The 72,089-nt window shown below is 29.8% G+C and overlaps 2 protein-coding genes and 1 pseudogene across 2 annotated transcripts; 2 read left to right on the top strand and 1 right to left on the bottom strand.

The window, feature by feature from the left end:
* Positions 1-25,454: 25,454 nt before the first annotated feature.
* On the top strand, positions 25,455-27,127 carry LOC125829526 (FCS-Like Zinc finger 5-like). Its single transcript, XM_049508747.1, has 2 exons — positions 25,455-25,921; positions 26,734-27,127. Exons 1-2 carry the CDS (start codon positions 25,620-25,622, stop codon positions 26,897-26,899), a joined length of 468 nt encoding a protein of 155 aa, XP_049364704.1. The 5' UTR covers positions 25,455-25,619; the 3' UTR covers positions 26,900-27,127.
* A 3,858-nt stretch (positions 27,128-30,985) lies between these two features.
* On the top strand, positions 30,986-38,515 carry LOC125829590 (F-box protein 7-like; annotated as a pseudogene).
* A 9,056-nt stretch (positions 38,516-47,571) lies between these two features.
* LOC125829476 (inositol-3-phosphate synthase) lies at positions 47,572-50,973 on the bottom strand. The gene is made up of 10 exons (XM_049508690.1): positions 50,673-50,973; positions 50,453-50,521; positions 50,225-50,360; positions 49,578-49,825; positions 49,256-49,482; positions 48,926-49,041; positions 48,627-48,803; positions 48,349-48,537; positions 48,186-48,248; positions 47,572-47,985 (listed from the first exon to the last, which is right to left on the bottom strand). Exons 1-10 carry the CDS (start codon positions 50,858-50,860, stop codon positions 47,866-47,868), a joined length of 1,533 nt encoding a protein of 510 aa, XP_049364647.1. The 5' UTR covers positions 50,861-50,973; the 3' UTR covers positions 47,572-47,865.
* Positions 50,974-72,089: the final 21,116 nt, after the last annotated feature.

Raw genomic sequence — 72,089 nt, 5'->3', positions numbered from 1 at the left:
GTCAATTTTGAGGAGCTCTTTGCCATTTTGACTTCTGCATATTCGTTGAATGGAGAAATATGATGAACTTGAGACAATCTTATAGACCTGCATCCACAAAAAAATTTGTTAGTTTTTAAAACAAACTGATCTGTGTTGACTTCTTCAATCGCTTGCTCCTTGTCTTGCTATCTTCAGTTAATCGCTTATCTTTTGCTTCTCGATAGACAAGAACAAACATTTTATGCAAAAATATTTGAAACATATAGATAAAATCTTTAAGAAAAAGATTTTCAAGAAGCTGTAATTGAAAAAGGTCACTACCAAGTGTCATGTCACGTCAAATTTAAATGAACGTCCTTGGTTCAAAACTTTGGTATGTCTGATAGCTTGTTCTGGAGAATTCAAAAATCCTTAAAGCTTAGAAAATTTCTAACATAGTTCTCTTGAAATCTACTATAATCTGGAAGTTTTGTAGTTGACTTTGAAATACAACGATGCGGGAGTTTGTTGAAGTTGACTATGAACTTTAACGATGCTAGAGATCATTTGAAGTTAATTTTAAACTTTTAATCGTGCTTGAAATATTCAAAATTGACTACAAACTTCTAGTGATGCTTGAAGAAATTTTTGAGGCCATCTTAAATTTTTTTGTCCTAGTTAGATGTCTTAGAGTATCTTGAACTGTTGATATATGACTTGTAGAATTTTTGAGACTCTCTTAAAACTTTTGTCTCAATTGCAACTCTCAATGTATTATCAGTCTCGACTTATTGGAGAGATCCTCTTCTTGAGAATTTTTTAGTCTCTCTTAAAAAATCTGTCCCAATTTCGATTGTAAAGAAAAATAGAAATCTTACGGGAGATATGATCGAGCCGTCGTGGCGCCCACGTTTCCCGCTGAGACAAGAATTAGGTCAAATATAGTTTCCCTCTCGAGGATCAATAGAAATAGAAAAAAATTAACTAAGAAAACTATCAAGACCGACATAGGCCGCCTACATATCTCATTCTTGAGAATTCAGGTCGAACGTAGTTAAAAAAAATAAATAATAACACATTAAAAGGGATAAAAGGTGACCTAGGCCGACATAGGCCGCCTATGTATCTCATTCTTGAGAATTCAGGTCAGACGTAGTTCAAGTAGAAAAGAAGGAAATATTAAAAAGGATAAAGGGTGACCAAGGCCGACATAGGCCGCCTACGTATTTTATTCTTGAGAAATCAAGTCAAACGTAGTTCATCAAAATGGGATAAATTCTAAGGATAAACGATTACAAACAAATAAAGGCGGTTTACAAAGAAAAGATAGAAATCGAGTCTTTAAACATGTTATCGTTTGACAACGTTTAAGTAGATCGATAACTTGTGAGATTCAATGTTCATGCTCAACCATGTGATGTCATCAAACAAATGTATCGACGTGTTCTCCAAGCAAACTGATGAGTTCTCTTTCTTGCGTTTTTGTCAGATAGGCATCAATTTTGATTTCTTTGATGCGTTCATCATTTTCCTAATTAACTATTCAGATCTTTCTGAATTCTACTTTTTGTGACTTTCGAACTGTCTGAACTCCTCAACAGGTGTTTGGGTACCATAATCTTCTCATTGTAGTCCTCAAATTGCTCCGCATCTACCCCATTCTGTTCATTCAGCTTGTGACATGACATGCTATTGACAAATTTGAAAATATTTTCACTGAAATCATAGACAAATATTGTTAGATATTAAATATAAAGAAAGTAAAACAAATTTTCTCAATAAATGAGGTCTTCATTTGAAATAAGAAAATAAGAACTTTGGCCATGACGATAATTTTTTTCCTTTTTCAAATATGAGGAGGGCGATTAAAATATAGTGAGGCAAAAATAGAGTAAAAGATGGGTCTCGACCCTTATTCGGAACACCACCAATTTTAGAAATAACATAGAAAATTGTCTATGTCTATCAAGACGAGCGAGGAATCAAGAGCGGAATGGATGTCCAATTAGGCATTTACTCCTTTGACTCACTGTCTAGTAAGACTGGTGTCTCGATCATCTCTTCAAGCACAATATCACCTTCTTTGAACCAATTTTCGATTCCTTCCCCTAGAGCAATTTGCATTGAAAAAGACTCATATAAGTAAGACAATGATTTTGAAAAAGCTTGATCGATCTTCTGCTTGTTCTGACCCTCTTTTGGCACTAAAGCAAGAGCTTGATAAGATGTCATGATCACAAATTTGAATTTATCTCTTTTGGTTGGAGAGGCTATAACTTTGTCAAGCTTTTCAAGATTAACTGAGATTATAACTTTCTCCACATTCAAATCTTCGTCGACTTCAACCATATTAATAGTCACCCCTCCATGATTCAACATGGGATTACTATTGACATTAGGAGTGGCAGTCTGAAGAGTGACGACCTTTTGATCTATCAAGTCTTGAATTTTATGCTTCAAGTTGATGCAATCCTCAGTAATATTTCAAGCACCTCCTGAATGGTAAGCACAGTGAAGATCGGGTCTATAAAGCTTGGAGTTGACATTGATATTTTTTTGATCAATTGTTTGTATCAGGCCAGCTGACTTCAATCTCTCAAAAAGTTCTGTTCGGCTCTCAACCAAATGAGTAAATACTCTAGAAGGTTTCTTCTAAAAATTTGGGCGAGGAGAATAGTAATTATTTCCTGGATGTGAAGGTACTTGACGGTAGTTTGAAGGATTTTGGTGAGTTGGTACCTGCGTTTGGAAATTTGGATATTGTGGAGCTCGATAGCTAGGATGAGTGTTTTGGTAGTGCGGAGGTGGAGTTTGGTAACTTGATTGGCTATTTGAACAATTAACTGATGGAGCTTGGTAATATGGATGAGTATTTTGGTAATGTGGAGGTGGAGTTTGGTAAACAAGAGGTGGAATTTGGTAACTCGATAGTGGAGTTTGGTAATTAGAAGGTAGAATTTGGTAACTTGGTGGTGGAGTTTGATAACCTGATTGGGTATAACAAGCTGGATATGAATTTTGTGGAGCTAGAGGATAACCTTTGTAAGGTGAGGATAACCTTTGTAAGGTGAGGATTTTCTGAATTGTCCTTTGCCATGAGATGCGTAGGAGATATAAGACACAACTTCTCTTTTCTTTTTCAACAATCCTAAAGATTCAGTTGGGGCGGCAACGCGAGAAATCTTTCCGATTTTAAGCTCATCTTCGATAGTCTCGCCTACCTTGACTATCTCCGCAAATTTTGCTATAATGAGCAACATTATCTTGTCATAATACTCTGGCTCTTGAATGCGTATGAACACTTCAATGATCTCATTCTCAAACATAGGAGGTCGAACCTGGGCGGCCTCTTTCCTCCACCTATATGCATATTCATGATAGCTTTTAGTGGATTTCTGCTTAATTCTCTCCAAAGAATAGCAATCCGGAACGATCTCCACATTGTAAGCGAACCATTCGACGAAATCCCTAGCTTGTGCATTCCAGCTAGACCATTGCTTTATCTCATGAAAGGTAAATCATTCCAATACTTCTCCACTTAAACTTCGGCTAAAGTCCGCATTAACAAGGCTTCATTCCTGCCAACTCCTACGAATTGGTCACAATAAGCTCTCAGATGAGCCAATGAATTTCTGGTTCCTCTAAAACTGTCGAACTTCGGCACTTTAAACCCTTTCGGGAGTTTCAGATTCGAGTGGATGCATAGATCCTCATAACTCAACCCATCGACCTCAGGAATACAATGCATCTCTTTCATGGCTTTCCTGATCTCTTCTTTCATGTTTAGCTTAGCTGCCTCTTTCTTTGACCTCCACTCTCTCTCTTGTTCGTCATAGTGATCAAGCTAGAAACAGTTGACATAGGGTCTATTTGGAATTGGAATTTGAAAAGTTGTCTTTGAGGTAGGGGTGGAGCAATATAGGGATTCTGTGTATTTTGAGGGGCTTGGTAATTTTAGGGGAAAGTTTGGGGGTTGGTATGCTGATTTTAGAGATGGGTGAAGGTTTGCGGACTTATAACATTTGGGTTTTGAGGGGCAGGACAAGTTTGCGGGTTGGTGTTTTGAGGAGGAAATGGTGCTTGGTTGAAGACGGAGGCGTGATGGGAATTTGGGGTGTTTAGGTCGATGATTGGGGGATTTTGAGTGGGATCAAATGGTGGGTTCTGAACCTGTTCCGCGCTTGGAGGAGGAAAGTGGAGTAAAGGTCTTCCATCTCCTAGAGGGTCGAAAGTGAAAATTAGATTAGGCAAATCTTGCCTTCTTTGCATTTCGAACCTCATTTCGGCAATCTGTTGCATTAACTGCATAATTGATTCATTTTGATCATCGACGGTAGGTTGAGCCACGACTACATCAGTCAGGCCAATCTCTTCATTGTTATCACCCATTACTGCCTTTCCTTTTTGTGAACTTTGATCGGGGAAGGAATCTTTGGGGGCCTTAGATCTTGTGAAATAAGGATGACCAGCCAACTTATCAACACATACCAGTTCTAAGTACCTGACAAAGAAAAATAACTCAAAAAATAACCGTGTTAGTCTATATAGATGATAAATAATACAAAATATTACACATATGACCATAAACACATAAGAGTTGCTCCACTTGAAGATAAACTAGCCCATATATTTTGAGAAATGACTAAATAGACATGAATTTGTCTATTTAATTTTGAGCTTAGTGAATCAGAAACGTCAACTTAAGTCGAGACAAAGTCGGTTGTATCTTTCATTATCATATTTCTGATTTTCGATTGATATGAAACTCTATTCTCTTTGTAAGAGTTGGAAAAGATAAAATTTCTCAAAATGGGGACCGAGCCTTGAAAGGATGCCTACATATCTCACGAGGGAGAATTCAGGTCCTACGTAGTTCGACCCTTGAATCTCTTTTCGATTTGAGACGGTGAATCTTTTTCTGATATGAGAGAGTAACATTTGAAAAGTGAAGATCGAATTAATCGAATTTTGTTAGGAAACTAAAGACTCAAGAAATATTTGGACGCACTTTCGATAGTGACTTGATATTTGTGCTTAGGGATCTTAAAAATAATTTGAAGATGAGTGAGCTAGAATATCTCCTAATAAAGCAACATAATCACACAAACAATTATAACACATAAACAATTATTGTGCGTTCTAAACATATATGTGACTCTTTTGTGCCATGGGTAGGCCTAACAATTTAAAGAATGTATAACGTCATTTGAAACATTCCATTGCCTCAAAACCCGAATTTATACAATTTTTTTGATTAAACTGATTGAGATATATAATAGGAAAAAAGAATACAAATTTAATGGAAAAATCCTAAACTATGCTTCAATGGAAAAATCCTTCGTTCTTGATTTTTTGTCATCTCCGGATGTCCACGCTTTTGTTTGCAATGATAACTTGCTCCTTCTTCAATTAGAATAAAGCTATAATCTAACTCCCTAATCCAAAAAATAATATTTTTCCAAATGACGTATACATATTTCAAATTTAAACACATAAGTATGATTGTTTTTTATTGACCAATGGGCCAAATAGACATAAGGTGGGCTTCTAATGAGCCCAATACGCCTTGGGTGTTGGGTCAACTTAGTTTAAAATGCACTAAATTCGGGATTTGGTTTCGCTCTATGCTGGTTGACTAAGAGTGGCTTTAGACAGATCGGTAACCCAAGCGGACAACTTAGGCTAGAACTCACGACAACCATTGAACGCCTGACGTACAAATAAATTACCGATCATTCTGGAAAAAGATTGAGTATAAATAGTCCGGCTGCATTTATGCAGAAACCGTTCTTAATATACTATATATACAATGAAAAATGTCATGAATGCAATGTCAGGTTATAGCAATTTAACAAGTAAAACAAAGAAACAATTCAACAAATAATAACAAGTAGTTAAATAGTCAAAACATTGCGGTTACAACTTAATTAAGTCCCCTGCAGAGTCGCCATTTTTGTTTTACTAAAAAATAGAAATAAAAGACTAGATTTTTGAAAAATCGACTTAGCTTAAGGTTTTAAAGAAAAATTGATTTTTTCAAAGAGAGTCGCCACTTAATTTTTTAAAGAAATTAAGAAAACTTATTAATTTTTCAAAAGATTTAAACATATTAAAACAAATTGAAAATCCAAAGGGATTCGGGGTTCAATTTACATTTCGAGAAGGTGTTAAGCCCTCAAAATGTCCACTAACTTGCGATTGACCAACGATTTGACTAAAACATTTGACTAACTTGAAAAGTATTAACTAAGTAATGAAAACTAGCTTTTATTTTTGAAGGAAAATAAATTAAAGGGAATTTAAAGGGGAAATAAATTATATATTGACAAACAACTAACAAAATAATTCGTAAATAAAGTAAGTAATAAATAAGCTATAAATATCAATTTGAAAAAAAAAGAAAAAGAAACGATTTCTTATGGGAATTTAATTAAATAGTAACCAAGTAAAATAAGAAGGTTAGTTAATACAACAAATAAATAAATAAAATTAAAGAGGAAGATATATTAAACTTGAGCCATTTTACCCAATTTCAAATTGTTGGGCTGGCACGCCCAACTTCTTTCACCATGCTGTAATTTCAATTGGGGCTTTGGCCCATTTTTGCTTTTGAAAAATCTGTGTATATATTTGGTGGATACCAATGTATATCAATGTCCCAAACCTGTATATGACCGTTATACTGCCCAATTTCAGGGCCTTTGACACCTGCCTTTCTAATTTCAGCCATGTATTTCTGTATTTTGACATTTTTCCCCATATACCAGTGTATACAGCTACATACAACATGTATAAAGCTGTATTTCAAGCTTCCCGAAACCTGAAAATTCAATCTCCAACACTTATTTATTGTTTTCAACTTGTACACCTGCTTCAAGATTTGCAATGGGGGCTGACTCGAGGGAAAAATAGGATTTGGAACTTTTATTGCCCATTTTGAAATGCAAAGGCGAATGAGATTTGGATTCAACTTGGACTCCATACGAGTTCACATGATACAAAGAAAAATAAAGATAGGAATTAGCACCCGAAATAAATATAGCAACAGTGCATCTAGCTATACCTCAATCAAAACAATGAAAATCCAAAGAGAAAGAATATGAAACAACAAATGTACCAGTGACTAAAATCATGTAAAAGTAGGCAAAAGAAATAATTAAGCTTAAACCACTATTTTAGATAAATTTAACCACTACTCATGATAAACACCAATAGCTAACTAGATTGCTGCTAATTCAACACATTTAATTGACCAAGGCAAAGAAACAAGTGCCTATATGAATAAGGTAACACTCATAATAGACTTCCCTCAAAATATTCAAAGTAAGATAGTCATCATGCTTAGGATAGTAAATAAAATAGAAACAAACTCAAATAAAGGACTTCGAAACAAACAGTGAACAATCAAACCATTTGTTAAATTTGGCTAATCAACATTTATCTTAAAAGAGCACATGCCCTTCTTAAAATCCTTTCCAGTAATTTGAAATTTGCACAAAGATCTAGTCTAGTATTGACATTAATTGGACAACTTTTCCATTACTGATTTTAACCCTTAAAACATTGATCAAACTAAGTGAAGAAGAAATAAATTAAAGAAATCATGCACCAATCTTAGCAACTATAGAAGGCATGCTAAAACTTGAAGAGAAGCAAAGCCAAGAGAATGACTACATATTCACGATCCGGCATACTCACAAGCTATCAAAAACAAGCTAGAAATTGGCATGAGGGTCACATAAAACTCTAATAGGCAAAGAGAGGCAGGATCATATAAAACAAGAACAAACCATGACTAATACAACCATTTCCAAAGCAATCACGACTATTCTATGAAAGATGAGAAGTCAAAAGCGACAAGTCAGGATCCATCCTTCCAAAATATATAGATACTGAGATCACATTCATAACTAGAAAATCAAAACAGTCAGCAAAGAGGACGGAGAATCTTAAACTCTTACTGACAGCCAAAAGCAAACAATCATACTTAAAGAAACAAACCAAGTTGACACTAGAGAGGATGAAACTGAAAAATTGATTGAATAAACAGAAAAAAAAGTTATACTACTGGTTTGGAATCAACAATGAATCGAAACAAACCAAATCTTATATCATTCAACAGCTCAATAGTTGAGAATCAAACACACTAACATATTGAACATAACTGAAACATGACCTGAAATTAGGTGTTATCTTTCTAGGGGCAGCGAACTGAACAACAACGAGCAGGAATTGACTCCCACCACAACAATAAGACTCCGACAAACTTCGGTGAGTAGGTAACGAGAAAGAAAACCCAAAACTCTAGACTCTAAGTCACTGTAGTATCTCTTTAGCCTATTATGTATGTATTTTTATCTAAACGTTACTTTTTCTATTTGTGAGCTCTGTCCCTAACCTTTTCCTTTGTTTTTCTCCCAACCTAAACACTGAAGGAAGAGGGTCTTTATATAGAGGGAGTTAGGTCGAATTGAGGAGGGAAAATCGGGTAGAATTTTTGTGAATCCAAATTCAATTTTTTCTTTAGGATAAGGTTTGAGGAGTTGGAATAGTACTGATCTCGTACAATTTCAACGAATTCAAGAGGATAGCCGTTGATTCTAGGCGAGGCAAGGACGAACCAGCATCGAGATTTCTCCATCTGGCCTCTTATCAAATGTTCTTGTACGAGAGGATAAGGGAGAGAGAGGAAGAGGAGATGGACATGCGATTTGGGTCGATTTTGTTGGGCTGGCTCGCGATTTCTAGGCTCAGTTCACTGGACTGTTGGAGTTTGTGTTGTTTCTGGGTTCTCGCTGCACTGGTTTGCGGAGAAGAAGAAGGGAGAAACGTACAAGGGTCGGGTCGGTTTGGTGTTGTTGTACGCGGTTGTATTGTATGTATTGCTAATTGTATTATGTTTGGAGTTGTTTGGGCTAGGTATTTGGAAATGGGCTGGATTTTAAAGAGAAAACATGGGCTGCTGGAAAATTGAAAGAAGAGGGCCCACCACTGGTTCTTTTGATGGGTTTAAGATGTTGGCGGAAAATCGTAATTGAACAATGACCAAATTCGGTTAAAACTTGAACAAAATGAATTAACATAAATTAATTAATCAACATTTTAATCTTAACGAAATAAAATAATAAACTTAATTATAAATTAATTAATCTAAAAAATATAAACTATTACTAAACTAATTAACCAAATATTTAATTATAACAAAATCTTTTTAAGACGATTTTCGAATAATCATAAAATATACTAATTATATACATAATTATGTAAACCATATATATTATCTAAAAATTATAAAAAGTGACAACTATTTAAAATGACTTGCAAAGTATATATATACTAGATATGGGACCCCGTGCCAGCACGGGGCCCAATATATGTTATTGTTTCTGTTTTGATTTATGTGGTACATATGAAATTTGAAGTTAATCAATTTTTTAGTATGTTTTTATATATTTTAAGTTGCTAATTATTTGTATTGAGAGTATGTTTTACGTAAATCTCACAATAATTAGCAACTTAAAATATCTATATATCTATATTTCTCCCAATTTATGCGGTATAGATGAAATTTTGAAAGTTAACAAAAACTTTTTATATGTTTTGAATATTTTAAGCTATTAATTATTATGATTTATAATACTTTTTACATAAAAAAATTATTTATAAAAAGTATAAAGGAAAAAATTTAGAAAAAGGAAACATAAATGTCAGCAGGAGTCCAATCTATGTTAATTTCTATGTTTTAATTATTGTAATACCGATTGAATTTGGAGAGCCAACTAAAAATTTGTAAAGGAATTTTTTTATAAATTTTAAGTTGTTAATTATTATAATTTATAATATTTTTATTAATTTTAAACCAATATATGTTTTTCTCTGTCTCAATTACATGAGACATATGGAATTCGGAGAGTCAACTAAAATTTTAAAATATGTTAAGTTGTTAATTATTATACCTTATAGTACTATTACGTGATTTTCAAATAATGTATTTTTTAATTTCAATTTATATGTCATTGATATAATTACATATATTAAGTAATGAAGAATTAATGTGTAAATTATGTGACACCTATGAATTTTGGAGTGTAAATCAAATTAGTTATATGATTTTTTTTAAAAAAGCGGTTAATTATTAGAATTTATAATACTTTTTATATATTTTTTAAATGATATATATATATATATCTTTATGATATTGATATTAGTATTATAATAAATTAAATTTTATTATTTTAAATTTATGATCTCAATTGTCAGCCTATGCCACATTATAAAATGTTCCAAAGTAGATATCAGATTTACAAAAATGTCGATGCCAGCTAAAGTACTAAAATAACATCTAAGGGCATGAACTTATATATGTATATATAAAGCTGAATATTCACAATTTGATGTGGCATCTCTCTATGACCAGTATTTGTATTCATCTTTTTTTTCCTTTTTTTGACATTTTATCTTTGTTTTGTATTTTTTATTTGTATTTAAAAAAAAAGTATTTATGTCATACCCGATTAATTATGCCCTTTATAACATCCATTACACTAATATAGATTTAAGTAAATGAAAATGGAAGATGAAAAGATAAAAACTATTCATTTTTTATAACTGTTTATAATTATTTAGCCTATAAAATAAAAACAAAATAGTTGAGCATTGGTAACAAATAAGAACAAATTTCTTCACTTTGGCTCTTCTTCTTCTGACGATAATGATCAATATATGGTATCAACTTTTGTCGCTAAGATGTCCATCAAATTTCTAGGTCATGTGACTTTTTTAACAAAAGAGAAAGAGAGAATATCTCATTATTCTTGTGAAGACATTGATGTAAAGAAAGAGATTATGTAACAAAAAATTCTTTTCAAAATAAAAGACTTTTTGAAAAAATGTTTATTCCTCCTACAAGGAGAGAAAATTCATTGTGGTTGAGAAATTTATAAGAAGCCTGATTAGTGTTTCAAAGGGTAAGAAAAATTATTTGGAGAAAAAATCATTCTATTTATGGAATTCGTATCAATTTAGGAGGAGAACAAACAAAAATTTATTTTGTGATTTGAAAAGAGAGAAAATTAGATACTATTTCTTTCAACCTCATTATTCTTCTAATTTCTTTCTTCTTTTATTTTGTCTTGATTTTTTGTATCTTTAATTAAAGTTTTTTTTTCTTATTTATCTTTAATTAAAGTTTATATATATTTTCTTAAAAAAGAATTTAAAAAGATGATCATATTTAGTTCCTTTCCTCATCAATGCTATTAATCTCATAATTAGTGTTATTTATATTATTTTCTTAATTACTTTTTTTTCTTTCATTTAATTATTTATTTGAAGAAATTAGTTATTATAACTTTATAAGAATTACACATGTATTTTTACATAATTGATTTGTTATTTTTAAAATTTTTGGATCATTCTTCATCTTAAAGTTTCTATCTATATGTAATAATAAAGCTAAAATAGAAAATGTGGGGTGACACCTTCTTAGCAATAGATACTTATTTATTCTGATCAATGTTTCTGCATTTTTTGTTATTTTTTCCTTAAAATAATTGTTGCCTCGATTTTTAGTTTTAGTTTTATTTTTTTTAGCATTTTCTAATTTTAAAAGACTGAAAAATTTATATTGAAAATTTACAAAATATAAAAATGATTTATTTAACTCCTATCATCATCAATATTATTATTAATTTGTTTTACTTCTTTTCTTAATCTTCATTTCATCATTAATGTAATTTATATCATTTTCTTAGATATATATATATATATATATATATATATATATATATATATATATATATATATATATTTGTGACATTTCTTAGAAGTTAGGATTACTATTTATTTAATTTTTAAAATTTTTGAATTCTTTTGTCATACTAAATACAACATGTTTTATTATAATTACATTTAATATATTAATCAATATGTTGTACGAATGAAAAGAAAATTATCATTTCACAAAAACAAAGGTTAAAATATAATTTATTATGATTAAGGAAAGATAAAATTATTATTCCAATATCCATAACCATATATAATACATTAAAAATTAATTGAAAAGCTATAAATGGAAAAGAATCACCATTTAAGGAATCATTATTTTTAAATTTTTGGATCATTTCTTCTTGTAAAAGTTTCTATCCATACGTAACAATAAAGTTAAAATAGAAAATGTAGTGATACCATTAAATAGATAGTTATTTATTTTTATTAATTTTTTTTGACAATTTTGGTTATATTTTTCTTTAAAATAATTATTGCCTCGAATTTTTTTTTAACATTTATTTTTAATTTTAAAAGATTGGAAATTTTATGTTAAAAATTTTAATAATAGAAAAAATTATTTATTTAACTTTTATCATCATCAATACTACTAATTTTTTTGACGTTTTTTCTTAATCTTCATCTCATCATTAATGTTATTTATATAATTTTGTTTAATCACTTATTTTTTCTTTTTTAACTCTTTTATATATATAAAGTTGGATATGTAAATGATAATGTGACATTTCTTAGAAGTTAAGATTACTATTTATCTAATTTCTCCAATTTTTGAGTTCTTTTGTCATACTAAATACAATATGTTTTATTATAATTACATTCAATATAGTAAACAACATGTTCTAGGAATTAAAACAAAATTATCATTTCAGAAAAATAAATGTTAAATTATAATTTTATTATGATTAAGGAAAAATAAAGATATTATTTCAATATCCCATAACCACATTCAATACATTAGAAATTAATTGGATATAACTGTAAATGGAAAATGAATCACGATTTAAGGAAAATAAATGTTTGCAATACCATAATAATTAAGGAGAGAGTAAGATATTATTTTAATATCCTAATTCGAAACTTTTAATCTACTACTCAATTAAAAATAAAATGCATTTAATAACATGAAAAAGTTATTAGTTTAATATTTTTTCTCATTGTACTAATTCAATTCAATCAAACTTAATTTTAAAGATAAAATAACAGCTTCATTTTAATTGTTGTCAATATATTTCAAAAAATTATCGTGAAAAGGCTTTTCTTGCACCTTATTTTAATTTTCATATACTATTATTATTTTTTCTGTCATTTTTCAATGAATTTTTATTTCGATTTAAAATTTAATGTTTATTCTTAAAACTCTGATGGTACAAATTAAGGTGGAGTAGAATATAATAAATGATGATTCTTCGACTAAATAAGAAGATATAACGAAATTGAAAGGGTGAAGGTTTTTTTTTTTTGTAAATGGATCGGAAATTCTATTAAGGTATCATTACGTCATTATTCAATATATTTTTAATATAAATTTCATTTGTTGATGCATTTGTTTAGTACTCCCTCTGTCCCTAATTACTTGTTTACTTTTCCTTTTATAGTTGTCTCTAATTACTTGTCCATTTTGACAAATCAAGAAAGAATATTTTTTTACCTATTATACCCTCAATTAAATGACTAATTACTTTGAAAAGTGCAGAACTTTTCATTTACTTCATAATTAATAGGGGTAAAATGATAAACTCACTATGTCATTAATTGATTTCTTAATAAATGTGTAAATTTAAAAGTGGACAAGTAATTAGGGACAAAGGGAGTATTACAGTCTTATTTGACATTATGAGATATTTCTTAGACATTTAAGGAGAATGGTAGACCGAAATATATATTATATATTAAAGGATGAACTTCATGCAATGGAAGAATTTGTTATTAGCAAATATATTTTAACTTATTTGATAAAAAATATATTCTTCCTCATTTAATAGATGTAGAATTTGTGAAGCTTTATTTTTTTTCACAATCTTCATATTATTAAGACAAATAATAATATTACGATTAAACAACAAAGTAAATATAAAATTAATCAAAAATATTTAATTTAAATAATCGCGCGAAGTGCGGCCAAGTTCTCTAATTTAAAACAAAAAAGTAAAATTTAAATGGGTCTACTATAGAATTCCTAGAAATCCAACTTGAAAAATTATGTTAAAAATGGAAAATAAAAAGTGAAATAAATTTAATTGAGAGTTATCCTTCGTCTGTCCCATTTTATGTGAGACTTTTTATTTTTCGAGAATCAAATAGTTTAAGTTTAACCATAAATTTGCGTATGATATCTTCATTTTTTTTTTAAAATTTGGAGAAATTAGATAAATAGTAATCTTAGCTTCTAAGAAATGTGACATCATCATTTACATATCCAACTTTTATATATATAAAAGAGTTAAAAAAGAAAAAATAAGTGATTTAAGAAAATTATATAAATAACATTAATGATGAGATGAAGATTAAGAAAAAACGTCAAATAAATTAGTAGTATTGATGATGATAAAAGTTAAATAAATCATTTTTTCTATTATTTAAATTTTTAACATAAAATTTCCAATGTTTTAAAATTAAAAATAAATGTTAAAAATAAAAATAAAAATGGAGGCAATAATTATTTTATTAAAGAAAAATATGTGTAGAAAAAGTAGAAGTAGATGAAGTTACTTTAGTTCATCTTTTTGGTGGGCCTTAATGTACAATTTCTATAGCTTTTAGTTCAACTCTTTAGTGCAATGTTGGTCCTCCGAACTCCCATTTCTAAATAAGAGTAAAGTAAAGTAAAATAAAATATAAAAGAGTTAAAAAAGAAAAAAAAAGTGATTTAAGAAAATTATATAAATAACATTAATGATGAGATGAAGATTAAGAAAAAACGTCAAATAAATTAGTAGTATTGATGATGATAAAAGTTAAATAAATTATTTTTTCTATTATTTAAATTTTTAACATAAAATTTCCAATCTTTTAAAATAAAAAATAAATGTTAAAAATAAAAATAAAAATCGAGGCAATAATTATTTTAAAGAAAAATATAACCAAAATTGTCAGAAAATTAATTCTTCATGTGGGTTGTTGTATATGTAGAAAGGCATGTGTACAATTAATGAGGCACAATTAATTTTATAGTACAATTTGAAATGCTTTGTGTACAACATGGTAGTGCCGTGTTCGTGCTTTAAAGTGTCAACTCTAATAAGGAGCCAAATGAGTAAAAATAATAATTCTAATAAGGAGTAATGAGTAATAATAATAATTGCAATGTTAGTCCTTCTAGGTAATGAGTAATAATAATAATTGCAATGTTAGTCCTTGGTGTTAGTCCTTCTATTAATGTACAATTCTTTTTGCACGTTGTACAACTAATTAATGCAGTCAAAAGTGAATGTACAAAATTGTATGCATGTTGTACAAGAGTATTAATGCAGTGTTGGTCCTTTCCAACTCTCACTTCTAAATAAGGATAATATATATATATTTATAAAACTAATTATTTCAAATCATTTGAAATTGAAGAAACTCGAAATGATTAATTTATATTGTGCAGGTCTAAAATTGGGTGTCAACAAGCCCGATGGTATTGGATTGCGAAAATTGGGTCGTGAGTATTATTCCCAGTTTGCGGGTTCGCTTCCTACTGGTTGTGAAGGTAGCTTAATGTTTTTAAAATTTAGTTCATTGCTAGTATTGTACATTCGTGTTATCCTATTGTATTTCGTTTGGTGAAATTTTCTTTGTTTCTTCCAGTAAGGTTGCCTAATTTTTTTAAATTTAATTCTTTGCTAGTGTTGTACATTCGTGTTATCCTATTGTCTTTCTTTTCGTGAAATTTTCTTTATTTCTTCGAGCTTATTTTCGTTTGAAATTTCAGCTGATGATATTATTTCTCTTTTCAAGCAATGGAATCTCATCGAGTGGCATTATAAATGTGCTTGAGAATTATTGACAATGATCTCTTTTTGGTGTACTTTACACTCTAGTTCACACATTTATATTTTTATTTTTCGAACCCCTAAATAAAATCCTAAACCTGCCACGAGTCTCTTGTCATCCATAATACCTAAAGGTTTCAAGAACCTTAACCTACAGCATCTTTTGCCATTTCAAGTTAATAATTGTTCTTACACTTTCAAAAACTTGTTGTGCAAATTGCAAGTGGACATTCTTGTATTCACTAGTGAAAATTTTTGCTTAGATTTTGAGAAGGTGATCATATCTTTGAGATGTAATAATTAATGTGCTAGGTTATGGCCCCCATAGCCTTTTAGCTTAGAACCACTAGTTAATCTTCCTTAGATAATAACATGGATATCAATGTCCAAAATTAAAGAGAAATCAATATTTAGCATTGCATGCAGCCAAAAATAATGCATATAGGGACACACATAAATATGTCTTGGTGCTTAGTTGTTAGGCAACATCAATTATTGCTTTCGATATGAAATTAAAATGGAATCTATTCTACGTGAATTATTCTTCCAAAAACATAAGAATTCTCTTTAAATCATATTAAGGTTCCTTTAATTGATTTTTGTTTACTATGATGAGTTTAGAACAATAATTACTAGGCAAGTAATCCTGACTACTTTTGTGAAGAGAATAAAATTAATTTCAAGCAACTTTGCTTGACTAGCTACTATCATATAGAGTAAGAGCCCATTAAACTAGGGTGATATACTAAAAACGAGTTAGGTGATACCAATTAAAATATTACTTCATCCGTCCCATAATAACTGATCACTTTCCATTTTACACGGTACTTAAGAAATTATAAATAAAATGATCAAGTTGTCTAATTTATCCTTTATCCATATTGATGGATATCAAGATACTTTATGATGGCATAGGGCATACAAAAGGTATAAAGTACTCCAAAGTGGGTGAGAGCAAGAGTAAAAAAGAGTAATTAAGTATTTAATGAACTCTTTGTAAAGATAAATTCTAGGAACTTTAATTTATTTAAGCTTCTACAGAGAAATTATGGGAACATTAAGCATGTTGATGATATTAATTATAGGGGTAAAATTAAAAAAAAAATTAATTTTATCTTGATTTAGTAAATGATCAAGTAAGTTGAGACAAATATTTTTAGAAAAGTGATCAGCTAATATGGGTCAGAGGGAATAGTTTACAAATGTATGAAGAGTTTTCAAACATAGGGATTTGTTGGGTATATAAGAAGAATAAATGAGAAATTGAGGTGAGGAATATGAATGGAAGGAATATACGGTGATCCCATATGCTTAGGTAAAAATAATTTCTCCTTTATTGATGGTGGCAAGAAAAGTTTAAATTAAAAAACACTTGTACTTGTTATTAAAAGAATTGGAAAGAGGGATCCCTCGCGCCTTTAATGCTCGCTTTGATTTTTAGTTTTTGACTTTAGCTAACGATTGATCAATAAATTATTTTTGGACAATTTTTAAAATCATTTAATCATTAATTAAATTGACCAAATGTGCAACCCGAATCGGATCTGTGCGATCCAATTCACGTTCTTTTTCGGATTCTATTTTAAATCCCTGTCCTTTTTTAAGTGATTGTTATGAAAGATTGCAAACTTTCCAAAATGGTACTTTCCTTAAGTGATTGTTTGGAAGGCTGCAAACTTTCAAAACAATACTTCGATGGCTATAAGTAAATCTTATTTCCTCGGATTATTCCTTAAAAAAATTCTGAACCTTCTTATTCTTTTTCTACACAAATAAATTCTTGTGTACGTTGCTCCCATTGAGTGGTTCGTTGACACCATTATTTTAGATACCAATACATTGGTGAGTAAAATTGTTCTGTCCTAGGACGATATATATTTCATTAACCTCGGGTACTTGAGGAGAATAATTAACTTAATGATACACTGTGCATTCAGTGGACTCAATTGTCTTTTTTTTGGTATTGTTTCTGATTTGTTGCAAATTCTATTATCTTTAAGAGGAAATACATCAAATCCCCCCTGAACTTGGCTGCAAAACTTATTTTCATACTTTAACTACACGGGCGTTCAAATACCCCCTAAACAACTTTCAAGTGAATTAAATACCCCCTTAATGGCTGATGTGGCAAATAAAAAAAAGAAAAGCGCGTAAAAAGTTAAAAATTAAAGAGAAAAAAAATAATTGGGCTACTTTTATTTTCTTTTCAGCCAATAAAATTTTTTCTCTTCATCTTCCCCACACCCCACCACCCCTATCTACCAACAACCCTAGCCACTCTCAACCACCACCTGCATCACCTCCTCTTTTTCTTTTTCGAACTCCCCACTTTCTTTTTCTTTCTTCGAAATCCTTCACCTTCACCCTATTTCTCCTTCTTCGAACCCTCCATCCTCACCCCTCTTTCTTCTTTTTTTCGAACTCCACTGTCTCAGCCACCACCTGCCTCATTCCTTTCTTCTTTGATGAACCTCTTTCTCCCCCTTGTTTCTTCTTCTTCGGAACATTCACACCCCCATTTATTTTCCATCACTAAATGAGAATAATTTCAAATTATTCTAACTTATTCTTAGATGTGATGAACAACGAAAAAAATGAAACAAAACAAATAACTTATTATTGCTTCAAGATCACTACTTATGAAGGTGTTTATTGATTTGATGAACTTAAAGCTGAATTTTTTTTATAATTTTTTCATCTCAAATTAAATTTTTAGTTATATATATGTATTTACTTTGATAATGTGCGTTAAAGATTGAATGTTTTTAGTGAAATGGTCTTGAGAATTTTGGATCTGTGGAGTTTGATTTTTTTTGAGAATTTTTTACTTATTATTTTTCTTTTTATAATCTTGGATTAATTTTCTTTTCTTTTTTTTTCCTTTCTAAAATTGTGAATTAAGAAAACAAAAAATGGAATAAAAAACTCAAAATTTAAATAATTATCAATGTGGCACTGACGTGGCAGTGACGTGACACTAACGTGTCGATGACATGACGCGTGTGGAATACACTTGCCATTGCGAGACTGGTCTTATAAACTTAGGGTGGATTTAAATTCACTTGAAATGAATTAGGGGGGTAAATAATCATATGTAAAGTTAAAGTGCTAAAGTAAATTTTGCTGTCAAGTTCAGGGAGGATTTTATGTATTTTCTCTATCTTTAATGATTTTTTAAATTTTCTACTTTTGAAAATATATATACTTTAAACTTTGTTGCTTTTTACGAATTTCTACCAAGTTGTTGTCCTAAGTATTTTAGTAATACATATTAGATAACTATCTTAAAGAAATTATTAATTGAAATTGTTTTTGTTTTATTTCTGAAGATTAAAATATTTTAATTTTCTACTCTGTCTAAATTTGATACTGATTTGAAGATATAAAAACTTCGTCAAGACTCAAAGTTCATTCGTTTGACAATTTGAAAATCATAAAAATTTCATCGTTAACTAGAAACAAGATGTATAAAGATTCAATCTTTATTGTTAGCGTTCTAAATGCTAAGTTGGTTGTCTAAATTGTGTTAGAAAAATAACTAATGCAAATTTAGTCAATGTTGGAACGATGAGTGTTGCAGTAATAATGCCACGACCCAAAAAGAATATTATGACACTTGTCTATTCCCAACAAGACAAGTCAACTTCAAACCAATGAAAAACGAAAGAAATGCGGAAAAAATAGTATAGCAAGAAAAAGATATAGCGGGAATCTTATTCTTTTATTAACCCTCTAAATCTAGTTGTCACGTGTACAAGCCACTAATTACATAAAGTGCGAAATTAAGCAATAACTACAAATTAAGCAATAACTACAAGTTTTAGTCTTTATTTCACGAATAGAACAAAGCTTAAAGAAAAGGGAAACAAGTTGACAAGCAACTACCTCTCAAGTCCTTCAACGAGCCTCAGAAAAGAGAAGAGCAATCACGCTATATCGGGCTCGGTACTTACACAAGTGTAGAAGCAAGGAGTGAGTACCAACAATACGGTACCCAACAAGCAACCTAATAAACAAGACATCTAGCTAGAAATCAAATACCCCTTACACTCCAAACGAACCTCCTCAAACTACAACCTACACAGAAATCAACCCAATCCACCAATTCTACAATACACATCTCACAAGGCCCAATCTCCGTAGTTCAATAATCACAACAATCAAGCGAATCAAGTAAGTGAAAAAACACATCTCACAAGGCCCACAAGTGTATATTTTGTTAAAACAACTCCACATTTGCCATTTATTTCATTTGTAAATAAAATTTATAATCATATCATTACTTTTCAAAATCTATTATTTTCACCAACATAAAATTTATTATTACTTTAAATCAATTCCTACTTTATCATCTATATTCATCAAATTCGTTATTTTTTTTATCAAGTTTATTTGTCAACCAAATTTATTACTACTACTTTAATATTTAATGAATAAATAATTTTTCATCTTTATTGAGTGAACATGACCGACCATAATGACTTTGTAATAATTTATTATGCGATTTATAAATTTTTATTTATTTGGTAATATTGAATACATAATTGAGATTATTTTAATAGTTTTACAACTTATGAAATTTTTATGTTTATGAGAAATATACAACACAAAAACTCCAAATCGCATATTCAAATAAAACTTCAACTCCGTCTCATGATTTCATATTTGCATGGCCAAACGGGTCCTTACTTTTCAAATATTTATTAATTTGACTTCTACTTTCACTTGTTATTTTTGACAAATCAAGAAAGTAAAAAAAATATTCTTCCTATCATACCCTCAATTTATTTACATAAAGTTAATGTCTTTTAAAAATATAGTGAGTAAATATATTTGGGACCTATCAATTATTAAAAATAAAATAATAAACTCATTATATTAATCATTATTTTCTTAATAGATATGTTAAAGTTAAAAATTTACAAGTAAATCCGTTCAGAGGGAGTATCTCATGAAGATGATTATAAACATATTTTGGGCTCTAACCAGTAACCACATGACAAACTATAGTATTTATGTGAGGAGACTTTTTCATTACTATAGATTTCCACAACACTGTTTAATTTCACTTGATTAACAATAATATCTTAACTCATATTAATGCAAAGGATGCTATTTTTGAATATAAGTAAAACGAATCAACAAGTATATATAATCAAACTTCTCTGTAACATAATATTTACTCCACTATTTATCATAGTATTTCCCTGTAGTATTTTTAAAAAAATAATTAGAATCGATTTTAACATCATATTACACTATATATATTATAATATTCTATATAACAACATATGACATATAGAGAACGTCTAAAATATCCAAACAAAGGATATTATTATTAAAGGGTTTACGTGTATATATCTTTCAAGAAAAAATAAATTATTGATACAACTCTAGAATATGAACACTTCAATTAGTCAAGGACTCAACAATTACCAATCAATCAATATCCAAAGTTCCCTAGATGCACTCAATTATACGCCATTGTGATATTGAAATAACAAATTGGACCCACCATCAACTTAATTAATTACATGAATTATAAAAGGAATAAATTTAATGCATTTGTTTTTATAGAAAAAAAGAGAGGAAAAATTTCATTCTATGTCAATTCGGAGAAAATATTTACGTCGTGTAGCCTAATATAGAATATTTTATTTGATTTAATCTATATTTATGTATAAACATTTTTATATAATATTATATAAGATTGACACATTATGTATAATAATATTTTATATATTAGATTAAATGATATAATATTTTATGTCAGACTCGTATATGGTTGAAAATAATTAGGTCCCAAATAATTAATTTTTTTAAAAAGGTGAAGAAGAGGTTGAAAACAGGTGATTGCATCACCGATGGATATGACAGTGGATGGAATTGTTTTTTCCTTAACCAAAGCATTACCCCCTTTCGAATGTGGTCTTACTCGATGTTAAGGCTGTTTAAAATCGATAATCCGAATAAAACAAAAGTTATTGATTTATTAATAATGGGTTATTGGTTTGGTGTTTTTGATAGTGGTTTTGATCTTTTTATTATCAGGTTATGATCGGTTCTTAACGATTTGAGGTTTATTCTTAATGAGTTAATCAATAACCCGATAGTAAATAAATAACTAGATTTTTATCATTTGATATATAAATTCCTTCACTTAGAGTTTAGTTCATATTTTTATTTCAAATTATCTCAAACTCTCAGTTATTCTACAATATGACAATGTTTGTTTTTTAACAAGATGCAATTTGTCAAGTCATGTGCATGGTTTATTTGAGTTGTCACCTTGTTTCTAAGTGATTTTCAATGATCTTTTTGTTGTGTCAAATCTTAACGATTAAATTGATGACCAAATCAATAACGATTAATAATCGATAAACCAACAACAATAAGTCAATATCTTAATGGCTTAGCATGTCTACAAACCGATAACTGAAAAATCAAATCGGTAAACTTTAAAACTGAACCGAACCACCGATACGCAGCCCTACTCAGCGTGAATTCGAAATAGTTAAACTTTAATACGGATATCAAACACCGGGTTAGAGACAAAAAAAAACAAAAAAACATGCAATTGGCCATCTATTGACGAATGAGCAGTTAACACTTGGCAATGTGAACAAAAACTTGATTATATTGGTTTTGGCGGGTCCCATATAGTGATGACAGGCAATGCTTTAATTATTCGCTTGGAAACATTAATAATGCTCACAAAATTTAATAATGTGCGCACAGTTTTTAAATCTTGTAATTTAAATTAAAAGTGGATAATACATTGAAAATATTTTTTAATTTTGTAATCTAAAACTTATTATATCAAAAAAGAAAAAGAAAAAAGAAGCAAAACATAGAAGAACTATTAGGAATTGATTTTTTTCTTTTGATTTGTTCGACTATTTACGTGAAGATCTTTTCTATAAAATTTTTAACGTTATGTCAAGGGCGGGCACGGTGATGAGGGGTCCCAATAATTGTCACATTTGAATAACATAATAATTGTTGAAAATGATTTATTACAAGACCTTTGAATTGATGGGTCTCCACTTGGATTCCTCATGTTTTTTTAATAGAAGGAATACACAAGTCTATTGGAAGGTAGAATTTGAATAAACCAAAGTAAATGGAGTTGATTTTCTTACGTCCCTAAATTAGGGTGGGACGCCTTTGTTATTTGTAAAAAAATAAATTATGTATTAACTAGTTGAAGTCTGAATTGAATGTAACATTGAAATGACTATCAATACATAGTTTGTTTGGCTAACTGTCTTCGAGGTTAAAAATATCTTTTTTAATCACTATCTAGTATTAGCCAATTAAAAAAAATAGCATAGTCATTTTTCTGCTATTGAAAAGAAACTATTAAATTTTCAAGATAAAATATGTTTACCATAAATTATATTTATCAATGGAACTTCTAACACCTCTCTAGTTACTCTTTTTAATACAATTTGTCACCCTAGTGTCCACAAACTATCAGTGTACTTCTCCTCAAATTTCTCCTGACTGTGACCCCCAACCCACCCCCACCACCACTTGATTCTTTTTTGGTCATACAAAGTTCACATCTTCCTCTTCCTTTTAATTTCTAGATTCATTAATTACCAATATATTATGTTGAATTGTGAGATTCTCACTTGTGATTAACTTACACACCTTACATAAAACATCTATCATTCTTCTTAAGGAGTAGGTAATGGACCAAACTCTTTACTACCATATAACAAGCTGACTGATAAGTGTTCATCCTTCTTTTGTAAATTTGAGTTTACTATCACCCAATAATTTCTTTTAATAAAATTCATATTTACAATTCCTCCTTCGTTTTCTATCTCCAAAATTTCTATGTACATCAAAATAACCCCTCAAATACTAAAATTGAACCAAAATATTGAGTTTGGATATATCAATAACATATACTCTCTTTCTGCTATATCATGTGATTTTTTATTTTATTTTTCATTTTTAACCAATCTTAAACTTATTAAGGTCGAATAAACCCTTAACATATATTCTGTCTTAACCTATGTGATCCTATTCTCTTTTTATATTTAATAATAATTCAATTTTAAACTTTTTATTTATTCTTGATAAGATGATTCATAATTATATAAATTTAATGACTTATTTCATACTATAAATTTTAATTATTTTTCTTTAAACCTTTTATAATCAATCAAATAGCTCCACATCAATCAGAATAAAGAGAATTACACACTACTATTTGCCTAGATACTTTTCCCCAAACTATGGAAACCTAAAATTCCACAAAACAAGGAGAAATTTGGAATATTCATAACCCACTGATTTGTACCTTTAATATGATGTCCCACACCTCTCCCATGCTCACCGACTCACCGTTAATGTCATTTTCCTTTGTAAAAAATGTTTTAAGGAGTGACCAAAAAACAAATCAAAACCTACACATCTTTTTCCAATTTCATCATCACTACTTTACTCCAAACACAAAAAGAGTTTAGCCAAACAAATGAAACAAGTACTACATGTTTTTATATCTTATTGTACTACTTATTCCTTTATTCAATTTCATGCTTGAATTTTAAGCACCACAACGTACATAATATATAAGGGCCTCTACATATGTAGGCATCGTTTGATTTTGGTCAGGAAGTAAATTATTCATATATTAAAATAAATATAATTAGTACTATTATGCTTGATAGTATTTTAGTTGTTATGTCGCTTATGTGTAATATTCAGTTCATCAAGTATGATATTTACTAGTATTTAACAATTTTAAATGATATATATAAGTTTTAATTTGAGAAAAGATGAATTAATTGGAAAACGGGAGAAGTTGCATATCTTCTTTTTTTTAACATTCTTCCAAATTTATATACCATCAAGAGAAAAAAAAATTAATAGAAAAAATTCTCGAACAATTCATATTTACTTGAAGTATATATTACTCAGTTTCTCCTTCCCTCTTTGTTCCCGGGGAACGCGTATTCATCGCTTTATTAACATTTCATTATTAGAATTTACAAACTTAAAAAGAAGCTTTTAGAAGCATTGCTTTTATTTTCGACATAATATATAAACATAATTTTTAAATAATATTTAATTTAGAATATTTTGGTATGATTTTTTTTTTTGATTGGTCAAAATATTTTGAAATTCTTAAAATGAGGAAAATGACTTTTCTTAATTATAATAGGAAAAACAAGTTACATAAATGATATGCAAGTTTATTATCTCCTCTCAACCTACCCAACACCTCCACCCCTCCCTTGACCATCCCAACCCCTGCCACTCGTGAACCACCACTCCCAACTCTATTTCGCCCATATAATATTTTATGAGATTACATATAAGTAATTTTGAGATAATATTGATTTGCATAGTTAACAAGTACTAGAAAATAAGTAATAAATCTTCTTATTTTTGAAAGGGACATTTTTTAGTTTGCATAAACAAATACTTAAATTTATATTAATGTGAATAGATAGAAAAACAATATTTGATGTAATGCCTCTATAAATATCCAAAAGTTATGAAATATTCTAAAAGTTTCTTCAAGGAATATACTAATACCTTTTATATAGGTATAATAACCTTCAAGAATTCTAAGAGGAATTACAGTCGCGATTAAAATTGGACATATCTTGTAGAGTCCCCCGTTAAATTTGAATGTGTATTAAGAGTATTTATTTTAAATAAAAAAGATGTGTTCATCCTATATATGTGACACTACTTCCTTCCCAAACAAAGCATCCTTCATAAATGCTTGACGTGGAAGCAGAATCAAACTAATTTTTTATTCATTAAAATAAAACCAGAGAATCAAACGGTTCAGATTCACTTTATATTTTTCCCCAATTCCAATTTCTTGTTCATAATCAAAATATCTCTTCTTCACTCCACTCTCCATACACGATGTTGGGGAAAAGGGGCCGTCCACCGATGAGGAGGACAACAAGCATGACAGGGATCACCGTTGATCTAGGTACTGCAACTGAATCGGAGCCGTCTGATTGTAATAAGCCTAAAATTATGGTTGATGAGATCATTAAGAGTTCGGAAGGAATAATCATTAATTCTGTGCCGGCGATGGTGTCGCCGAGATACCAACGGAGAATCTCCGGCGAAGGTTTTGAAAGAGAAAGGGCTAATTTCCTGAGAATTTGTGGCCTTTGTAACCGCCGATTGATTAATGGACGAGATATCTACATGTACAGGTACAACTCTTTACAAACAAATCGGAAAAAATAAATAAATAAATTTGTTGTTTTTTAATATTTACTACTTCGTGTTATAGTTTAATTATTACTCTATTACTATTACTCACTTTATATAATTATTTACTCGTAAAATCTAAAATAGATGAGTAAAAGGAGAAATCGATCGTTTTAAGTGCAGGAGCTAGCCTAGTAAAGTGAGGTTAGGTTGAAAGAGTAACTCCTGTTTCATGTTTCATATTATATGATCCTGTAACGTTATTTTATCATATATTTTCCTTGCTCTATTGGATAGCTACATAGAATAAATAATAGTAGTAATTAAATTTAGACTTTTAAAATATCATAAATAATATATATTTATTAAAATATGTGTTAAATTATTATGGATCAAAACGGAAGAAGTAAGATAGTTTCAAGTTTCTCTGAATTGAACATATGTAAGACGTTCCTCCAAATTGTATGGGAATGAAGACCACCATACTTGCTAAAAGTTAAAAATGAATAGCAACAAACAAGACTTTGTCAATAGAATAAAATAGCAAAATACCTCCATTAAACAAGAATTTTACTTCTTTAAAGACTTGTTACATTGTTGGTGTATTGCATTATGAACATTAATTAATAAACGATTTCTTTTCTTATATTTAAACTATTTGTATGCCACTTGACAATTATTATTATCTTTATTAAAATAAGGACCTCAACAATAATAGTACTACCTGGTACTTGTCGTGGAATTAAATAGTTGAGATAAAAAAAAATAGTAGTGTATGATATAATAATTAGTTCATTTTATTTTTGGTATGCAGGGGTGATACAGCATTTTGTAGTATGGAGTGTAGAGAAGAACAAATGCAGCAAGATGAAAGAAATGACAAGTCTAATATCAAGCCAGAAAATCATCACAATCACTCTGAATTTCGTTCTGCTAAATCTGAAACTTCCAGCAATAACGACACCATTGCAGCAGCTTGAAGAACACACACAAAATGAAAGAGAATAGGCATGCACAGTAGTGATGTGAGTTTTACTGGGTTGGGGACATTCGTGTAAAATTTTAACTATGTATTCGTATTTTACACAAACTTACACTACGTGCCATGGTTTGAGTGCCACAGTTCAAATGCTACGTTGTAAGATTGAATCCCTCGTGTTTTTTTTTTTACTTCGTTCCTTTTTATCTATTTATCTCTCTTTGCATAATCCTTTTTTTTTTTAAAAATAAAATATTTATATTTGTTTCTTTTTTCTCATTCTTCAAAAATGAAAGTACTTCTTGAAAAAATTTAAATGGGAAATGTAGTGTGAAAGATTGGAAAAAGATATAAGCAACCAAATAATAGTACTAGTTAAAAAGCTTAATAGTTGAAGACCTTTTAGAACTTGACATCTTTTATTCAGTGTACATTTATTAATAGAATTCGCCTAACGTTGTATTTTTGATAGAATTATAATCTTAGTATAACGAGGTAATGTTACACTCACGTGGTATGTTTAGCAATAAAATTTATCAACGAAGAAATTATGGAGCTAGATATTGAAAAGGCCATGTAGTGACTGAACACCATTCAGCTGCATCAGAAGAGAGTGATGATTAGATAGAATTATTGGCAAGTGAAGAATTGAAGCACAACCAAACATTAAATGTCAATTTAAAAACAATATCAACTGAACACACAAAACGAGATGGTCCAAGGTAGAAGAAACATTTAATTAGATAATGACTTGTACTTTTATCTTTTTCTTGAGCCCCTTGATGATTGTGCACATTTGTGTTGTACAACAAATGTGGGGAGGGATTGAGTTGTTGAATCAAGGTGACTGCAGCTAGCCGGGGCCTGATATTTATTTATTTTAAAAAATCTTGTCAGTGTGTAGCGTGGGCACTTGATAATTGAGAAAAGGCATAGATTTTATTTTGAATTTGTTCTAAAAAGTCGAATATATGATTAAGCTAATGATGACCTATTACATATTTTTACTATTTAAAAGTAAATTTAATATCATCCTTAGACGTATAAAACCATACTCATGATGAAATGTGTATAAGTGTAATACACTCGCACCACATAAATGTGATCTTATTGCCACATCAAATCTCATGTAAGCTTTTGAAAAAAAAATCTCCATATCATCCAATTAGTTCTTCTTTACTGAACACTACCATGGAATTACTAACATTGCCGCCGTAGCGATACCAAAATCATATATTCCAATACCAAAAATAAAAATAGCCTTCACGAATTTCACTATCTACGATCAAACTCATCACACGAATTTCACTACCTACAATCAAACTCATCACCAAAATCACACTTTCATTATTGTCTCCACAAAAGTTGTAAAGAACCACTACAAAAACCAACACCCTTAAACAAACTTATCGCTGAAATCACATTATTACCATCAAAAGGTATAAACTCACCACTATTAGTAATATCATTTTCTTTTGGTCTAACCCATCGGTGGCCCCCTAAATTTGGCACCAACTTTCACTTGGACACTTTAACTAGGTTTTGTTCATTTTAAACACCTCATGTCAAACCTCATTGTGTCATTTTGACACTTTTTATATTTTCAAAACCGCATTTTAAGTGCGTACATCCAGACGCCTCTTATGTGGAAAAATAAACGAATTGGTATGTGACACGTGGAAATTTTATTTTATTTTTAAAAATCTCAATTTTACTTTCTTTTTTTCTTTCTTCCAGATCCCAAACCCCATGCCCCCACCTCTTTTCTTCTTCTTCTTGCGCCTCCTTCCCCTTCATTTGTTCTTCTCCATCAAAAAGGCAAGGACATAGGTTAATTTACAAAGTAAAATACGTTTTGGAGAATAAGGGAAATCATACCAAATCGAAAAGTTTTTATATGACATTTAAAAGAAGATGATTTCTTGTGCTACTACTATTGGGATTTACAATGAAGGATATGTAAAATAAATTTCTTTTTTTTTCATTGGAGGTTGTTCTTTATTTCTTTTTTATTCCTTGAAATCAATTTAATGTTCAATGGAGAAGGTAAGAATGTAAATCAGTTTTTCCATTTGAAAGAAGTTGATTTCTTTTTTTGTTCCCTTGAAATCGATTTTGTTTTTGAATAGGAATCAAGATGCAAATTCGATTTTCAAAGAAGATGGAAGAATCAAAGAGTGTAACCTAGTAAAATATTGTAGAATTTTTAAAAAAAGTTGTGTGGTGATGGAGGATGGTAGAAGGTGAAGAAGATGGATGGGAGAAAGCAAGGAAGAAGAAGGAGAAGAAAATATTTACAAAAAATTTCAATATATTTACAAAAAAGGTCTCTGACGCACTCAAAATTCGTGTAACACACGTACTATGCTTAGTCAGCAAAAAGTGTCAAAATGACACAACGAGACATGACATGAAGTGTTTAAAATGAAAATCCTTCAGTTCAGGTGTCTAAGTGAAAGATTGTGCCAAATTTAGGGGGTCACCGATGGGTTAGCCCTTTTCTTTTTCTTTATCACTTTCAATTAATCTTCTTTGCCACTGGCCACCCATCACCCACCACCAACAAACCGATCATTATATTTTATTTTTTAAACTCAACAATCAATTTTATCAGTCATCAACAAAGCTGCCATCACTATCTATTTCTTCAACTCTCTTCTATCATTTACTTGATTTATTTTTTGATGAGGTGAGAGATCTCCTTTTTAGAGTGAAAATAAGAAGAGAAATTAGGTACATATAAAATACAAATAAAACTTATGAAAGAAATTAAGTTATAGATCATTGAAATGAAAAAGAGGAGGACAATGGGTGCACTACTGTGAAGACAGAGGCGTGGAAGTGGGGTGTAAGAAAGATTCTGCATTTTAATTTTTATCTAATACCCTTAGCAGCTTAAAACATATGTGTATATTTTCTTGATCTTCCGAAGGTTAACAATGCACGTTTTCAAATAAGCATGGTGTATGCACTACAATATTTTAGGTCTAAGGCCACACTAAATCTGGACAACACTCGTAAAGTGTTGCCTTAAATATTTTTGGGTACACTTTTAAAGTGTAGCCTTAGTTTTTAGGTTTTGACCACGGTAACAATAGCAACATTTGTCAAGCGTGCTCTTTTGTGGTATAGGCTACATTTTTTAAGCGTAGTCATATCATGATATAATGGCAACGCTTATTAACATCTAAGAATTCACTTTTAAAGTGTCGTATTTTTATAATTTAAAAAACAACATTTTATAAGTGTGGCCTTATAGATTTCCTAAAATTTTCACTAAGATATTTTATTCCCTCCAACATATTTAACTCTCCCTCTAATTTACAATTGGCCAAAAAAGGAACTCATACAAAATAAATTAAAAGAAAAATCAATATAAACAACTTTTAACTCTAAAATCAAATTTGTTCCCCAAATAAGAATTAGAGTTGCTATTTGCCCATATCACAAATCTCACGCCTAAAAAACCCTACTTCGTTCTTCTTCTTCTTCTTCTTCTTCTCATTTTGACTCATAAATTCTCCATTGTAACCAGTTCGTTATTTTTTAAATCTCGTTTTCACTTTACATTTTTTGGTAATTTGATGGATGGTAGTGATTTCCCTAATTTTTCTTCACCTTCATCCAAGAAACTGGAGAAATAGATCGCAGAATTTCAACATTGTTTGGAGGAAGAAGGGATTTTATGGTAGTCGATACTTGGTTCGCCTACATTCGAAAAAGTGGAGAAATAATTTGAAGAATTTCGACATTGTTTTGAGGAATTAGGGGATTACGGGTGTGGATACTTGGGGGATTTAGGGGTGTGGATATGTGTTGTAACGAAGAAGATAGATTCAATCACTATGCTCATAAATGCCAAACTTCTCCTGTTCATCAGTTTGCCCTGTTGATGGTATTCAAAAATCATAATTTATATGACGATCTTTTCTTTTTATGAGATTTTGAATTGTTAGATGCAATTTGAGTTCTAAATAATTTGCACATTTTCTAAATTTGAGTTTCATTATGTTACATATAGTATTAAACTCGGTGTCCATTTATATGACTTATGTTCTTTTTTCTGCTTTCATAGTGTTTAGCCATAATGTGGAATAGCTTTCTGATGAGTATCAGATATCCTGCAGATTACATAGTGGAACTTGTTGTGGAACTCAAAACTGCTGCACAGTTGAGAGATTCTCAGTTCATTTTTCCTCAAAGGCCATGGCTTGGTATTTTCCGAGCACTTTGTCATTGCTTGCTTCAATTACCTTGCTCCTAGCAATTTGCTAGCCGCATAAAATATTCATCATTTCTTGGATTCTTTTTATTGACATTTGGTTTTGATGAAGTTGTGTAGAACAAACTAATGCATGTCAACTCACCTGATTTTTTTCTTTTAGATTTGTATGGGATTAATGTTCGACCTGTCGCTCCTTTTGGAAGTGCTAGTAGCAAGCAGTTTCTTGATCCTGCATTGATACACCAGGTGCTACCTGATGAACTGCTTTTTGAGATATGCCTTTGTGGATTTCAATAAATTTCCTCTGTAATTTTCTTATCAACATGTAAATATGTGGCAAGTGCTGAAAATGCTTTGTTACGCTAGGAAGGTGAAGCATATTGATAAAACGTACAACAAAGCTGATTTTGCTAAATTAATTAGTAGGTATCAGAAGTGTGAACAATGTTTTTCTATAAATCAAATGAAAATATCAACCAGAAAGTAAGGTATTTGTGGTTGTTTTGGGTTACCTGTACATTTCTGGTGAGGAGATATCTAGTTATTCCCTATTTCATGCCCATGCAAAAAGTTAGTGAATTCTACGCGGAGACAAGCGTTGCTATTTTAACATCTGCCTTGAGCCTTTACCCCCCTTTTAATTCTTCCAAGGGGAATATTTGATAGAAAAGTTGGATGTCATCTCTGTATTCTTTGGAGACGGGGAATATTGGACTTTATGATCTCATTATAGTACTTAAGTCGAGCTTTTTAGCCAAGCATAAATGTGACCGTTCCCTTTGATTCTTTTTCTGGATGGTTAGCTTGTTTACACAGATAATTTACTGGATTAGTCTTTAACCCACTTCCACTTCCACTCCCACTCCCACTCCCACTCCCACTCCCACCTCCTCTTTCCAAAGTTCTTGTTGTTTCCTTCCAAGGGGTGAATTGAGGTTACATATCTAGGGAACTTAAGGCAATCAAATATAAAGTCTTGATGTCTGCTTGAGAAAAAAATATGTTGTTTCTAAATTGACAATTCAGCTTTTGCAGCCTTCCATTCTAATCTTTATAGCTAAGGTGAGGAATCCGAAAATTACTATGATTTCATGATTAATGATGTGCAGATCTTGTCTAAAATGACCCCATACACCTTGGGTAGGTCAACTTGTGTTTGTCGAAAGTGGAGGTACACAATTCGGAACCCTATATTTTGGCGTAATGCATGCCTAAAGACTTTGCAGGTACCAGGGACACTAGTTCTGGTTGTTCTATTGCCACTAGTGAGGTTAGTAAGTAACATTAACCAATGTGCCTTATTTTTAAAGTTTCTAGATTGGTAGAAAACTATAAGGTCCTTTAGTTGAAGTATGATGGTTCATGGAGAAAAATGTTGCTTTTAAGACCAAGGCTTCGTACGGATGGTAAGATATAGTTTTTGAAAAATGTTGCTTTACTATTGAGCATTCAATATTTTGAAAAGCTAACGATATAAAGTTTTTCACGAAGTGAAGTGGAGAAGGGTAGAGGGGCGGGCCCATTATCCACCGATATAAAGCTGGGTATAGTGTATTTGGTAGAGATGTATCGACTGTATTTTCCAAAATAAATTTCTCTATGGACCATATACCAAGGTATTTGTCTTGGATTTACTTATGCTATCTGAGCAAGAGAACTAATTCTTTTCTTATCAGGATGCTTTTGTCGTAGCCTATAAAAAGAATTGGTTTATTTGTATCTATAAGTCTAAGTTGAAATATTTGAAGGTATTAAAAGTCTTAATTTAATCTTTTCCACAGGTATTTATGTCAGTCGAAACACATATATTCGTGCAGGAGTAGCTGAGTGGAAGATCACTAATCCAGTTTATATTGTATGTGTATTTTTATTCTCCACATAGTTAAAATTTTCATATAGTTCTTGAGCTGCATGTTTAGAGATGAGCTGTGCTGGTAAATGTTGCATAGTGCTTGTAGGAGAAGGCAAATAATGCAATACGCTAATTCATCTTGCCTTGTAAATTTCATTAAGGAAGATAGTTGATACTGAAAGTGAAAATAGAAAGCTGTAAAGCATATGATGCAGCTAAACACTGCAAATAGACTTGCTCTGTCTGGGACTCTGGAAAACAGAGCAAGTGGTGGGCTATTGCAAGAATACATGTTCTGCTTGAGAGAGGGTGTTGCCCTCATCTGGAGAGAGTCGATATAAGTTGCGGGCTATCGTGAGCAGACATTGGATTCTAATCGGTATTTACCTCTTTGAGTGTGTTGAATTTCCTCCCATTGCTTCTTTTCTACACTTTGCATCCTATAGCATTTAGTGTCAATGGCATTTTATAACATTGCCATCTTCTCTTTGATTATAGGTGTGCTACTATCGCTATATGAGATTTTATCCTTCAGGCAGATTTCTTTATAAGGTAGTAATCGTTTGTTTTTCAGCTTGTATGGCATACGTTATCTTTACACATTGTTCTTGGCTTCTTGCTATACCTGGTTTATAACTTCTATAGATTTCTTTTAACTAGAATTCATCACAAAAAGTCAAAGATGTCGCGAAGTACCTGAACTTTCGTGCCTCAAAAGCTAGTTGTGTTTTTAAGGGGAGTTACCCACTATCAGAGGATAAAGTAAGTCCAATTCTAACCTTCCCGTACAAGTCAATTTGTTTCTGGCAACAATTTGTTTATATACGTTCAAATCAAAATAATGGTTCAATTCTCCTTGCTTAAGTTGAAAATGTTTTTGACATTTAGTTGATATATGTGAAGCTAATTTTGAATAGACAGCTCACTGCCTTCTCATTTACAAGTTGAAGTTGCTCTTTTGTACCCGAGAACGTGTCCAACTGTGTTGAGATTCCGCTTAAGGTACTTGATCATGAAGATTATATTTGTATTTTGAGTTCGTATGCTCATCTCTTGTTTAATAAAACTATGGTTGAAGGTTTGGGCACTTTTCCCCTGGCCCTACAAGTTACCATATTAGTTTCTTAAACTTACATCCGAGCCAAACCAGCTTCTAAGCAAAAAATTAATAAAAATCACCATATGTAAAGAGTGCAAGCTTTGTTAATTATTGTTTCCTTATTTATTATGAAGGGTTATGATCGGTTGGACCATTGTTATACCCCCCATCCCCAATAGAAATAGAAAGAAAAAGGAAAGGTGCTTTAGTATGGTTTGAATATGTACATGCGAGATGTTATCTTTGAGGGAATCAATTTCTAATCATTGCTTGTTGTAAATTATTGAAGATATTCTAATCAAGAAAAATATTTTACAATGCTCTCATAGGATGATTAACCATGACTAGTGTCGAGTGAATTTTTTTTCTAATATTTAATTTTCTTTTGAATGTGTATGAAAATGCAGGTCAACAAATTTGATGAATAATGGCCCCAGGTCAACTCAATATATTGGAGGGAACAATAGTGTTTTTGAACTACTATTATAAATATTTGAATACATATTGAAATTTATTGCTAGTACAGTTGTTTAAAATATTCCTTTCTATGTATGTAGTACAAGACGTGTTTTTCGAAGTTTATTGTAAATCAACATATTGAACTATTTATTAGCTAATTTGATGTTTGAGATCATTTTATATTATACAATTATGTTATTAGTGAATCTATCCAAACCAAAATTATTATTTTTCAATTAGAAATTATGGCTATAAAAATTCTAGACAACGTTGCCACACTTTAAAGGTGTTGCTAGAGGGATGCCAATTGTGTGGCTTATCGATTATAAAATGTAGTATGTACATTTGAAAAGGCTACACTTTATAAGTGTTGTCGTTGAAGAGTTATAAAAAGCTACACTTTTAAATTGTGGCCAATAAAAAAGCACATGCCACGCTAGAAAGTGTAGTTTTATCAAATAAAAGTGTTGCCAATGAGATGCTACAAAGCGTGGCCTTTGTACCTCATCGGCCATGCTTTTTAAGCGTAGCTGCTACGGTAACACTTGAAAAGTGTAGCCTAAGGTCAAAGGTTACGCCTCTTTAGGCCATCCCCCAAAAAGTGTTGCCTTTTATTAATGGCCACACTTTTTGATAGTTTAGGCCACACTTTACAAGTGTGGTTGAAAGCGTAAAATGTTGTAGTGATGATTTTCTCAAGTGCAAGATCAAGTATAAGGGTGATAATAAGGTTGGGCACCGGATCGGGTTGTACTGGTGCCAGTCCGATACTGTTTCGGTATCGTTTCGGTACCATTCCGGTTCGTTTCGATTCGGTAGTCTTCAGGACGGAACAATATCACGATTTGATATTGATGTACCGGTGTACCGGTTTATTCCGATTTCGTTCTGGTCCGGTCCAATTTTGGTTAATTATTTTTTATATTATAATTTATATATAAAATAAAATAAAAAATATAGACTTTCCCAATGCCCCAGGCGGCAGCTTTTCAGCCAAGGCTAAAAAGCCTGTTGCCCCTGCCCATTGCCGACCTGTCCCATCCGGCCATCCCTAGTCCCCACTCCCTACTGGCCAATGTTGACTGCCCCAACCCCCAACATAAATATTTTCAACGTCTCCAGACTCCAATCCATATTCCATTCCAACGACTATATTTTCCAATTCCAACACATAATCACAATTTCTATAAACTATATATACTCTCTCTCTCTTTGTATTTTTAATTACAATTTACGTATTTACAATATTTAACAATTAACAATCATCAATTTCTCTCAATTCTCAATCTTTCTCAAAGTTTCATACTTTCAATATTCAAGTTTCAAATTTCAATCATATTATTTTGTAATTGTGAAGATTTCAATAATCATTCGGTGAATTTTGGAGTAGGAATCTTCTTCAAACTTCAAGTTTCGACATCAATTTTTCAATTTTCGGTTATAATCATATGTTCTTTACACAAACGTTTGGTAACTTCGTTCCACTCTCTAATCTTATATTTATTATTTGTAAGTTGTTCTTGTTATATTTTATTTGTTCTTGTTAAATTTCGTATTTCATAATTTATAATTTTATATCATGGAGTCTTCTAAAAAAAGTAGAGGGAAAAAAGGTATTGTACACGGAGTAAAAAATATGTTTACAAAAAATAAAAATGGTTGTAGTTCTCCTAAATCTAATTTTCCTCTTGTTAGAATGAATACTGATGAATTTACTCATGTGAATGAAAATAGTTTTTCTCGTCCCGATCCTATAGAAATTAATTCGAATACTCCTATAATTCCCGAAGAGGTTTATGAAAGACATTATGGTAATTATCAAGAAAATGAAGAAGTAGAAATTGATGAAGATGATTTAGATGATACACCGACTAGTTCTGACCTCAATAGTACTGAAGTTCCACCTCAGGAGGACAATCCTCCGGTTGGAACTAATCGTCCCCATATTGTTCCAACTAGAGGTAAGACCAAGATACAATGTACTTTAAAATCAAATGTGTGAAAATTTTGTTATTTGAACGAACAAAAACTTTTAGTATATGTAATCTTTGTAAACAACATTTTAAATATAAATCTAGTGGGAGTGGAGGTTCAATTGGGGATTAAAAAAGCATTTGATGCAAAAACATAGTCAAGAGTGGTTTGCATTTTTATTTTCTCTTAGTGTTTGTGAAGATTCTAGCATTAGAGCATCAACTAGAGGATCAAATATGGTTCAAGGTGAATTAAATACTTCGAACCCAAGTGGTCCTCTTACACATCGAACCTATAATAAGGATCATGATCGCGAAATTGTAAAAATGATTGTTGTTTGTGGTTTACCTTTTAGTTTTGGAGAACATCCGGATTTTATTGCATATATTCGTGATACATATAATTCTAGTTTTAAAGGTTTATCAAAAAACATGGTAAAAAGAGATATTTTTGAATTTCTCAATTTTTGCGTGCCTATTTTGAAATAATGGATTGTAGAGTTGCTATTACCACTGATATTGGTCGTAGTCCTAATGGTTTTGATTCTTTAACTGTTACTGTGCATTGGATTGATTATAATTGAAATTTACAAAAAAGAATTATCGGTTATAAAATTTGTCAACAGAAAAAAACTGGAATGTATATTGCTACTACTGTGTTGAAAATTTTATATTTTTTCGGTCTTTGTGATAAAGTCATTAGTATTACTTTAGATAATGCTTCTGCTAATTTAAATGTTATTAATATGCTAGAACCTAAAATTTGTCCTATTAGTATGTCTTTCATGTTAGATGTGTTGCGTATATATTAAATTTGGTTGTTAGTGACGATGTGAAATTATTTGAAAATAGTTGTGATAAAATTGATAATGCTTCTTTTTATATTTTTCATATGCATAGTAGTAGTAGAATTAATCAATTTAAAGAGCTTGGTAATGCATGTAAACTTCCGTTTAGAAAAGTTCCGAAACATGTAAAAACTAGATGAAATTTCTTTTATGATATGCTTGAAGTTGCTTATACATATAGAGAACCTATTATTATGCAATTTAATAGTCATAATGTTTATCCCAAATTAAAACTTAATGATAGTGATTGGGATGAAGTAAATGAACTTAGAATATTTTTGAAATCATTTTATGATGCTACTGAAAAAATTTATGGAATGTATTATCCTACTATTTCCTAAATTTTAATACATATATGTGAGATTTCATCTCTCTTTTCTGAATATAAAACAAATAAATTATTTACTAGTGCCATTGAAGTTATGATTACAAAATTTAAGAAATATTTTTTTCTATCCCTCAAATTTATTTAACTGCAATTCTTTTCAACCCTGAATATAAAGAATATGGTGCAAAAGCTTTAGTTGAATGCATTTATCAAAATTTAGATATTAAACAAGAAGAACAACCTGATTTGGTAACATGTCAAAATAGTATAAAACTACTTGCAAAAGAAATGTATGATAAATATTGTTCCTTAGATAATGTTGAAAATCCTCAACTGTCTATGCCTCGAGTTGGTGCCCATGGTAGAGTGAAACATAAACTTGGTCTTGACTCTTCTAATAAATGTGAATTTGTTAAATATCTTAAACAAGGTTCAGATAATATTACAAACGAGGAAGGTATATCACAACTACTGAACTGGTGGAGGGCTCGTGGGTGAAGGATGTGCTTGCAATTCAAGGATCATCAGTAACTTCAAAGGCAGCTTTTAGCGCGGCAAGATTTCAAATTGAAGACCACAAATATTCATTAGGAGAAAATAGTTTGGAGATATCAGTGCTTTTTAGAGATTGGATAAATGCTCAGCGTAGAAATCAACGACTTCCAAAGTTAGATAGTCAATATGAACTTTTTATAGATTCAACCATTGGATGTGGTAGTGACGATGACATGGAACTTCAAGATCGTCAACGAGCTTTACCAAGATCAGTAGTTGATTACGGTCAATCTATAGCTGGGTTAGAGAAATGCTTTACGGGACTATATAACTATTAGTATTACATTCGAGGTTTAGTTGAAACAGAACCCTTTCTGGAAGGTAGCTGCGTAAATTATACACTCTACTAATAGTTGAAAATTGTAATTGTAATTTTTAATACAAATTTAAATAAATTGGATTGATATTTTTTTAATTTGTCATTTGTGTCATTGGTTTATCCTTATTTTTATATATTTTTTAAAAATTACAAACTTAAGCTATTTAAATTACAAGTTATAAATATAACTTATAAGTTATAACATATTAATAAGCAATAACTTATAAACTTCAAAAGATTCAAATCTTGAAATTTGAAAACTAAGCTAAAAAACTTTTAAAAAAAACTTTAGTAAACTTAACTTGTAAACTTAATAGGTAAAAATTACAAAAAAAATATCTTTAAAATAAACTTAAGTAAAATTACATTATAAATTTCAAAACTATTAATTTAAAGTTTAAACTTAGAAAAATAAAAAAAAACATTCATATTTTCGTAATTCAAAAAATCAAAATAACTAAATTTTTTTTATCATTTTTTGAAATAGCTAGATGTGTCATCCCATTTATCCCATCCTGCTCCGGTTCCATCCCAGTATATAGTGGGACGGGACGGAACCGAGTATCCGTCTCAATAATTTCGATCTGATTCATCCCGGTACAGGTCAACAAATCGATCAAATCGTCCCGTTACGATCCGGTACCGATTCGTTTCGATCCGATGATTCCGTTCCGATCCATTGTGCAGCCTTAGGTGATAATGATAATGCTTTGGAGGATAAGAACAATAAAATGAATGAGATTTGAATAAACTACTGTGTCATGCCAGTTTATTTTGTCATGAAACAATTTCATATCAAATATATATTGAGTCGGTTGAAAATGATCAAACATATATGTTAACATGTTGCAACAGATGCTCATCTGTTGCAACTAGTTAATCATCCATTGCGACATATGATCATATATACTTGATTATTTTCAATAGATAGGTCATCTATTGCAACATATAATACATATTAGACATTTGTTGTAACAGATTTCTATATTTATTATAACAAATGATCATATTTATTTGATTATTTTCAACAGATGAGTTATCTATTGCAACAGATAATGCATTTAGATTGTACTTGAACTTATAAATTGAAAGATAATTATAACTATATAAATTTATTTTTTACTAATTATGAATTAATGAAGCATTTCAAATTAAAATAATCAATTGATCAGTTTATTTAAGACAAATACAATTAGTTGATTATGTAATTACACTATAATGCCTTGAAAATTTAATTGAACTTATTAATAATTGAACTTATTATTTGAAATGTAACTATAATTAAATAAATTTATTTATTTACTAATTATGAGTTAATAAATCATTTCAAATCAAAATAATCAATTGATCACTTTATTTAAGACAAATACAATTAGTTGATCATCCAATTACTCTATAATGCATTGAAAATGTAAATGAACTTATTAATTGAAAGGTAATTATAATTAAATAACTTTAATTATCACTAATTATGAGTTAATAAAACTTTCAAATCAAAATAATTCATTGATCACTTTATTTAAGACAAATACAATTAATTGATCATGTAATTACACTATAATGCCTTGAAAATTTAATTGAACTTATTAATTGAAATGTAATTATAATTAAATAAATTTATTTATTTACTAATTATGAGTTAATAAATCATTTCAAATCAAAATAATCAATTGATCACTTTATTTAAGACAAATACAATTAGTTGATCATCCAATTACTCTATAATGCATTGAAAATGTAATTGAACTTATTAATTGAAAGGTAATTATAATTAAATAACTTTATTTATCACTAATTATGAGTTAATAAAACATTTCAAATCAAAATAATTCATTGATCACTTTATTTAAGACAAATACAATTAATTGATCATGTAATTACTCTATAATGCATTGAAAATATAATTGAACTTATTAATTGAAAGATAATTATAATTAGATAACTTTATTTATAACTAATTATGAGTTAATGAAGCATTTCAAATCAAAATAATCAACTGAACACTTTATTTAAGACAAATACAGTTAGTTGATCATGTAATTACTTTATAATTGATTGAAAATGTAATTGGACTTATTAATTGAAAGATAATTATAATTAAATAACTTTATTTATCACTAATTATGAGTTAATGAAGTATTTCAAATCAAAATAATCAATTGATCACTTTATTTAAGACAAATACAATTAGTTGATCATGTAATTACTCTATAATTGATTGAAAATGTAATTGAACTTATTAATTGAAAGGTAATTATAATTAAATAACTTTATTTATCACTAATTATGAGTTAGTGAAATATTTCATATCAAAATAAACAATTGAACACTTTATTTAAGACAAATACAACTAGTTGATCATGTAATTACTTTATAATTAATTGAAAATGTAATTGAACTTATTAATTGAAAGGTAATTATAATTAAATAACTTTATTTATCACTAATTATGAGTTAATAAAGCATTTCAAATCAAAATAATCAATTGATCACTTTATTTAAGACAAATACAGTTAGTTGATCATGTAATTACTCTATAATGCATTGAAAATGTAATTGAACTTATTAATAGAAATGTAATCATAGTTAAATAATTTTATTTATCACTAATTATGGGTTCATGAAGCATTTCATATCAAAATAATCAATTGAACACTTTATTTAAGACAACTACAACTAGTTGATCATGTAAATACTCTATAATTGATTGAAAATGTAATTGAACTTATTAATTGAAAGATAATTATAATTAAATAACTTTATTTATCACAAATTATGAGTTAATGAAGCATTTCAAATCAAAATAATCATTTGATCATTTTATTTAAGACAAATACAATTAGTTGATCATGTAATTACTCTATAATGCATTGAAAATGTAATTGAACTTATTAATTGAAATGTAATTATAATTAAATAACTTTATTTATCACTGGTTATGAGTTAATGAAGCATTTGATATCAAAATAATCAATTGAACACTTTATTTAAGACAAATACAGTTAGTTGATCATGTAATTACTCTATAATGGTTTGAAAATGTAATTGAACTTATTAATTGAAAGGTAATTATAATTAAATAACTTTATTTATCATTAATTATGAGTTAATGAAGCATTTCAAATCAAAATAATCAATTGAACACTTTATTTAAGACAAATACAGTTAGTTGATCATGTAATTACTCTATAATACATTGAAAATATAATTGAACTTATTAATTGAAAGGTAATTATAATTAAATAAATTTATTTATCACTAATTATGAGTTATTGAAGCATTTCATATCAAAATAATCAATTGAACACTTTATTTAAGACAAATACAACTAGTTGATCATGTAATTACTCTATAATTGATTGAAAATGTAATTGAACTTATTAATTGAAAGGTAATAACTTTATTTATCACTAATTATGAGTTAATAAAGCATTTCAAATCAAAATAATCAATTGATTACTTTATTTAAGATAAATACAGTTATAAGTTGATCAAGTAATTACTCTATAATGCATTGAAAATGTAATTGAACTTATTAATAGAAATGTAATTATAATTAAATAATTTTATTTATCACAAATTATGAATTCATGAAGCATTTCATATCAAGTATATATATAGTTGAAAATGATCAAACATATATGCTCATCTATTGCAACTGATGAATCATTTGTTGTAATAGATGAATCATCCATTGCAACAAATGAGAACATAAGCTTGATTATTTTCAACGGATAAGTCATCTATTGCAACAGATAATACATATTAGACATTTGTTGTAACAGATGATAATATTTATTTGATTATTTTTAACTCATAAGCTACCTAATGCAACAAATAATGTAATAGATAATGTCTCTGATGCAACATATGCAAAGTTTGTTGCAACAGATGAGCATAACTAATATATTTTATATAATAAATATGAACATACAAAGTCAACCAAAATGAGTTAAAATTATCAAAGTCATAAATAAGTACAAAATAGTTATTTAACTATTACAATTATTATGAAGGATTTTGAATTGGACATATTGTTCTCTTGTGTCCAATATTTTTACATACCGAACACTTATTCTTTTTTGTGGAAATGATTCCCCGACTCCTCGCCTCCTCTTCGCTCTCCTTCTTCCCGATTTGCTTAGGTCAACATATGAATGATGTATTTCTCTTTCCAAAATCTCCAAAGGAACAATCCAAGAATCTTCGAGAGGCACCAGATTAATTTCTTTTCAATATGCAATTAAGTATTTTTTCACCGAATAATATGAAGATGACTTATTGTAACTGATGACTCACTTGTTGGATACGTGTCTAGAATCAGAAGCTTATCCAATAAGTAAGTCAATTGTTGTAACAGATGAGTCATGTGTTGCAACAGGTAACTCATCTGTTGCAAAATGACTTACATGTTGGGACAAACTTCTGATTCTGTCCCAGCTTAACCTGATACTGTAATATATATCCAATGGGTAAGTTATTTGCTGTAACAGATAATAGATGACTCATATGTTGCAATAAATAACTTATCTGTTGGGACAAATTTTTGATTTTTCCTATCTTGGCCTGGTACTTTAATATGTATCCAACAGGTCCTCTATTGTAACAGGTGAGTCATTTGGTGCAGCAAATGACTCATCGATTGCAATAAATGACTTATCTGTTGGGACACGATTCTGGTTATATCCCAGCTTGGCATGGTACTATATACAACATGCAAGTTATATGTTGTAACATATGACTTACCTGTTGGATACGCGATTGTCCATTATTGAAGAATTACTCAAAATACCAAAATGAGAAATTAGACTAAAAATCATCAATTTACTTACCAAAATCACCTATGATGTAATGCACAATGATATAGGTGTCACACCCTTTTTTCGCACATCAGAAGGAATTTTTTCAATCTAAGTAACGGTATTGATTAGAAATTATTTTAATTTTTTTAGAGTTGCCACTTAGAATTGAGTTATGGTGTTCCAAGTCACCTTTTTATTTAATCTCTAATAAAAAGGAAATGACTCTTTGTTTTGATTTGCGAACTAGAAATTTGGGTAAAGACTTCTGTTGATCGAGGGGAAGGTATTAGGCATCCCTTGAGTCCCGTGATTATAGCACGATCGCTTTTATTAACTTATAATTGTTTTAATTATCTTTTGGATATATTTTATAGGCCATGATTTGCTCACATTTTTTTATCTGTTGAACTTTTATTTGGTCTCGACCTAGATACGTAACCGCATTCTTGGTCTTGATATTTAGAGACATAACTGTCTTCTTTGTATCACACTTAATAATCTTATTATTGGGCAAGGTGCATCACTGCATCCTTGAGTTTATTTTAATTGTCTCAAAAAAAGATGCGCAACCACATTCTTAATCCAAACAAATATTTTAATGTGTGTCTAAAATTTCGTCTCATCATTAAAAAATTAATATTTTGTCCCTTATAAATAAAACCAAATAAAGTAAAATAAATAAATGTTGATGATACAATATATAATTCTGACATCATTTCTATATTTTTTATTTTTATATTTTATAAAATATTTTAATTACTCTTAAAATTAATGCCAAACTTAAGCATACATTTTTAATCCAACAAAATAATAATGAATTGTAAAAATAACTCTCATCTTTGTTTGATAAAATAAAAACAATGACAATAATTTCATTGAGCCTAAAAATTCCTACTTTATAATTATTAACATATAAATCAAGACAATTACTAAGGAATAAAAATAAACAAATGAAAATAATCACCAATTAAAGTTATCTTCGCTCATTAAATAAGGTATAACGCTTAACCAAATATTTATTTCAATTAAATTATAAATAAAACAAAACTATAATAAAACTAATTATATAATTACATCAAATTCTATAAATAAATTAAAGATTTAAGGCAAAGTTATACCTCAAATGAAGAAAATAAGTACCGTGAAACCTTGATCGAAACTCGATTAGAACACCCACAAATCTCTTGTAGATTGTATGGAGTGATGTATGTATTGTGTTGGTATGAAGATAAAGAAGAAGTAAGAAAATATATGAATGTGTTGGTAAATTTTTGAAAGAAGAATAAAATAAAAATGGAGTTTTTACCTATTCTTTTTCTCGTGACTTTGTGTGCAGCGTGTGTGTGTTGTTGTTTTTTCTGGTTTCTTTTTCTCCCTTTTCTGTACGTTTTTGTGTATTGCTTTTTTGTTTTTTCTCCTTTTTTTCTACGTTTTTGTGTATTGTTGTTAATATAGTAGTGTAGTGGTGCAGTGTGCATGTATATAGTGGTGATGTACGTGTGTGTGGGGAGTGTTTTAGTGGGGTGTGTATTGGGTGAGTGGGATAACGGGAAGATGTGAATAGGGGTAATGGTAAGCTTTTTTTTCCCCTATTAAACATAATAAATATTAGCTAATAAAAATACAAGAATAAATGAATAGCTATTCTAAATTATAATTAGGAAATACAAGCTTATTATTAAATCTAAATTAAAAGAAAATATTTTTTTTTGTTATTTTCAAATCTTTTAAATAAACTTACTAAAATAAGACAAAAATCAAAATATCTAACTTAGACATAGAAGAAATATTTAAGAAATAAAAATAGTATAAAATTTTATGTTCGATCAAAAATTACGTGTCTACAGTTTACCCCTCTTTGACTGGAAATACGAAGTGTTTTCAGGCAAAGAAGTAGATAACGTGACAAATTTTGACCGGACTTGTATTTGAAAATAAAATAAAATTGTGCGACCGAGTCTTGGTTTTGGACATCCTACATATCCCAAGTTATAGGGGAATCAGGTCACATGTAGTTTAAGGAGATATGTGATGAGTTGGAAGTTAAGTGACGCTCCAGGTCGCGGCTCTTATCCTTAATTACGTAAAAAAAGAAGAATAAAACTAGTAGTCAAAAGGAAAATAAAAGTACAAGCTCCTATCTATGCAGCTTCTCTTGGGTCTTCACTTGTGTCACTTTGAGATATCATTTTGATTTTTGTGAGTATCTTGATCTTGAATGGATTCAATGCTTAACTTGCTACTTAGAGTGAGTTTTTGGCACTCTTCGAAATGACAATTTGAATATGTTCTTGAATGACTGCATGTTTTCTTGATCAGAAGCTGAATAGAAAAAAATGTGAGGAAGTCAGGCTGCTACATGCATTGAAGAAGATGATTCTGGCTATCATGGGATTGATTATTCTGAAAAGAGTTGAAACTTTGTTCTTGAATTTCAAATCCATGTTTCGCTTGAAGAAACCTGAAAACCATCACAAACAAAAGAAATACACAAAAAATTTTGCCCCAGTTTTCATTGAAATTTTTTTGTGAGTTATTAGCAAATGTAATTTTTTTTTAAAAATAAACTCATACTAGGAAGTGTTTATCTTAGGAGAAAATAACTAAATCGCATTATGTAGGAGGGTCCTGCTAATCCCATTATGTCGGAGGGTCCTGCTAATCCCATTAGGTATGAGGGTCCTGCTAATCTACATCCCATTATCCAGGAAGGTCCTGTTATACTAATTCTCATTGTCCAAGAAGGTCCTGCTACACTAATATCCATTGTCCAGGAGGGTCCTGCTATACTAATTCTCATTGTCCAGGAGGGTCCTGCTACACTAATTCCCATTGTCCAGGAGGGTCCTGCTATACTAATTCTCATTGTCCATGAGGGTTCTGCTAATCTAAATCTCATTATGTAGGAGGGTCCTGCTAAACTAAATCTCATTATGTATGAGGGTCCTTCTAATTTAAATCTCATTATGTAGGAGGGTCCTGCTAAACTAAATCACATTATGTAGGAGGGTTAAATCCCATTATGTAGGAGGGTTAAATCCCATTATGTAGGAGGGTCCTGCTAATCCCATTATGTAGGAGGGTCCTGCTAATCCCATTATGTAGGAGGGTCCTGCTAATCCCATTATGTAGGATCATCCTGCTAATCCCATTATGTAGGATCATCCTGCTAAACTAAATCTCATTATGTAGGAGGGTCCTGCTAATCGAAATTTCATTATGTAGGAGGGTCATGTTAATCTAAATCTCATTATATATGTGGGTCCTGCTAATCTAAATCTCATTATATAGGAGGGTCCTGCTAATCCCATTATGTATGAGGGTCCTGCTAATTTAAATCTCATTACGTAGGAGGGTCCTACTAATCCCATTATGTAGGAGTCTCATTATGTAGAAGGGTCATGCTAATCCCATTATATAGGAGGGTCCTGCTAAACTAAATCTCATTATATAGGAGGGTCCTGCTAAACTAAATCTCATTATGTAGAAGGGTCCTGCTAATCCCATTATGTAAGAGGGTTCTGCTAAACTAAATCTCATTATGTATGAGGGTCCTGCTAATCTAAATCTCATTATGTAGAAGGGTGTAGGAGGATCCTGCTAATCTAAATCTCATTATGTAGGAGGGTCTTACTAATCTCATTATGTAGGAGGGTCCTGCTAATCTAAATCTCATTACGTAGGAAGGTCCTGCTAATCTCATTATGTAGGAGGGTCCTGCTAAACTAAATCTCATTATGTAGGAGGGCCCTGCTAAACTAGTCAATTAGGGTTTATGCTATGAACTTGTTAGTTACTTAGATTAACCTGGAACCTCCCTCCATTCTCCCTTTTTATTTCTACTACTTCCCTTGGAAGGATTTGTTACTATTTAGAGCAATTAGAATGATGAACTCTTATAATTATACCTATAATTATACCTGTAATTCCAATTATCCATTTCAATACAATATGAGTTCATTACAGTATAGCATACCTAATAAGAGAATAGTTTCTAGATATGTTTTGAATATGCTAGCAATAATTATCTACTTTCTATCTCTTCAGATTTCTTTCTTATCTTTTGTGCATACCCTCTCTTTCCTTGCCACTCATTTTTCTATCTATCTAATAATAATATCCTTCATACTGTTTGACTGTTACAACTCAAATCTAAGAGGCAGATGAAAAGGGAGCAAAATCCTCCCAAGGAAAATTAAAAAGAGAGGAAAACTAGAGTAAGACTATACGTTGTATTTCCGGTAGAGAAAAGGCGTTGCTGGCTCTAAAGAGCTAAGACAACACTGATAATACATCTTCAAAATGAAGGGCTAATACACAAAGAAATCATAATGACATTCAACTTAGCCCGCCATTAAACAACAGCTATACATCCAAGGGTTGGCTGAGATTTAGCTAATTATAGTACTAATGATAAGACAAAAGATTACAAAAATAAAAGTAAAGAAAGACAACATGGTTCTTCTGCTACACAGCTTCTTGAGTCCTTTCACTTCTTATGAGATCTTCATTTGTATTCCAAGATCATGTTGTTCTCTGGTGCCAGTCCAACACAAGCCCTCAATATGTTCTCAAGCATTGCCCTCTGCTTTGAAAGGGCATTCACCACTGGTGTACCTGGTGGTACCTGTTTTACCAATTCACAACATCAAAAACTGTTCTGTTCATCTAGTCTAAGACACCGCCTTTCAGGTTATTAGAGTAGACATAATGAGAACATCCTCTAGTGTTATATTATTATGGTATTGCCTAACCAATTAACTGTTCAAGGAACACATCTTTTGGTGCTATTTTTACAGAATGAAATGAAACTTCAAGAGAAATTACCAGAGGAGCCTTGGTAAGATAGCTGAGGATGGTCGCCACGGGATGGAAGGAGTGGAACTTACCCTGAAAATCAGACATGGTTCATGTAATTCAGAACAAATCAACTTGTAATTGCAACTAACTAATTGTAAATGCATAAAAAGTCAGGGATAAAGAAACATACCTCTCCTTCAGCTTTGAGCTGAATGCGGGTGCTGAGTTCAGCCAGGAGGACCAAATCCAAGATAATTGGAGCAGCCAAAAGAGAATCCTCACAGGTATTGTGCAATACAATGGTGTTCCTTCCACCCATGAAAATCTCTGATGTGTACTCATCCATTGCCCTCTTGCTATCTCCCACATATGGTACATACTGAATCCCATAAATCCAATGTTAGAACTAGTATTGTGCCTTGTTATATTTTTTAATTAGTAATGTTAAATGATTTAGTAATCAATTACCTTAATCACAACAACATGGTCAGGGTGCTCTCCAGGCTCATAAAGGATGGCATTACTAGAAACCATGTCATCGACAACATTGCTTTTCGAGATCTCCTTTGAGCGGAAAGTCTGAGGGGCCGACAGATTCATTCCATCATTGTTACCCAAATGGTTGTAGCTCACAATTGACGTTGGCTGTAAACAACACAAGTTTCACCATCACTCAACTTTCCTCTTTCAAGATTCCATATTTTACATATCAAATTTGCTTTATTAGTTTAAAAGCTCTGTGAAATTAGAAGCAGCAATAGCCATACCTTAATACCAGCTCCAACAAGGAAATCAACCAGCACTGACTTCATCTTGGTTTGACCACTCTTAAAATCATCACCACCAATCAAAGTGTTCCTCTTGATGGCCAAATCAATGAGGCCTAACAAATTTTCAATTAATACATAAGACTAGCACACAACTGATTTCCCAAAGAAACAACAACATACCCAGTGAGACCCCACTCCCACTGAGTGGAGTGTAGAGTAGAGTGTACACAGACCTTACCACCACCTCATGGAGGTAGTGGTCCAAAAGACACTCCGCTCAAGTGCATCAAACCAAAGCAAGATTTTTAATTTGAAATTGGAACATACCTGGGACAAAAGTGTTTTGTGGGCTTCCATTGATGAAGGGCACATTTTCAAGAATACAAGCAATAGCATACAAGGTGGAAGGAGATATTTCAGCCTCATTTCTATCCACAGAAGCAAAGAGGTTTTCCATGGTATCATTAAGGCCAACAGCCACACTGCTGTATCTTTCAGTGTTGGCAGTCCACAAAACCACCACCTTGTCCACTTTGTTGTTCTCCTTAAACTCCCTAATTTACCCAAAAACAACACTATAATTAGCAACTCTAATTAAAAACCAAACAAAGCTATACACTTTGTGACATAATAAAACAACCCCTTTTACCTAATATCCTTAACGATTTGATCAATTTGTTCTTTCTTGGTTCCTTTGATGACATTGTTAGCACGTGAGCCTTGGTTTGCAGCAATGAAATCAGGGTCATAGATACCAGGCAGTGGGACCATGGATTCCATGTAGGGCCTCAGCTGCTTTTGAAGATCAATGTCAAAAACTTTAGCCCTTGCCATGGCATCTGCCAAATTCATGTTGCTGATGTCCCATCCTCCAAACACTACATCATCTGGATTGACCTATTTCATTATCAATTGCAAAAAAAACACATTAACAAACAGAGAATTTAATCCTCCGGCCGGCCCCATTTGTTTGTCTTACTTTCCTTTTAGTCCATTTTTAAAAAAAAGTCTTTTTCTTTTCTGACAACTTTTAATTCCAACTTTGCATGTTCCATACCACAAGATTCATTCTTTACCTTCTTAAGCTCCTTGTCAATTCAAAACAAGACTAAAAAATATTTCTTTTTCTTTTATGATAACTTCTAATTCCAACTTTGCATGTTTCATACCACAAGATTCATTCTTTACCTTCTTAAGCTCCGTATTAAGTCAAAACGAGACAAATAAATTAAAACAGAAAGCATAAAAGTAACAACCACCACCAAAAAGTGCCATTTCAAAACAAATTAAGGTTACCATGGGAAGTATGCTCTTAAAGGGAGCATAGATCTCCTCTCCATTGAAGGAACCAACTCGAATAGTAGAGGCCTGTGTAAGAGAGCCAAAGTAATTGGCTTGCTGCACCTTATCCTTGGTAGCCCATGAAATTCCTCTGTCAATTTCCAACAACACCCACTGTTTAAGCAAGAATCATGACAAAGACAGAGAAATTGCAGAACAGAAAGAGAAAAAAAAAAAACTCACTCTCTGTTAGCAATAACACCTCCAGTCAAGGCTGAACCATTGTTTCCACCCCATCCAACAAGCATAACCCTACCAGAAATAAAATTACACAAAAAATGTTATCACAAAACAGAAAAGACCCATATTTTAATTTCTCGAATCTTGAATAAAGTTTCAATCTTTAGCAAATATGAAGGATCTGGTAAGAAAAAAAAAAAAAGCAAAAAACACTCAAACACACCCTAATTTTGGAACATGAACATCAGTCTTGAATTCATATTCAACAGTTTTTGGCTTAACAGTCCATTGAAATGTCCCATTTTTTTCCTCATGAACTAACTCAGTTGTTTGATAATCATACACAGAGTGAATCTCACTCTCTGTGTACTTAACATTGGGGCTCTCAACCTTAAAGTTCTCAATAAACATTTTCACTCACAAACACAAAAGAATGAAACTTTTTTTGTTTTTTTACCAAAAAAAAATGGAGAAGACACTCAAAAGTATATTCTTTAAGGCTAAGAGCTCCACTTGTACTGTTTGTTGGCAAAGCCATGGGATGTATAAATAGAGAGATTTTGTGGAAGAGGAAAGACACATGGCACTTTCACAGGGAATGAGGGCCCACCGCTATGTCTAGTAACTTTAATAGAGAATCTTAGCCATGCAAAATTGTGAACAAATTGATGAAAATTAATTTAAATTAGAAGTATAACTTACCTAAATCCATACATTTCGACACTAATTGCATTCTAATTCAAAAGTTCCTTTTCTTTTTACCCCTCCTCAGGAGCTTTCATCTTTTTGCTCCCTTGATAACTCGAAGTCACAACATTAAGGTTGAAAGTGAATGATGTTTATCATCCGAGCAACTCCCTCTTGTCATTTTGAAAGTTTCTTCAATTACAAAATATTCAGACTTTTCATTGTTCTCGAATACATTTATTAGTTGTCCGATATATTGAAATGATACATTACTTTATGGAAGGGATATATCTAAGAGGGGATAAAATGTATCCGAGGGGGATAAATATATATTCGGGAGGGGATACAAATATATTCAAGAAAGGATTTTCTTAATATTCTTAATTAATAAGAAATTGTAGAACTTATAATATTTTAAATTATGTATTTATGCATTTTTTTCCTAAAATGAATGCATCACATGTGAGTAGAGTTGTATAGTTTAGATTTTAGAATATAGGAAATGGGTCAAAAATATTTTGTAGCGTACAAAAAATGAATATTCTTTGTTCATCTATTTATTTTAAAAATATTCATAATTTATCGGAGTATATATTCACTTAAAACTGTTCAGCTTCGATTTTTATTTCCCATAAGCAAAAACTAGCTTTTTTGAGTAGTTAAATAACCTTTTCATGTAGTTCTTCTGAATTTCAAATAGTATTCAAAATTCTCTATTTTCGACTATCTAATAATCACTTATATTTTTCCACTTCCTTCCAAAAAAAATTATATTTTTTAATCAATAGTACCTCTAAAATTAATGCTCTAAATTAAATTAATATTTCAAAGGTCATTCAATTATGAAAATTTATATAGCAAAATCATCGAATATTTTTTTAATCATTAAAATCACTCAACTTAAACAATTTCTTTAATCAAATTTTATCATATAAAAAATTGACATAAAAAATAAATTGTCCTGAAAAAGTATGCACTAAACATCAAACTAATTAAGTTCAATTCAATTCAATATTTCTAAAAAAAATTTTAAATATTAAAAAATTTAAACATTTAAATATGCGACAAATATAATTTAACCGCACATAGCAACAAGTGGAGTAATATTTAATATTTATAAGGAGTAAAGTAGTACATTACTAACATCTTAATGGGTTATCGATTTACCCAATAATCTAATACTAAGAGCCGACTACCCATAACTTTTTTTAATAAAGAGAAAGGCTCAAATGTGTCATCGAACGTTGAGAGGCTTATCTATGTCATTCGTTAAAAAATTGACTCATCTATGTCATTTCCATTTGAGAAAAACTCGTCCATGATATTATTTGTTAACTAAAATAGTTTCAATTTTGCAAAATCATTTTTTACACGTGGTCAATTATGATTCGATAGCCTCACTAATTATATTATTTTTTTAAAATAGGGAAAAGGTTCAAATATGACATTGAACTTTGAGAAAAGACTCATTTGTGTCATTCGTTAAAAAATTGTCTCATTTATGTCATTGCAGTTAACAAATAATTGCATGAAAGAGCCTTTTCTCAAACAAAAATGAAATAGATGAGCCAAACTTTTAATGAATGACATAGGTGAGCCTTTTTTTTAAAAATTTGATGGCATATTTGATTATTTTCCCTTTAATAAAATCATTTAAAACTCGTTAATCCAATAACATTTTTTTTCGATTCAATTTTTGCACACCGCTAATGAATCGTCACTCTCAAGTCCCATTATAACTCAATCTAATCATAGAAGGCAAAAAGTCTCCAGTAAATATATGTATATGTATCAATTATAAAAGATAAAATTTATATGAACGATAATAACTAAAGTTTCTAATTAAAAATAAAATAAAATGAATTGAAACATAGTATAAGCATAGAATAGTAGGGAATAATGGGCGGGGAATAAAAATGACAATAGGGACAGCAACCAGCGGTGAGAATAGAAATGACAAATAACTTGCTACTTGGGTCATGAAAAGTTTTGGGCCCAAAGTATGACTCGTAATTTAGAAAAAAGAAATTAAAACTTTTAAATAAAAGTTTGATTCTTCGATTCATTGAAGAATCGTAATCTTTAAATCGAAAAATTGATTTTTATGACAAAAATCGTACTTAATTAAAGAATCGAATTAGTTTGGTTGAATCCAAGTCAGTTTCTCATTCAACATTAATTCCCAGTTCAAGTGAAGTTCATATTTATTCAACATTACATCAATTTTTTAATAATAAATTTGGTTGAGTGATTTTGTACAAGAAACGTCTTAAGTTAAGTGATTTTATTGATATAAATAAAGTTTAATGACTTTATCACATAAATATTGATAGTTGATCAACTTCATATATTTAACTCGCCCTGAACTTAATGATTTTTTTTCAAAATCATGTGTCTTGTTGTGATTTGTCACATATATTATATATTTAAGAGTGAAGTGTCAAAAATACTATCTTTTTTTTTTAGTTTTACTTCTAAACTATTAGGATGATAAGAAACACATCTAAATTATCACTCATAAATTTAAGAAACACACCTCAAATAATATGTGATGATGTATATATTACTCTGTCTCTCTTTTTATAAAATAAATAAATTGGCAGGTGAAAATAATTCATCATAGCTAAAAAAAAAAAAATTCAGTTAGACTATAAAAGAATAAAATGTAGAAAAATGTTTGAACTAAGTTTTATATATATATATATAAAAGACGAATAAAGTTTTTCTACGGATTATCCTTAATGGTCTTTAATTTTCGTCCCTTAAATTGATAAATTTTAACTTTTGCATTTGCTGCTCATTTAATAAAATATTATGTATTTAAGCAAGAAGCAGAGAACTCTTGCTCTATCTAGCAAAAATTTCATATGAACAAGTTATGTCTCTTAATAAAAAACTTTATGGTTCTAAAATTGAATTTATGTCTCTAGTAACATAATTAAGTTATGTAGAAACTAAGTTATACTTTATAAGACACATAAGTAATTTATAAGTTCTAAATTTTTTAAGACACAATGTTCTAAAATTGATGACATAATAATTATGGAGTTACAAACTAAACTTGTGCATCTAACATCAGCCACATAACAAGTTAGGCCTTAAATTATGGTATGAAATATAAACTTTTATTTTGCAATATTTCTATGTTAGTTGTTTTAATATTAAAATAATTTTTTACCACTTTCTTGTTACATAAAGTGTACCATTTTTATTTTTAAACTAAAAAATATATTTAAAACCACCCCATTTTGGGCATTCATGTGAATGATCGAAAATTAAGGGGTATAATCGGATAAAGACGGAAGTAGTAGGGCCAGTAAGAATAGACACGAGTGGAGGTGAGAAGGACGAAAATGATGGACATGTGCTCTGCACGTAACGTGGCAGGAACTTTTCTGTTTTTTTTTTTTTTTTTTTTAAATTTCTACTTGATATTCGAAATTCGTATTGAAGTATTAACTAAATTTAGATAGCATTGTATGACTCTTTTGGGAGTGTCGTTCTTAATATGATTTACAAAAAGTATATACTTGCACTGAATTACAAAACATGAATCAGTTATACCACCAAAATTTATAATGTTATTGTTATATTTCAAATCAGATAATTTCACGCGCTTAAGCTAGCATTTGGTCATAGATTTCTAAATATTTTTGGCTAATATTATTTGGGTGAAAATTTGGGTTAAATTTCACCATGTGTTTGGCTATAGTATTTGGAAAACATATTTCACTTTTTTAGAAAAAATATAATTTATACCCATAAGTTTTAAAAACTATCAAAACTTACCATAAGTTTGTATTACAAGTCAATTGAATCTTCGTTGCAACAATTAACAAGTAATGTCCATGACACTTGAGCAATGTGGTAGTTTGGAGTGAGTGCATCAAGCATCATTCCATACATCGTAAAGTAGACAAAACACGTGATTTTGTTACCTTGAGCCGATTGTTCTTCATTTTCATCGACAACCATATCATCACTTTCATATTCACTGAATATTTCATCACTACTTTGTTGTTCACGTAAAAAATTATGTAATACAACGTAAACAACTACTATAGAGGGTGTTTTTGTAAAAGATAAAAATTTGTGTAAAATCCCAAATAATGAGATTTGACCCAAATACTAGAAAAAAACTAGTATTTGGGAATTTGTGATATTTGCCAAATAATGATAAATTAAATGGATAAACACTATTTACCAAAAAAATTTAAATATTACTTGGAAAATCTATGGCCAAACGGGTCCTTATATTGTGCTAGGTGTGTTTGACAAAAACAAATATGTACTTATATTTAATTATTTATAATTAAAATAAGTTTGAGCCCAAATGTTTAAATGAAATTTTCTCATGAATTGGGTGAACCATTTCAGTATTCATGTGCCCAAAAGGTCATTTTGTTGGGTTTGAAAAATGATGTGCCCAAACGCTAGAGGAGAAGATACTCGAAGTAGCGAGCGTGCGGTTAGGTAGGTATATGCTAGATATTTATATTAAAATTTAATTAAATTTGAATTTGTGTAAGGCCCACATTAAATTACGTAGTTGATAACTTCTATTGCTCTTGTATTTTGGGGACACCATGGCACACCACACATGAAAATTCAAAGATTGTTTAGTAGTTAGATAAGAAATAAGTTATTATATTAATTTTTCTATAATTTCTATGGTTTTTTTTTATAAAACATTGTAAACGTTATAATTTATATGAGATTTAATAAGTAAATAGGAAAGAAATTATTCATATATAAAATTAATATGATATTTAGTTGACAATTTACCAACTCGGATAATTAAGTATATGTATAAGTTATGAGAGAATTTATGTACTTTCTCCAATTAAAAAATGACGTAGTTTGACTTGTCACATAGTTTAAGAAAATAAAGAAACATGTCACGTGAAAAGTTGAAATTAAAATATTGTCATAAAAGAAAAAAGTACTCTGTAATTTTCTTTACACGAATTTAAAAAAAATAGGTTATTCATTTTGAAAAATAAATATATTATTTTATGCAGAATAAAAGATATATTAACTTAACGTATCCGTGCTAAATCAGCTTCCCGCTTCACGGCCTTTAGCAAATACAAATGTAATTTACACTTTCAATAAGAGGTCCAAAACCATCGGTTTAACGCCCCCCACAACCAACAAAACGACGAAAAATATAAAGAGAAATTGGTCTTCCCTTCTTTTCAATTTTGTGGGGGCAATTCCCTTTATTAATTTCTTCAATCGAATGTCCCGGAATGTGGAGGAATATAATTAGCTTTTTGAAAATTGTGAGGAACTTTGGTAATTATGAGATTAATAGGATTAGAAAACACGTGATACGATTTTAAAGATTTTTCATAACAACTTAATCACTAGACTAAATTTTAACTTGTGTCAAGATGTGTTAATACTTGTATACATTTTTATTAAACAAAAATTTAACCTCTATATACAATAAAAATTTTCAACGAAAGGGGTGTCACTTGACACCTTAAGGGTGGGTTCGCCTCTGTAATAAGTATTGCTTAGTTTATTTATGTGTTTGGTACTCCCTCTGTCCAACACTAATTGTCCACTATTAATTTTGTACACTTCTTAAAAAATTATAAATAGAAGAGTAATTTACTATATTGCCCTTTGAATATAGTAATAAATATAGTATCTTGAAAAATGTAATAGAGAAATAATTATATTTAATGATAAGGGTAAATTAGAAATTAAGTGTAAAATTATTCATTAATTTCATAAAGTAGACTAGTATTGTTGGACGGAGGAAGTATTTTCTTTCCTAAAATCAAACTATAAAATCTTTTTTTAGGGACAGAGAGCACTTAATTTTGAATTTAGTTAATGATAATTCAAACCGTCTTTACAAAATTTAAAACTTATAAAATTTAAACTCTACTTTTGCCTCAGATATATGGATTCAGGGGCGTAGCTACCCTATAGTGAGGGTGTCCAACTCCGTCAGAAAATAATACCGTAGTTATAAGTAAAATGATACTCAAAGTTATTAAATAACAAATATTGGACATCCTTGACAGAATAAGTTGTTGTAGGCCAGTAGTTTTAGGTGCCTTGAAAGAGCCCTAAATGCTCAAGTGTTCGAATTTCACTAACAATATTTTTTTTCTTTTTTGTTTTAGATGCCTTGAAAGAGCCCTAAATGCTCAAGTGTTCGAATCTCACTAACAATATTTTTTTCCTTTTTTTTTTAACATTCTTTATGAAATTATTGGCTTCACCACGATATGGATTAGAGATGTCATATGTGTGTTTGACACAAATGTATGGATGAGGAGGACCTAATATTACATGTGACAGCGCCTTACTTTTTTGATCGAAGAAGAAGCGAGAAAGAAAATTCTCGACGTATCCGATCCACATTATACTATTGTGTATATGTGATGTTTCTTTCTTTAATTTTTAATTCATTTTAATGCATTATTGATCCCCATTTTAACAAAGTCTGCAATTTCTTTGGATAGAGGGTGCAAGACAAAAACTTATTTGTTTATAATATTTTTAAGACGCGAGTTTTCTATTTGAGCTATCATTTAATGATTAGCAATCTACATTTATATGTTGACCAAATAAAATAAATGTCTAAACATATTTTTAAACTTATCGGGAAAGCACTTTTTGTTTTATCCTTTAGTGTATGATTTGACTCCACTCAATATATCATGCCCATCAACAGATCCACTGCAGTTGTACCGGCGGTGTTATTGTTCACAAGATCTTTGTTCATTTGACATATCAATTTTATAATTATGTTTTTGATTGATTTTTTTAAATCTAACCTCTCCCTTTTCAAATCAGAGTTATTGATGCCACAACAGAGATGAGAACAAAGAAGATGGAGAAGAAGATGATGAATATCAAGGTTGGAATAAACTAATTTATGCGGTGATAGTTTTATATTTATCCTCAATTTTTAACTTAATATTAATTTATTTAGATTTGTCACGATAAAATTATTTTTCCACGTGGAGTATCATGTGGCAGAATGTTTAAACAAAAGAGAGAGTGAACATATACCATCAGAAATTAATCGAGGTGTATTTCACTAAGTATTGAGTGATTGTTCAAATATGAAACTCACACTTACAATAATTTAAGTCCGAAACTAAAAATCTGAGATAATTTGAATCTATTTTTAACCGTTAACTCTTTGGATATTATTTTCTTTTATTTAATGCAAAGAATAGATAACATCTTAAATTGTATGTAATTAATCCAGGGCGGACCTACAGTGGGTTCATATGAACCGTTGGAAAATAAGACCGTATATATATATATATATATATATATATATATATATATATATATTAATTTTTGAGCTGTGAAGCTCGGTGATTCGTTAGGAAATATTGATATTCTCGGAAACAAACTTGTTGTTCCTAAAACACCAAATATTTCTCCGCTTTCTTCAGGGAGGTTGTATACAAATCTTGTAAATGCAAGATACTTTTCTTCTTTAGGGTGCTGTTTGCCAACCTGAAAATCATGTTATATGCATACTTAAACATAGAAAAAATATACTTAGTACCTATAGGGAATAAACATATAAATTGAAAATCTCATGTTAATACAACATTTTTGCTGTTCTAAAAACTTGTAGTTTAAAAACAGGATTTACGGAAATTTATGCTGTAAATATTCTATAATTTTTTTTAGATTGATAGAGTGTTTTTATATTCAAAATATTCTTATATTCTATATATTTTCATTTCATGTATTGAAAATATTATTGCATCATAACTATGACTAGTATGCAGGTATACTTTTTCCATTTCTGAAATTGCTATCAATATTGTAGTTCTTTTTCCTAACAAACTCAATATTTTATAAATTTCTTGACCCCACATTTGCCTAAAGGACGAAAATGAAAAAGATCAATGAAAAACGTTTTTCCCTTCTTTTGAATTTGTGGGGGGAGTTCCCTTTTGTATCAATCAAACAGTACGCGGGGAGCAATAACTTATTAGTGTACTAGTATTTTCTTATCCTTCAATTATTAGTAAATTCAGTTCTAGCATTTTATATAATTTAATACATTTTAGTTTTAATTAATTAAAAAATACATTTTTGATGATTTTATATGAAAAATATATTACCCTCCTCAAGTATGGGTAATAATAATACAAGCTTATTATTTAAGAGGTCGATGATTTTTTTTTTAAGAAAAAAATTAGAACATAACAATTTCCTAAAGTCCATGTTCTTGAAAAAAATAATCTCAAAATCATTCGAGTAGGTCATATCATACTACATGATACCTATCATAAACTGGCAGAATTTCATAGAAGACTAATCATTTTTGAAGAAAATAGACTCAGACTACTACGCTACCAATATGATATATATCATTTATATATTCACTGACTAGCCCAATTCTTTGTAGGAACTATCCGTAATAATGAGCTTGCAAAATATATTTACCATAAATGACTTTACCTTAATTGTTCTTATGCATATTGTCCATGGAGATTTGAACAGACCAAGAATCTTAAACAACTGAAATTCCTAGAGAATAATACATATGTATATTGATAAAATTACCGATAGCCAAAAGAGATTCAATTAATCCATATAGTAGTCTTGATAAGACAATGGTGATAAGAGGAAAAAATCATTCCTTCAAGAATACCTTAGTCCTCTATATATATATATATTGACATGATATTATATAAGATTCGGTCACTTCTTTTAAAAAATTATTCCTCAATTCTCTGACACTCATATGGTATATAATATATATTGACATGGTATTATAGAGGACTAGTACATTCTTCGAAATAAATAAATTTTGTAGTCCTTTATGATACTCACATGATATAGATTATATACTAATAGGTTATAAAAAATCGATTCGCTCCTTAAAAGAACTAGAAAAGTATCCCATCTTGTATAATATATACATGATATCATGAACGACTAGTTCATTCATTTAAATAGCATAACTTTTCAGTTCTCTATGATACCTAGATGATATATATCATATACTGACAGAAGATTTCATATATAAGGACTGGCCCATTCCTAAGAAAGCAATTTTTGATTCACATGATATATATTATAAACTGATAAGATATCGAATAATTGATTCATTCCTTCACAAAAAAGTTATGTTCCTTATGCTACCAATTTGATATATATCATATACTAACAAGATATTATAAAGGCCAAATTCATTCCCTAAAAAATTATTTCCAATGCTTTACAACACTAACATGATATATATCATATACTGATAAACTATTATACAAGACAAAATCATTCCTTAAGAAAAGAACGTACAAAAAATTTTAGAGTCTAAGTTTAATTTTAATATTTTAATTTTTATATCATTATTCACTAATTTTACTTGGGAAAAAATAGTTTCAGATGGATGTATGTGTACTTTTCCATTATTAATTTTCTTTGCCATGCCCATACTAATTTTACGTCGCAACTATTTTCTCCTTATCCATCACTTAAAATTTGAGCAAATTTCATAAAGCACACTAGTATAGAGGCTAATTATCCAATGAAGCGATTGTTTCAAAATTATATATTTTGTCCAAGTTTCGATTTGAGTATATTGTATTCAAAGCGTGATTTATATGTATATGGACTATATTACCTCTCTTGTTCCCATCTTATATTTGTGTTTCCCAATGTATCTTTGTTTCACAATATCATTTATTTGTGTTTTCAATATCAATTTTTATGAGTGCACTTAGTAGAATATAAAAGCATGTATCTTACTACATATGCATAAGCTTGTATCAATTCGTATGAGTGGATTTCTGTATTTAGTATCAATTTTGAAAACATATATCTGACTGAATATGCATTAGCTTGTATCAATTCCTACAAGTTTGTATCCAATATCAATTTCACAATTACCAATGTATGTATCTAGTATTAATTTCATCTAATGTATCTAATATTAATTTGATGTATATTATGTATAAATACATGTATATGGTATCAAATATACACACATGTACATTCATGAAATAAGCAAGTACCAAATATGCATTGTTGTATCAAGTTTATCTGTGCATAAATACATATTTAGAAGAAGAATAAGAAAAGATATACTGAAAATCATCTAAATTCACTGTAACAATATTAATGAAATTCATTACAAATTTGGGAGGACAACAACAATACCATCCTTATTGAATTTTGGAAATAAGTATTTAAATTTGAAGAATAAAAAAGAAGAAGACCTAAAAAGAAAAAGCGAGAAATGGAGAGAGAGGCGAGCAAGAAAGAGGGGGAAAGAGTGAGAGTGAGAGTGAGAGCGAGAGAGAATTTATGTAATTTGCTAGTAAATTAGAAAATACCGTATGATGTGTAATTTTAAAAAAAATAGTGTGATTTAATAGGTATACTAGTATATATTAATTAGATATCATAGCCAGAAATATTCCTTCCCCCTTTGAATAATTGAATATCACAACCAGAAATATTATTACATATTAAAACCTTTTTATTTATCTAACTCTTTAATATTTAAAATTTATTGACCTAACTAATCTTGGTAGAAGGTCCATTATGCGGGAGATTTAGCTCTTCTTATCAAAGAAAACTCATTTTTTAAGATTCAAACTCAAGACTTTTGACGAAAGGTGAAGATAGTTTTACTTGTTTAACGCTGCAATGATATTATTTAAGCTTTTAATTATATGGTTGGAAGCATTACATATTTCTCCATCTTAGAAACAAGCCTTCGAGGAAATTGGCTCACAAACTATATTTGTGCCATTCACATCTTAAAGCGACTTCTCAAGAAAAAGCACTTTGGACCATGTTTTTGTTGGTTTTACTTTCCTATCTATGGCCTAGTCATATAAAAGGCACACATATTTTATCTCTTCCCATCCTTTTTTTTTTTCAATTGATTTTTAGTATTGATTGGATCAAAATGTACCTTTTTTTCTAATTTGTCAATTTCTCTTGTTTCCCCAAACTCTCACTCATTTGCTATGCTTATAAAAAAAATTGATTACAAACTAAAGGTTAAAAAAACTCAGACTACTACGCTACCAATATGATATATATCATTTATATATTCACTGACTAGCCCAATTCTTTGTAGGAACTATCCGTAATAATGAGCTTGCAAAATATATTTACCATAAATGACTTTACCTTAATTGTTCTTATGCATATTGTCCATGGAGATTTGAACAGACCAAGAATCTTAAACAACTGAAATTCCTAGAGAATAATACATATGTATATTGATAAAATTACCGATAGCCAAAAGAGATTCAATTAATCCATATAGTAGTCTTGATAAGACAAATGGTGATAAGAGGAAAAATTCATTCCTTCAAGAATACCTTAGTCCTCTATAATATATATATAGACATGATATTGTATAAGATTCGGTCACTTCTTTTAAAAAATTATTCCTCAATTCTCTGACACTCATATGGTATATAATATATATTGACATGCTATCATAGAGGACTAGTACATTCTTCAAAAATAAATAAATTTTGTAGTCCTTTAAGATACTCACATGGTATATATTATATACTAATAGGTTATAAAAGACCGATTCATTCCTTAAAAGAAAAAAATTCCAATCCTTTATGTCACCCACATGGTACTTATCATTTATTGACATGATATCATAAAGAACTAGAAAAGTATCCCATCTTGTATGATATATACATGATATCATGAACGACTAGTTCATTCATCTAAATAACAACTTTTCAGTTCTCTATGATACCTAGATGATATATATCATATACTGACAGAAGATTTCATATATAAAGACTGGTCCATTCCTAAGAAAGCAATTTTTGATACACATGATATATATTATAAATTGATAAGATATCGAATAATTGATTCATTCCTTCACAAAAAAGTTATGTTCCTTATGCTACCAATTTGATACATATCATATACTAACAAGATATTATAAAGGCCAAATTCATTCCCTAAAAAAATATTTCCAATGCTTTACAACACTAACATGATATATATCATATAATGACAAACTATTACATACAAGGCAAAATCATTCCTTAAGAAAAGAACGTATAAAAAAATTTAGTCTAAGTTTAATTTTAATATTTTAATTTTGTAAAAATTAGGCAAATGACATAGTATAAGAAAGAAATTACTTCCTTTCCCTACTCTTTCATTAATTACCAAAAATCCCTTTTTTAGTGTTTTTCGGATACATAATATAGCAGTGTGGATACTTAATATAGCAGCGCGGATACTTTAATTAATAACGGGCGGATACTTAAATTATTAAGTTGTTAGCAGCACAGATACTTAATTAACGGGCAGATGCATAATATAGCAACGCAGATACTTTAATTAATAACGGGCAGATACTTAAATTATTAAGTTGTTAGCAGCATGGATACTTAATTAACGGGCGGATGCATAATATAGCAGCGCGGATACTTTAATTAATAACGGGCGGATACTTAAACTAATAAAGTATCCGGTTAAGTTGAATTGGGGGAAAATAAGGGATTTTTGTATTTTAGTAAAAGAGTAGGGAAAAATTGAGAATAGGTAAAGAAGTGTTGTGTATTTAAGTAATTTTTCCTTTAATTTTTATATCATTATTCACTAATTTTACTTGGGAAAAAATAGTTCCAGATGGATGTATGTGTACTTTTCCATTATTAATTTTCTTTGCCAGGCCCATACTAATTTTACGTCGCAATTATTTTCTCCTTATCCATCACTTAAAATTTGAGCAAATTTCATAAAGCACATTAGTATATAGGCTAATTATCCAATGAAGCGATAGTTTCAAAATTATATATTTTGTCCAAGTTTCGATCTGAGTATATTGTATTCAAAGCGTGATTTATATGTATAGACTATATTACCTCTCTCGTTCCCCTCTTATATTTGTGTTTCCCAATGTATCTTTGTTTCACAATATCATTTATTTGTGTTTTCAATATCAATTTTTATGAGTGCACGTAGTAGAATATAAAAGCATGTATCTTACTACATATGCATAAGCTTGTATCAATTCGTATGAGTGGATTTCTGTATTTAGTATCAATTTTGAAAGCATATATCTGACTAAATATGCATTAGCTTGTATCAATTCCTACGAGTTTGTATCCAATATCAATTTCACAATTACCAATGTCTGTATCTAGTATCAATTTCATCTAATGTATCTAATATTAATTTGATGCATATTATGTATAAATACATGTATATGGTATCAAATATACACATGTACATTCATGAATTAAGCCAGTGCCAAATATGCATTGTTGTATCAAGTTTATCTGTGCATAAATACATATTTAGAAGAAGAATAAGAAAAGATATACTGAAAATCATCTAAATTCACTATAACAATATTAACGAAATTCATTACAAATTTGGGATAACAACAACAATACTATCCTTATTGACTTTTGGAAATAAGTATTTAAATTTGAAGAAAAAAAAAGAAGAAGACCTAAAAAGAAAAGGCGAGAAATGGAGAGAGAGGCGAGCAAGAAAGAGGGGGACAGAGTGAGAGTGAGAGAGAATTTACGTAATTTGCTAGTAAATTAGAAAATACCGTATGATGTGTAATTTTAAAAAAATAGTGTGTGATTTAATAGGTATACTAGTATTAATTAGATATCATAGCCAGAAATATTCCTTCCCCGTTTGAATAATTGAATATCACAACCAGAAATATTATTACATATTAAAACCTTTTTATTTATTTAACTCTTTAATATTTAAAATTTATTGACCTAACTAATCTTGGTAGAAGGTCCATTATGCGGGAGATTTAGCTCTTCTTATCAAAGAAAACTCAATTTTTAAGATTCAAACTCAAGATTTTTGACGAAAGGTGAATATAGTTTTACTTGTTTAACGTTGCATTGATATTATTTAAGCTTTTAATTATATGATTGGAAGCATTTGAGGAAATTGGCTCACAAACTATTTTTGTGCCATTCACATCTTAAAGCGACTTCTCAAGAAAAAGCACTTTGGACCATGTTTTTGTTGGTTTTACTTTTCTTTCAATGGCCTAGTCATATAAAAGGCACACATATTTTATCTCTTCCCATCCTTTTTTTTTCAATTGATTTTTATTCGTAGGAAAAATTACAGAAATCTCACCTTTTAGTTTACTTATTACCATTATCCCCTATAAGTTTTACAAATCTCCAAAATCCCTAATTTTCGCGCATAAAATTAGTGTATCTCGCGCATCAGATTAGTGTATCATGTCTAAAATGTACCTCGAGCATCAGATCAATGTATCTCGCGCATCAGATCAATGTATCTCGCGCATCAAATTAGTGTATCTCGCGCATCAGATTAGTGTATTATGTATAAAATGTACATCAGATTAGTGTATCATGTATAAAATGTAATGTATGTTACTTAACGATTAATGTATCTCGCGCATCAGATTAATGTATCAACGCTTATATTATTGTATCCGTTTTTTAAATTTTTGAGGAATTTCTGTAATTATAAACTTATAAGGGACAAATGATAATTTTACCTTAAAAGTATGTGATTTATGTCCTTTGCACTTTTTAGTATTGATTGGATCAAAATGTACCTTTTTTCTAATTTGTCAATTTCTCTTGGTTCCCCAAACTCTCACTCATTTGCTATGCTTATAAAAAAAATTGATTACAAACTAAAGGTTAAAATGAGTGAAGTTAAAAGAGAATTCTAATAATGTATTTTCGAATGAGAGTTATTGACAAATGACAAGAATGTTTCATTTTCGGAGTCATTATTCCGTTAATAATTGTAAGTTTTGCAACGTGGTGGACAATGGTTACAACTCATATCAAATATTTGTAGCTGCCCATCTAAACCCCCTTATCAAAACTTTTTTGTTTTTGCTCTATGAGATTCACCCACTTGTCATGTATCTGTATATATTATTTTTGTCTCAATTTATGTGATATATCTTGATTTCGAAACTCAAACATTTTAATTTTGAACGTGAATTCAAAGATATGAAATTGTTAAATTTTTTGTAATAAAATTTTATATTTAAAAACTACATAAAAAATTAATATAAGTTATTATAACTTACAATTTGGATTACTCCATTTTTAGCACTTATTTGATTCTTAAAATTCGAAAAATATCACATAAATTGTGATGTAAATTTTATGTTTCTAGTACAAGAACTAATCAGGGACTATTGCTAATCACTACTTATTGCTTTTATGAGATGAATAATCTTTACAGGATAACTTCTATGAAAAGAGCTTGTAAGGAGGACATTGATTTTGGGAGATTGACAATTTAGTATTTTTACTTTTAGAAATGTATACATAAGATGTAGGTTGTAAACATGATTATAATTTTTTTTATACCACATTAATTAGTTAAATATCTATTACCTTCCACTAATACAAGTTTTCAATAACTTTATTCTTTTTAAGATATTGCGAAAAGCTCAATTGAAGGTTACCACAGAAGCAAAGTACTCTCCACTTGGAATCATATGAGTAATGGGGGAGTGGGGACTAAAGTGAATGGTAAGGGCAGTACTGCTTGAATGTCGAGTATAGGTTCAATCAAATTTAATATTTTTTTTATTTAAATTTTATATTTATCGAAAAAATCATCGAAGGTGTAAGATTGGTAAATTTAAAACTAATAATGGAGCCATGAGGACCAAATTGTGTCAACATCACTACAATCAAAAGGACAAATTGATTTGTAGCCATTTTCTCATCAATTGCATCAAGTGGCCATCCTATGCCAAAGTACTTGGAGACATGTCTCTGCCTTCTCCATGTTACTTCCCAACTCCCAACCCCACCCTACTCCCAAAAGGAGAAAAACAAGAGAAATCAACTTGTTTAATATTCGGAAAGGGTAAAATTGATTCTAAACTATTTCAAACGGTTTCATTTATTTATCTATTTTGCTAAATATATCTAACGATTCGCATTCGTGGCTCACTTTTGCCCTTATAATTAACATACCTCTTCCTTTTTATAAAGAAAAATAAAAAAAATTTCCTTTTAAAAGTGACACTTGAGGCACGGATCTGTCTTATGCTTTGGTATAATATTTTTTAAAAAATTATTTAAAAAGTGTCATATTCTCATTGGACGGAATTAAAATATTTTCTCTTTAATTAAACCTGCCCCTACCCAACATACTCAACTTTATCATAAAACATATGAATTATTTTATTTGTTCACCACAAAAATAACAAAAAAAAAGTATTTATTTTGTCTGTTCATTTTTAAATTGTTTTTGTTCATAACAAACTAATTTTATGAACCAATCAACCTTAATTTTACTTTTTGTTGTTTTTGTTCATAAAAATTAATTTTATTTTTTGCTATTTTTTCCGGTGAAAAAATAAAACAACTGATATGTTTTATGACAAAGTCGGGTGAACAAATAGAATAATAGTTTTTTGTAGTTGTTTTTATAGTGAATAAATAAAAGAATTTCTTATAAGTAAATGAAATAATTTGTTTATTTTATGAAAAAGTTGGGTATTTTGGGTTTTAATTTAATCAAGGAATATGACACATAATAAATGATAAAAAAAATTAAAAAAATGTGTGAGCATAAGACGGCCTCAATTGTCACTTTAAAAAAAGAGTTTTCTGGACGAAAATAATTTAAAAATAAACAAATAAGAGGTTTGTTGGTTTTAACTTTTAAGGGCAAACATTAGTCAAAAAGGTGTGCGAAGGAATTTTTTTAGCAAATAGATAGATTAAGGATATATTTAAAAATAGTTCGAGGATAATTTTAATCATTTTCTATTTATTATATGAGAGTTTAAAGCCTTGACACTCATTGACTTCGATAGAATGCCATATATTTGAGTCAGTAATATCTTTGAAAATCTTCAAAAGTTTTAAAGAAAACATTTAACATGTATACGGTAACAATGTTAGTTGTATGAATTGTATCTACTATCACGTCACTTAAAATATAAATAAAGTAAAAAGTAAATTAGTGGCCTCCGTTTAAAATAGAATGATATAGTTTTTTTTCTAGTCTGTTTCAAAAAGAATGATCCATTTCTTTTTTTTTGCCAACACTTTAACTTCAACTATCCACGTGACATGTTTAACGCCATAAGATTAAAGGACATTTGGTACATTTGACATAACTTTAATTTAGAACCACAAGATTAAAAAGTTTTCTTTCTTTTCTTAAATTCTGTTCCAAGTCAAACTAGATCATTCTTTTTTAAACGGAGAGAATAATAACTTTCAAAGGCAAGTTAAATTGCATCGATGGACCAATAAAGATTGTGATGAAATGATAAATACTTCTTTATTCTTAATTAGAGATTTCAAATTTGAGTCCTTTCAATACAAAATCTCACCTTTTGATGGTGTAAATGATAGTTTAAAGAGCACCCTAGTTTAAATTGCTAGTTGATACAAGTCAAGTACTTTAAAACGAAAAATTAAACACATGCAACCATTCAGGAGAAAACAAATTAATGTGTAGGACACCAGGAGAAAGCAAATTGATTATAGAAAGTAGATGTGTGCATAATCTAGTTTGTCGAGTTTTTTAAATATCAAATCCAATCGTTATTATCGAATTTTAAAATTTATAAATCAAATTAAATTAATTAAACTCAAATTTTTCAACCTCGGAGTATTTTGGGATTTTTGATAAATATTCATACAAACATATAATTAACTTGTATTTTAATATATCTTTAGTCCTACCCAAATACAATCATCTAAGGTATTTTTTAAGAAAATAACACAAAATATGAGATGAGTGATGCCACAAAAAAATTAACAAAAAATAATATTAATGAAATCGCATAAAACAAATATTGTAAATTAATAAGTCATAAAAAAATATCATATTTTAAAAGTACGAAATCATGCAAAAATAAGTCTAATAAGTAGTAATTATATGACTAAGCATTGAAGAAAAACTAAAACTAGGTTATGCATTTTCATTATCTAAACCAATGTAAAATTAAAGAACAAATATTTAATATTATTGTCATTCTTAGTATTGGATGGATTTTTTTTGCTAGCATTAGTATTGATTTGAGCTCGATTAAAGCAATATTTATGAATTATAATCTTTATTGGACCATTCAAAATTTTAAATCTCAAACATGAAATAATGTGTAAAAAGATGAAAACTATGAACAATATAAGAAATATTTATTATAATTTATATCAAAGTAAGTACTTTATGTATAAAATAATTTATATATATATATATATATATATATTATTTTATTTTATTTTAGTTAAAACTAAACCAACAAAAGTATAGTCGACCAACCAAAGTATAGTCGAGTTTTTTTTTCAAATCAAACCACTAATCTGGGTTTTTTTATTCAACTTAGTTTGCGATTTGATTCAATTTTCCTAAGGGGTAGGAAATTGAGTAGGACCAAAGGACCCCCCCCCCCCCCCCAAGAAAATAAAACTGAGCAGATTCTAGTTTCCGATTACTCGAAAAAATAAATAAAAGAAAAATGACTAGGTTTTCGAAAAATCGACTAAACTTATGATTTAAGAGAAATCGAATTTCCAAAAGAAACAAAGTCGCCACTTAATTTTTTAGTCAAAGTCAAGAAAAAACTTAAGGTTTTCAAAAGACTCAAACAAATAAAATCAATTGAAAAAGGGTTCGAGTTCAATGTACATTCCGAGAAGGTGTTAGGCCCTCGGAATGCCCGCTAATTTGCGGTTAACCGACAATTTGACTAAAGTGACTTTGACTAATTTTTTTTTGAAATTTTAACTAAGTAAAAGAACTCATTTATTTATTTTTATTTATTTATTTATTACTATTATTTTTCTAATTAATTATTTTTAAAGGGGAAATAAACTAAAGGGGGATCATTCTAAAGGGAAGTAACTTAAGTGTTGACAAGACTAATAATAAAATAGAGCTAAGTAATAAATGAAATATATATATATATATATATATATATATATATATATATATATATATATAATATTTTACTTTTGAATATAAAGAGAAACGACTATCTTTGGGAAATTAATTTAGTTAAACGAAAAGTGTTAGTCAATAACAAATAAGGAGCAAAGAAAGAAATATCAAATTTGGGCCTTTGGCACTAATTCAAAATCTGTCATAATACTAAAAATACCCAAAACATGAGTTTGAGCTTATTTGATCAAAGTTTTGCTGCTGGATCATTCTTTTGAGCTTTTGGGCTTCTTTTCACTTTCAAATGACAAGATATACACCAAGCGTATATCTGATCTATACACCATGTATATGACTTATTTTTGGACTCATGAATCTATTCTTCGATTTGAATTTCACGTATCTGTATTTTTCAACCTGCTTCGCCGTATTTTAAACCTGTATATTGTATTTCCGACTATATACCAGTGTATACAACAGGTTATCGGTGTATACAACCCCTTTTTCGGGAATTTCAGAGTTAGAAAATTCAACTTCCAGCCCATATTTATCATTCTCCAGCCCTGTTCATCGATTCCCTGCTAGCTAACCCAAGGATAAAGAAATTTGGGCCATGATGGCCCAAATGAAATGCAAAGGGAGGAAGAAAGCCCACAAGGCTCGAACAGATTTATGCAAGAAAAGAGCATAAAGAAAAATATACATTAGCATTTATTACGAATGGGACAGTAGTATCAAATTACGAATTATTGGTGATAAGATAACTAAAATTCAAGAGAGCATGTCATTCACTACTATAAATCTATATCCAAATGCAATTGCCATAGGAAACCCATTTACTACCTCATTATTAAGATAACCAAAATGTAACAAATCAGGAAATAAACAACTATAAGCATTGAAATGCTATTCATTCGAATTAGAACACCCATAATGAGGCCCAATAATTATTCAACTGAGATGGAAATAAACAAAGTTACACTCTATTACCAAAAGATTCACAAATCGATTTAGGGGAACACACATCACAAATTTTCAGATTTAACAGACCAAGCGCTTAAAAAAACACACCATAAATGGCCACATAGATGCATTTCAAGCAAAGAACAGGATCACTACTACCCAGTAGCTTTAGAAATCTAAATGCTCACATTGACTCTAGCTACTATAGTTGAACACAAAAATAAAATAAAATGGAGTCAAAACTGGAAATCACGACCTTTCTAAATAATACTTTATTAACAGAAACTATTAGAAAAGAGGAAAAGAACACAACTCATGCTTAACAAACACATATGGCAACGGGGCAGTAATGTATCATGGAGAGATGTCTACCTAGACAAAACAGGAAACTCGACCAATTTATCGCATTCGAGATATATTTCGAATAGACAGGGCATGAAAGGGAATTAACATGACTGAAATAACCTCCTACAGATTCAAAACATCAAATATAAAGCACTAAGCAAACTCGAGATATTGATGTCTTGCTTCATTCCTCCAACTTATGGTGCAAGAACAAAGAGAGCGACCTCGAACACTAAACGATATTACAGATTCAAGATGAACAGAGATTGACTAAGACGGGTAGAACAGTTTGAAAATCGAACGAAATGCAGTTGTGAGGCCTCGAAAAAGAACAAGAAATTAGCAATTTTAGGCTAGAAAACGGCTTCGGAATACATTCATTATCCACACATACATATTCGAATCATATTCAACCAGTAAACAACCAAAACTTAAATCACATGAGGAATCCATATCCTCAAGGGACTACCAGAACAGTGCAATCAACTAAACAAACAAACAAAGACTCGAATTAAGAAGAAAACTATAAGAAAAACGAGGATGTATACCTTTTTCGAGGCGGTGAACTGAAGACAAGATGAGCTTGTAGCAACATTTCACCACTAACTTCAACTTGAAGAAATCCTATGAATCCCAACAACCCAAGAACAGAAAAAAAATGTATGAATTTAAAGTGTATTTCTTGTATTTTTATACGACTGTTGCAACCTAGTTATTTTTTCCTCAGTAAGTTTTTGCCAAATTTTCCAACCCC

Source organism: Solanum verrucosum, unplaced genomic scaffold (genome assembly GCF_900185275.1).
Source record: "Solanum verrucosum unplaced genomic scaffold, falcon-dt-bn FXZP01000031.1, whole genome shotgun sequence".
Classification (NCBI taxonomy): domain Eukaryota; kingdom Viridiplantae; phylum Streptophyta; class Magnoliopsida; order Solanales; family Solanaceae; genus Solanum; species Solanum verrucosum.
This window is presented reverse-complemented; position numbering and strand designations above follow the sequence as displayed.

Coding starts and splice junctions, on each gene's coding strand:
- LOC125829526 (XM_049508747.1), top strand. CDS start 25,620: ATGTTGGGGAAAAGGGGCCGTCCACCGATGAGGAGGACAACAAGCATG. Junction 25,922..26,733: donor CGAGATATCTACATGTACAG/GTACAACTCTTT, acceptor TTTGGTATGCAG/GGGTGATACAGCATTTTGTA.
- LOC125829476 (XM_049508690.1), bottom strand. CDS start 50,860: ATGTTTATTGAGAACTTTAAGGTTGAGAGCCCCAATGTTAAGTACACA. Junction 49,042..49,255: donor ACAAAACACTTTTGTCCCAG/GTATGTTCCAAT, acceptor AAAATTTGTTAG/GCCTCATTGATTTGGCCATC. Junction 48,804..48,925: donor TTGTTGGAGCTGGTATTAAG/GTATGGCTATTG, acceptor TGTTGTTTACAG/CCAACGTCAATTGTGAGCTA.